Here is a 69,226-nt window from a genome sequence, read left to right as displayed (position 1 = left end):
AAATGTATTATTTTTTGAGACAGGGTCTTGTACTCAACCCAGGCTGGAATGCAGTGGCGCAATCACGGCTTACTGCAGCCTTGACCTCCCGAACTCAAACGACCCTCCCACCTCAGCTTCCTGAATAACTGTGAGCACCACCCTTCCTGGCTAATTTTTAAATATTTTTTGTAGAGACAGGGTCTCATGTTGCTCAGGCTGGTCTGAAACTCCTGAGCTCAAGGGATCTTCTTGCCTTGGCTTCCCAAAGTGTTGGGATTAGAGAGGTAGGAGCTACCACGCCTGGCACTTCCCTGCTTAAAAACTTTTTCAGGCTGGGCGTGGGGCTCGTGCCTATAATCCCAGTGCTTTGGGAGGCTGAGGGCAGATCACAAGGTCAGGAGTTCGAGACCAACCTGGCCAATATGGCAAACCCCATTTCTACTAAAAATACAAAAAAATTAGCTGGGCATGGTGGTAGGCGCCTGTAATCCCAGCTACTTGGGAGGCTAAGGCAGGAGAATCGCTTGAACCCAGGAGGCGGAGGTTGCAGTGAGCTGAGACTGCACCACTGCACGCGGTGGCTCACGCCTGTAATCCCAACACTTTTGGAGACTGAAGCAGGCAGATCACCTGAGGTCAGGAGTTTGAGACCAGCCTGGCCCAATATGGTGAAGCCCTGTCTCTACTAAAATTAGAAAAATCCACCTGGTGTGGCAGGTGGTGCATGTCTATAATCCCAGCTACTCGGGCGGCGGAGGCCAGAGAATTGCTTGAACCTGGGAGGCAGAGGTTGCAGTGAGCCGAGATGGTGCCACAGCACTCCAACCTGGACAAGAAGAGCAAGACTCCATCTCAAAAAACAAAAAAGAAAATTTTCTTCCCGTTTTAAATCTGGAATACTGCTTTGTGTCTTAGGGTTCAGCCCAAGTGGTACTTCCAAACTTTCCTCCCTCCACCCTGGATGAATATCTCCCTTTCTGCTTTCTTGTTTCCGTTATCACACTGATTTGTAACTGTTTGCCTCTGTGTCTCCCCTAGCTGCAGGAAGGGCAGAGTCTTGTACCTCTGGACCCAGTATAGGCCTGCAGGAGTCTCGGGTGCAGGATGTGGATGGGAGAGAGTTTGGTTGTGAAAGGGTTAAGGGGTGATTCCTGGTGCACAGAGCAGGCCACCTCCCACCCCCTGGTGGTTCTCTTCACAGATCAATAAGATGGAGTGGTGGAGCCGCTTGGTGTCCAGTGACCCTGAGATCAATACCAAGAAGATTAACCCTGAGAATTCCAAGGTGAGCCCTGGCTGGTTAGGAGAGCTTCAGCAGGAGGGTGAGGGGCCTAGGTGTTTCCAGAGCTTCACCAATTCCGTCACTGCCTGCCCTCAGCTGTCAGACCTGGACAGTGAGACTCGCAGCATGGTGGAAAAGATGATGTATGACCAGAGACAGAAGTCCATGGGGCTGCCAACCTCAGACGAACAGAAGAAACAGGAGATTCTGAAGAAGTGAGCAAGAGGGGTTGGGGGGAGGGTGGGTGCCTGGGGACTTAGATTTCAGTGACAGCAGTGAGTGGATCACTGAGCTGCCTCAGGAGCTGCCCTGCCCCCTTTCCAGCCATGTTTATGGCTTTATGCCTTTGGCTTGTCTACTCTTGTCACTTGCTGAGGTCATCTTGAGGGCAAGGCCGGCTCATGGCTCATGATAGGAGGGAAGGGGTAACAGGCGGGTCATTGCCACCTACAGGAAAACAGTGCCCGTGTTGGCGCCTCAGCTTCCAACCTCAGGGCTCAAATGGGTCTCAGATACCCTGGGCACTGCTCTTGCCCAACCTGGCTCGGTGTTGCTGAGGTCTAAAGAGATTAGACTTGCCACGGGGGTGCTGGGAGAAGGGACAGCTTTAGAAGAGAAGGATGAAGTTGTTTCATGTTCTTGCTTTCGTTTCTCCAGGTTCATGGATCAGCATCCGGAGATGGATTTTTCCAAGGCTAAATTCAACTAGCCCCTGTTTTTTCCTCCCTGAACTCTTGGGGCTGAGCTGCAACTACACAACTTACTTTCCCTCTCTTCTCTGGGACTTGTGGGCCTCGGGGCTGGGGGCAGGCATGGAAATGTCCCAGGCACACAGGTCCCAGGGCATCAGGAGAAAGGCTGGGGCTGGGGGCCTTGTCCTCCCCAGTTGGCCTGCTGTTACACATTAAAACAATTTGCCCAGCTCCTTCTGTGTCCTCTCTTGCCTCTGGCCTTTCTCTGGGGCACAGGCCTCTTACGGCTGCTGCTGGGAACTGGGAGTTTGGCTTCTAGCCCAGATTCTGCCGTGTGACCTAGGGCAAATCCTTGCCCTCTCTGGGCCTCAGTTTCTCATTACTTAAAGTGAAGATTAAAACAGGGCTTGGCCAGGTGTGGTGGTTCACACCTGTAATCCCAGCACTTTGGGAGGCTGAGGGGGGCGGATCACCTGACGTCAGGAGTTTGAGACCAGCTTGACCAACATGGAGAAACCCAGTCTCTACTAAAAATACAAAAATTAGCCGGGTGTGGTGGTGCACACCTGTAATCCCAGCTACTTGGGAGGCTGAGGCAGGAGAATCGCTTGAACCCGGGAGGCAGAGGTTGCAGTGAGCCCAGATTGCACCACTGTACTCTAGCCTGGGTGACAGAGTGAGACTCCATCTCAAAAAAATAAATAAATAAAACAATGCATTTAGTCTATGTATGTTTCTGAGCAAGGTTGAGTTTTTCTGGCTATGGAGACCAGAACACATGTCAGATTCTCTTTTTTTTTTTTTTTTTTGTATTTTTTAGTAGAGACGGGGTTTCACTGTGTTCGCCAGGATGGTCTCGATCTCCTGACCTTGTGATCCGCCCGTCTCGGCCTCCCAAAGTGCTGGGATTACAGGCTTGAGCCACCGCGCCTGGCCACATGTCAGATTCTCAGAGGGGCGCATGACCCAGCAGAGTTTTGTTTTTGTTTTTTGTTTTTGAGACGGAGTCTCGCTCTGTCGCCCAGGCTGGAGTGCAGTGGCCGGATCTCAGCTCACTGCAAGCTCCGCCTCCCGGGTTTACGCCATTCTCCTGCCTCAGCCTCCCGAGTAGCTGGGACTACAGGCACCCACCACCTTGCCTGGCTAGTTTTTTGTATTTTTTAGTAGAGACGGGGTTTCACCATGTTAGCCAGGATGGTCTCGATCTCCTGACCTCGTGATCCACCTGTCTCAGCCTCCCAAAGTGCTGGGATTACAGGCTTGAGCCACCGCGCCCGGCCGACCCAACAGAGTTTTAAGACCGCTGGACTTGTTGATCTGATTTTCACTGTCCACTGCAGCAGGTCTGCCCTTTAGCCGTGAATCAAGTATTCTTCAAACTAGAGACTGTTGTGTACCAGGACAGAAGAGCAGCATGGGCCAAGGTGACACTGCCTGGCTTGGGAGGGGTACCAGGAGGACAGAGTAAAGTCCAGTGAGGCCTCGTTTTTATCTCTTGACGTGGACCTCTGCAGATTCTAGGCCTTCTCAAAGCCAGCTCCCAGGGCTGAAGAGGTGCTCCCTTTTGCTCAGATCCAGCCCACAGAGCTGACCCTTGCCCCACTTTGGCTAGAGGGTGGAGGTCAGAATGCTTGGGCCACAGAGGTTATAGCAAGAATGTCTAGGTTGACTTGCTGTGAGTGCTTAGTTCTCTGGCCCCTAAATTTCTGGAACACAGATGTCTTTTTTTAGAATTTCAGAGTAGCTGGACACAGTAGCTCACGCCTGTAATCCCAGCACTTTGTAAGGCCAAGGCGGGCGCATCACGAGGTCAGGAGATTGAGACCATCCTGGCTAACACGGTGAAACTCCATCTCTACTAAAAATACAAAAAAATAGCTGGGTGTGGTGGCGGGCGCCTGTAGTCCCAGCTACCGGGAGGCTGAGGCAGAACAGCACGAACCAAGGAGGCAGAGCTTGCAGCGAGGCGAGATCGCGCCACTGCACTCCAGCCTGAGCAACAGAGCAAGACTGTCTCAAAAAAAAAAAAGTTAGCCGAGTGTGGTGGCACCTGCCTGTAATCACAGTTATTTGGGAGACTGAGGCAGACGAATCACTTGAACCTGGGAGGTGGAGGTTGCGATGTGCCACTGCACTCCAGCCTGGGCCATAGAGCGAGATTGTCTCGGGAAAAAAAAGAAATTCAGAATAGCTTGTTAAAGATTTCAGAGAGGCTATGCAGTACATAGCTTTGTCACTTTTCCAAACTTGCTAAACCTTTTTTTTCTGGGAATGCAAATAGTGGTTTACAAGGCTAGGTTTGGAAAATGGTGCTCTAGGGCTGAGGCTAGAGTGGAGGGTTTGTGGTGTGACTCCCACTCTACTCCTATTCTGCCCTGTGATCATTTTAGTCTTGTGGAGGCCACCCGGATGTGACAGCAGAGCCTGGAGTTAGAACTGGACCCTACGTTCATAGTCCCGAGAGATCATCCTGTTTCCCTTAGGAAAATGGACAAACAAGCACAGTTTGTCTAGTAGTTACTTTCCAAAGGGTGCCTTTTGGAACAATAAAAAGGGCGGTGGGGGCAGCCGGTCATGTGGGAGCTGGATCAACACCTTCCAGCTGGTTTGTTAATTAAGAATGGGCTGGTGGGCCTGCCCTGGCCTCTCTGCTGAAAGAGGACCAGTAGATAAGCCTGTGTGTGAGGAGCAGCCAAGTAGGATCCTTCTCAACTCATGGGCTCTGATACCTAAAGAAGGGATTCTGCGTCTGCCCCAGCAAGGCCAGAGCCACAGTTACGAACTGCGTGTCCCACTAAGTTCCTTGACCTCACTGTGAGCCCCAGGTTTCCTCTCTGTGAAATATAATGTCCCTTCTCCAAGGTTATTGGAAAAGCCAAGATACTGGTGAAAACCACAGTGCTGGCCGGGCATAGTGGCTCACACCTGTAATCCCAGCAACTTTGGGAGGCTGAGGTGGGCAGATCGCCTGAGGTCAGGAGTTCAAGACCAGCCTGACCAACATGGAGAAACCCTGTCTCTACTAAAAAATACAAAATTAGCCAGGCATGGTGGCTCATGCCTATAATCCCAGCTGCTCGGGAGACTAAGGTAGGAGAATCGCTTGAACCCGAGAGGCAGAGGTTGCGGTGAGCCGAGATTGCGCCATTGCACTCCAGCAGCCTGGGCAACAAGAGCAAAAACTCCATCTCAAAAAAAAAAAAAAAAAAAAAAAACCCACAGTGCTCTGTTACCACCACAGAGAGGGGGAGAAGAGCAGCAGGTCCAAGGCTGGGTAGGGCCAACAAATGATCAGGGCTTTGGGGAAACTGGGGGCTGGCCAGAAGCAGGCCAGCCTGCAGGAGGTGGACTGGGAGAGCAGAGGCAGTTCAGACAGGTCTCCCTCGAAGAACCTCTCAAACAGTGTCAGAAACCATTTATCCAACCTTTCTCAGGCACAGACTCTGTGCTTGGTTCTTTATCTCCTGGAACTCACAGTGAACCTGAAATGGGGGCACTACTCCCATTTTATTCTTCCTACTTCAATTGCAGAGCACTAAGCCAGGCTGGACACCTATATCCTGTCTCCTGCTCTGCACAGCAGTTAAGTGAGGCAGATGGTAGAGAAAGGACAGCCAAGATAAGCAGGCAGATACCAATTACCTTTGTCCTTAAAACTATGGTCATGTTAACATACAGAACGTCAGCCAAGAACCAGAACCAACTGCTTAACATAACATAGAGTGGGCCCTGCCCACCCCCCAATACAATATATTTAAGATAAGCTTCTTTTAGTCGTTGAATTCCCCCAGGGAGGGAGAAGTTTGTATGATTGGTAAGAGTGGTGATACAGGGATGGAGTCAGGGTTCACTCACAGAAGGTAATGCCTAAGTCCTTACTTTCCATGATCAGGCCACCTGAAGACCATGAGCAGGAAGGAAGAGGCCCAGGCAGGGATCAGACCAGCTGGGGATGCAAGGAGATGTAGACCCCATGGCCCAGTGAAATGCCCATGTTCCAGGAACCCAGTCAGCCAAAGCAGGAGGAGCCAGAGTGGGCACTGCTTCAGGTCTAAGGCCCAGCCCCTCCCGCAGGGGTTCCTGGTCCCCCTCTTCATTCTGTAGGCTGTGCTTCTCCCAGAAACGGTGTGGCAGCTGGGCCTGGCAGGGGTTAGCAGTACACCTGGAGCAAGGGTGCCCCCGATGAGTCTGTGTCGGTGCCCTGGAAGGATGAGTCATGGCTGGCTGGGTACCCTGGTGGGAAGGAGAGGAGAGGAGGAAACAGGCTCAGGGGAAGGAGCTCATCCAGATCCCATGACCAGGGAGAAGCCTGCTGAGAAGGAGCAGAGTGGGACTTGAGCCTGGGTCAGTCTGATCCTGGCTGGATGACCCACTCAGTTTATTGACCTCTCTGAGCCCTAGCCTCCCTTTCTGTAAAAGGATAATGATCCCACTCCCAGGGGGTTGTTGTCAAGGGCAGTAAGACCACAACAGAACCACACGGGGTGCCTTTCCAGCACCATGCTGGATGGTTCTCCACCCACTACTTTCCTAGTCATCTGGGCGTGGGGTCTGATCACTTTCAGCTTGCCTGTTCTGGGCACCTGTACCCACTTTAAGTCAGCTTGCTGGATGGAGATGGGTCTGTGGCTGCTTAGGCCCCCATCCCTTTTTTATGTCATCCTCACCACCCCAAGAGAAAGCTGGGAGAGGAGCATGTAAGGGGCCCCTAGGGTAGTCCCCCACCCTCCACACCCCTCGTTAGGTCAGGACCACACCTGGAGCTCCATAAGGCCTCAGCTTCCGGGCGATGGCATCTGCAGTCGTCTCCTGGGAGATCTGCACTGTCAGCTCTAGGGAGGGAACGTGAGGCAGGCAGTGGTCATTAGCACGTTCTTTCAACCCCATTTCCTACTTCTGTTCCCAGCTTGATGAGGGAGGAGCTACTCACTCCTGGGCAGGGCTAGAAAAATAATGCTTAAAAAAAGACACATAGACAATGTGTGCATGCGCAGAGTGATGGATGAGTAGGAGTTTTGGTTAGCCCAGAACAGGTCAGAGGTCCAAGTTCATGTGGGTTCCTAGGTCCTGTTAACCAGACCAGGCCTAGAAGCTACTCTAGCATGAGACAGCAGGGGAGAGGAGCCTTTTGGGAAAACTTGTTGAATGCAGAGGGAACCTTGTCCTTTCTGGGGACAGCAGCGATGGCCAGAGAGCTCTCCCAGGGTCTGCATGCTTCTCTCAGCCTTGCTCAGACCTCACCGGGAAGGGCCAGAGTGGGAGCTGGGGAGGGGGAATCTATGAGTTGACAGAAAGGAGGAGGAAGGGCAGGGACTGGCTGAGGGGTACACCCACAGTGGCCAAAGACCCCATTCCAACCCTCCCCTGGCCAGAGCCTCCCCTACTCTGCCCCTCAGCCCCATGGGGGCCCCCACCTACCATCCTGGCTGAGACCTGAGCCCACCATGGTCTCATGGCCACTGTCAGGGGCAGCAGTGGTGGGGGCAGCAGCCCGAGTTGAACGACCCTCCAAGGTCTGTGGGCGAGCACGGCTCTTTCGGGTACTAATGCGAATGATCCCGCGTACCAGGCGGCCCTCAGCATCCTGCTCATCCAGGTGGTAGTCCTGCGTGATGCTGCTGATAAGGTCCGAGATCTTACTGGTCTTCTCCAGGAACACAGTGTCTGATGTGCACTTGGCCAGCTCATCGATCTGGTGTACGCTGAACAGCTCTGTCAGCTTCTTGAAGATGAGCACATCAATCTCTCGGCTCGACATGGAGCCACTGCCCATCTCGGGCAGGTCCAGGTCCGACTCATGGAAAGAGTAGTACTCCTCGGAGCCACGGGGACTACTGACAAGGGTGCTGGGCAGGCTGTGTCGCATGGGTGGGGGATCGGCCAGTGGCTCCTTGCAGCAGGAGTCCACATCAGGGGCTAGGGAGGTGGCCCTGGGATAGGGATACACAGGGATGCCTTTGAGCTTAACGTCGGGGTAGCTGAAGCTGCTGCCCATGGTTGACTTGAGTCGCTGGCCATCCCGCCGGCTGGGGGGTGCACGGTCAGGGCTAGGGGGCACTCCATTGTGCTCCTTGGTCCAGTTGGCTTCGGCAGCCCCCTCAGTGGAGTCCTCAGTAGAAAGGCAGGGGCTGCAGCCCCGCACACAGGCTCCACAGCGCTGGAGGCAATCCCGGCAGCGGCGGAAGCAGAAGGCAGCCCGGCACCACTCCCACACCCAGGGTCGCCAGAGCAGGCAGCAGGCAGGGGACTCAGTGGCCGGCTCAGCAGAGCCAGAGATGAAGGTAATGCTCTCTGGCCCATGGTGACCAGGGTCCTTGGGGTCTGGTCTACGGGTGCGGCGGCTTGGTGGGGGCTGAGGTGGTTTATCATATGTCTCCAGACATAGCTCTGTTGGCTGCTCCCAGGGTCCCAAGCGTGGAGGCCCAGATGCTGGGCGGGGGTGTCCAGGGCGGGGCATGGCTCATTGCATGGTTTGCAGCAGCCAGGCACCTGTGGGGGAGAGGCCAGGAAGGGGTCAGGATCAGAAGTCAGGGACTAACTCCTGGGCTGACTTGAGCAGCTTCACACTTCTAGTTTCTCAGAGGCCTGGGATGTGGATGGACCCAAGTATGCCCATAAACTCTCATATCTTGTGGCCCTCCCTTCACAAAGTCTCTGTGGTCTAACCCAGATTTCAAAATTACCTGTGACTTAGGCCTATTGGGATGGCTATGAAAGGTTGAACATCTTACCTGAAATGCCTGGGTCTAGAAATGTTTTGGATTCTGGATTGTGGATTGTATACATTATACTCACCTGTTAAGCATTCCTCATCCAAAAATCTGAAATGCTCCAATGAGCATTTCCTTTAAGTATCATCCTGGTGCTCAACTTTCAGATTTTGGAGTGTTTTGGATTTTTGGATTAGGGATACTCAATCTCTCAATCTGTATTTAAAAATAATCTCCCTTCGCCGGGCGCGGTGGCTCAAGCCTGTAATCCCAGCACTTTGGGAGGCCGAGACGGGCGGATCACGAGGTCAGGAGATCAAGACCACCCTGGCTAACACGGTGAAACCCCGTCTCTACTAAAAAAAATACAGAAAACTAGCCGGGCGAGGTGGCGGGCGCCTGTAGTCCCAGCTACTCGGGAGGCTGAGGCAGGAGAATGGCGTAAACCCGGGAGGCGGAGCTTGCAGTGAGCTGAGATCCGGCCACTGCACTCCAGCCTGGGCGACAGAGCGAAACTCCGTCTCAACAAAAAAAAAAAAAAAAAAAAAAAAAAAAAAAAATAATCTCCCTTCCCCCAGAAAATAACGAGTGTTGGCAATAATGTGGAAAAACTGGAACCCTTGTGCATTTCTGGTGGGAATGTAAAACGGTGCAGCTGCTATGGAAAACAGTATGGTGGTTCCTCAAAAAATTAAACATCAAATTACCACATGACCCAACAATTCCACTCTGGATACATACCCAACCTAATTGAGAGCAGAGACTCCGATGTTTAGACCAATGTTCACAGCAGCATTATTCACAATAGCCAAAAGGTGGAAACAATCCCAGTGTCTACCAATGGATGAATGACTAAACAAAATGTGGTATATACATACAATGGAATATTATTCAGCCTTAAAAAGGAAAGGAAATTATTATTTTCTTTTTTTTTTTGAGACAGAGTCTCGCTCTGTCATCCAGGCTGGAGTGCAGTGGCCCAATCTCCGCTCACTGCAAGCTCCGTCACCTCCCAGGTTCATGCCATTCTCCTGCCTCAGCCTCCCGAGAAGCTGGGACTACAGGCGCCCGCCACCATGCCCGGGTAATTTTTTTTGTATTTTTTTTTAGTAGAGACGGGGGTTTCACCGTGTTTGCTAGGATGGTCTCGATCTCCTGACCTCGTGATCCATCCGCCTTGGCCTCCCAAAGTGCTGGGATTACAGGAGTGAGCCACTGCACCTGGCCCAGGAAAGGAAATTCTTATACATGCTGCAACATGGATGAACCTTGAAGAACTTATGCTAAGTGAAATAAGCCAGACACAAAAGGACAAACAGCCCAGGTGCGGTGGCTCATGCCTGTAATCCCAGCAATTTGGGAGGCCAAGATGGGTGGATCACTTGAGCACAGGAGTTCGAGACCAGCCTGGCCAACATGGTGAAAGCCATCCCTACTAAAAATACAAAAATTAGCCAGGTGTGGTGGTGCACACCTGTAGTCCTAGTTACCTGGGGGACTGAGGTGGGAGGACCACTTGAGCCTCGGAGGTGGAGACTGCAGTGAGATGAGATCGTGCCATTGCACTCCAGCCTGGGCAACAAAGCCAGACCCTGTCTCAAAAAAAAAAAAAAAAAAAAAGAGACAAATATTGTAATATTCCACTTGTATGACATCTCTAGAATAGTCAAATTCATAGAGACACAAAGTAGAATGGTAGTTGCCCGGTGCTGGGGACAGAGGGAACTGGGGAGTTAGTGTTGAATGGGTAGGGAGTTTCAGCTGGGGAAGATGAAAAAGGTCTGGAGATGGATGGGCAATAGTTGTACAACAATGTGAATGTATTTAATACAGGAATGATGCTTAAATATGGGAATGATGCTTAAATGTGTTTTGTTTTTTCTTTTTTTTTTTTTTTTTTACATGGAGTCTCACTCTGTCACTGAGGCTGGAGTGCAGTGGTACCATCTCGGCTCACTGCAACCTCTGCCTCCCCGGTTCAAGTGATTCTCTTGCCTCAGCCTCCCAAGTAGCTAGGATTACAGGCACGTGCCACCACGCCCAGCTAATTTTTGTATTTTTAGTAGAGACAGCATTTGGCCATGTTGGCCAGGCTGGTCTCGAACTCCTGACCTCAGGTGATCCCCTCCACCTCGGCCTCCCAAAGTGCTGGGATTACAGGTGTGAGCCATGGCACCCGGCCCTTAAATGTGGTCTCTGTTTTGTTTGTTTGTTTGTTTCTTTGTTTTTGTTTGATTGTTTGTTTCTTTGTTTTTGTTTGTTTAGACGCCAAGTTTTGCTCTTGTTGCCCAGGCTGCAGTGCAATGTCGTGATCTCGGCTCACCGCAACCTCCGCCTCCCGGGTTCAAGCAATTCTCCTGCCTCAGCCTTCCGAGTAGCTGGGATTACAGGTATGCACCACCACGCCTGGCTAATTTTGTATTTTTTTTAGTAGAGATGGTGTTTCTCCATGTTGGTCAGGCTGGTCTTAAACTCCCGCCCTCAGGTGATCTGCCCGCCTTAGCCTCCCAAAGTACTGGGATTACAGGTGTGAGCCACTGTGCCCGGCCAAATGTGGTTTCTTTAAAAAAAGGTTAGGCCAGGTGCAGTGGCTCATGCCTGTAATCCCAGCACTTTGGGAGGCTGAGGTGGGTAGATGATTTGAGGTCAGGAGTTCTAGACCAGCATGGCCAACATGGTGAAACCCTGTCTCTACTAAAAATACAAAAATTAGCTGGGTAAGGTGGTGGGCACATGTAATCCCAGTTACTGAGGAAGTTGAGGCAGGAAAATCACTTGAACCCAGGAGGCAGAAGTTGCAGTGAGCCAAGATGGCGCCACTGCACTCCAGCCCGGACGACAGAGCGGCAAGACTCTGTCTCAAAAAAAAAAAAAAAAAAAAAAGGTTAATAAGGTACCTTTTTTTTTTTTTGAGATGGAGTCTTGCTCTGTCACCCAGGCTGGGGTGAAATGGCACGAACTCAGCTCACTGCAACCTCCACCTCCCAGGTTCAAGAGATTCTCCTGCCTCAGCCTCCAGAATAGCTGGGATCACAGGCGTACGACATCACGCCTGGCTAATTTTTGCATTTTTAGTAGAGATGGGGTTTCGCCATGTTGGCTAGGCTGGTCTCAAACTCCTGACCTCAGGTGATCTGCCCACCTCAACCTCCCAAAGTGCTGGAATTACAGGCATGAGTCACCGCACCCGGCCTAATATGTTAACTTTTATAGCTATTTTACAGAAAGATCTCCTGGATCTCACTTTCTGTGAAGTGGTCTCACCCAGTTTCTTCCTGCTGTTGGTAAGTTTTTCTTGTTGAGAGTCTCTGTGGCTGCTGAACAAATGCCTTTTCATAAGAGTTGCTATGGAACCTGATCATTAACACTTATTTCCCTCCCCTGGTCCTTCAAATCAGATATGGGAATGTAAGAGGTCCCCTGTCAATATTTCAGTCTTACTCACATTTGCCCTGCTAGCAACATTTAACACCAAGCCCTGTTGGTGTCCTTTGATTAGATAAAAAAGCTGAACCACAAAATATGTCTTCTTTCCCATTCTGACCTGGTTGCTAGGAAGCTCAGAGCTAAGACTTCATTCACTTCATAAACACTGAGGCTGGCCCTGTACTGGATACCATAGAACCAAAAATGAATGAACTACAGATCCTGTTCTTGATGATTCACACATGGTTTTGTAGGGAAAACAGATGCTTAAAAGTTTGTAAGATGAGGGCTGGGCACAGTGGCTCATGCCTGTAATCCCAGCACTTGGGGAGGCTGAGGCGGGCGAATCATGAAGCCAGGATTTCGAGACCAGCCTGACCAACATGGTGAAACCTTGTCTCTACTAAAAATACAAAAATTAGCTGAACGTGGTAGAGAGTGCCTATAATCCCAGCTACTCAGGAGGCTGAGGCAGGAGAATCGCTTGAACTTGGGAGGTGGAGATTGCAGTGAGCCCAGATGGCACCACTGCACTCCAGCCTGTGCAACAGAGGCTCCGTCTCAAACAAACAAACAAGTTTGTAAGATGGAGCATGTAGGATATATGAAGCATCATGGGAGTAAATAACTCTGCCTGAGAGAGGGAAGATTATGCAGTAGTGTATTTGGAAAGGTCCTTGATTTCATGTAGGGGTTTGCCAGGCAGTAACTATCCTTAGCTTGGATTTTCTGAGACACTGATCCCTTATCCTTTTATTCCTGATTTAATGGCACTGGGGTCTGAAACTGGGAGTGTGTGATGAACATGGAACTGGGCATCGGGATATCTGTGTTTTAGTTCTGTTCTGGCCCTAATCTAACCCCAGATTTGGCACTTGGGAAAATTAATGCCACCTCCCTAAAGAGGGCCATCATTATCTCTCACCCAAATACTGTCACAGCCCCCATTCTGGCCACCTCCATTCCCTCTTGCTGTAACAAGTAAAAACTTTAAAATGTTTAGAGGAACATGGCAGATACGACTTTAATCAAATGATCAAAGGTAATATCACCATAATGGGATGAACTGACATCATGTTCCTCCTGATATATGTACTAAGGAGGATACAACTCACGAAGTATTCCTGTCAAAAATGCATAACCTAAATGTAATCATGAGGAAATAACAGACAAGCCCAAGTTGAGAAACATGACAACTAAATGCAATGTGATCCTAGATAGGATCCTGGATTGGGAAGAAAAATTGGAAACTGAATAATGTGGATAACTGGTGATATATGTTATTTGATAGTATTATATCAATGTTACATTTTCTGAATTTGATTACTATGGTTATATAAGATAATATTCTATTATTTGGAAACATACACTGAAGCACTTGGGGATAAAGGGGCAGGATATCTGTAACCTAATCTCAAATGGTTCAAACACAAATGAACAGAAGGCATGTGTGTGTAGAGAAAGGGAAAGAGGGAATGTTACCCACTGGTAAATGGGCATGTGAAAGATACAGTTCTTTTATTTTTTATTTTATTTTATTTTTAGAGATAAGGTCTCCCTCTGTCACCCAGATTGGAGTGCAGTGGTGCAATCATAGCTCAATGAAACCTCAAACAACTGGGCTCAAGTGATCCTCCTGCCTCAGCCACTTGAGTAGCTAGGACTACAGGTGCATACCACCCTGCCCCACTAGTTTTTTGTTTTGTTTTGGTTTTTGGTAGAGATGGGATCTTGCGGCTGGGCGCGGTGGCTCACGCCTGTAATCCCAGCACTTTGGGAGGCCGAGGCAGGTGGATCACGAGGTCAGAAGATCGAGACCATCCTGGCTAACCCAGTGAAACCCCGTCTCTATTGAAAATACAAAAAATTAGCCGGGCGTGGTGGCGGGCGCCTCTAGTCCCAGCTACTCGGGAGGCTGAGACAGGAGAATAGCGTGAACCCGGGAGACGGAGCTTGCAGTGAGCCGAGATCGCGCCACTGCACTCCAGCCTGGGAGATAGAGTGAGACTCCGTCTCAAAAAAAAAAAAAAAGAGAGATGGGATCTTTCTGGGTTGCTCAGGCTGGTCTTGAACTCCTGGCCTCAAGTGATCCTCCTGCCCTGGCCTCCCAAAATGCTGGGATTACAGGCATGAGCCTCTGTGCCTGACCTAGGATACAGTTCTTTAACCATTCCTACAACTCTTCAACCTACTCTCCTGGCCCTACTCAGCACTCCTTCTCCAGGGACCCTCTGGAATCACTAGTCAGATGGGAGGCCCTTTCCCCATGACCTTCAGCTGGGCTATCAGCTGGGTCAGCCATGTACTGATTGTTTGAGGCTAAGTCTATGTCCCCAAGGACCATGACCCTGAAGTGCAGGGACTGTGTGTAATTCTTTTCTCCCTCAGTGTCTAGAACAGGGTTTGGTACACTAGGTGCCTCAGGGGACTGACACATTCCAAGTTGCCTCGGGGTAGAACCAGGACCATTGGGTAGAAAGAAAAAAGACTTAGGCTCTAGGTTGACCAGAGTATGGATGGGGGATAGGAGGTGACGGGGAGTGAAATCCCATCTGCAAGGTATCCCAATTAAAATGGTAACAGGTGATTTTAAATTCCCTTGCAATCCGAGGCAAGTGGTTAAAAATCGTTGCTTTAGTTTGAGAAATGTGGGATTGGGTATGGATTCATACATCCACGGAATTAACAGATATTTACTGAGGGCCCATTGTGTGCCACATGCTGGATTTATTATTATTATTAAGACAGTCCCACTCTGTCACCAATGATGGAGTGCATGGCACGATCTTCGCTCGCTGCAACCTCTGCCTCCCAGGTGGAGGCAATTCTCATGCCTCAGCCTCCCGAGTAGCTGGAACTACAGGTGCATGCCACCACACCCAGCTAAATTTTTTGTATTTTTAATAGAGATGGGGTTTCACCATGTTGGCCAGGCTGGTCTCAAGCTCCTGACCTCAAGTGATCCACCTGCCTCAGCCTCCCAAAGTGCTGAGATTACAGGCATAAGCCATGGTGCCTGGCCAGCTGTTCTAAATTCTTTTTTTTTTTTTTGAGATGGAGTCTCGCTCTGTTTCCCAGGCTGGAGTGCAGTGGCATGATCTTGGCTCACTGCAAGCTCTGCCTCCCCGGTGCAAGTGATTCTCCTGCCTCAGCCTCCCGAGTAGCTAGGACTACAGGCGCGTGCCACCACGCATGGCTAATTTTTTGTATTTTTAGTATAGACGGGGTTTCACCGTGTTAGTCAGGATGGTTTTGATCTCCTGACCTCGTGATCCACCTGCTTCGGCCTCCCAAAGTACTGGGATTACAGGAGTGAGCCACCACGCCCGGCCCAGCTGTTCTAAATTCTATGGATAAAGTGATAAAACAGACAAAATCCCTCAACCTCAGGAGTTTACACTCCAGTGAGAGTTGATTACTGATGGCTTACACTGTTCTAAGTACTTCAGACATAATAACCAATTAATTTTCACAACCCTCTTTGTAATATTATTACCTGTATTATACTGAAGCACAGACAGGTTAAATAAGTTGTCCAAAGGCATACACCTATCTGTACACAATTGGCCTGGCCCCAGACTCTTCTCCACTATCCCATCCCATGTATTACTTAGGAGGAAAGAGGCAGTCAAAGCTGCCAGCTGCCAGCTCCATGGACCAGCGTGTGCCCAGAGAGAGCCCATGTTGGGAGCCCTGTCTTCCAGGCTCAAGCCTTCAGGAGAGCGGATAAATCTACAGTTAACCATGCTGAGCTGGGAGGTACCTGGGGCTCCTGAGGATGGGCTGGCTATTGTCTTCTCCCCCAACCTCCAAAGCTTTAGACTCGCTAATATTGATTAAATTAATCCAACAGGTATTTATTGAGCACCAACGAGGTGCCCAGCGTTGTGCTAAATGCTGAGAAAACAGCAGTGAATGGGCCAGAGGACTTTTCACCTTATTTGACTCTCACAATTGCTCTGTAAATAAGTAGTATATCTCTGTTTCACAGATCAGGAATCTGAAGCTCAGAAAGGTGAAGTGACTGGCCCAGAGACACCTAGCAAGAGAGGGCTGGAGTAGGATTTGCACTGTGGTCCGCCAAGCTCTGGAGCCTGCGTACTTTGTGTGTGCCACACATCTCCAGCGGGACTGGGATGAGAAGAGAGGCAAGACCTGGGATAAGAACAATGCCTGCCTCAGTTCCCCACTTCCCTCCAGCCATTGAACCCTCCTGAAGTCAAACTCAGGCAGTTTCTTCCAGGCTATATCTCCCCGACCCTGCTGCTGCCACCACCCCGCCCAATCCTAGGAACCCTGGTCACTTGGTTTAGTGAGGGGAGGCTCCCTGTCCCTATTGTGGCTTGAGGCAAGACTCTTAACCTCGCTTTCTTCATCTTTAAATAAGGAGAGACTACTATCTTCACGCCCTGCCAATCTCGTGAGATTTAAATGAAATATTGAGTGCAGGGGGCTTCCCGCAGTGGCATTGCACATGGAGGGGCTAGGTCACTGGGCGCTCTAAGGCACCGCAAGGATCTTCCCGGGGTTCAGATGGTCCCGGCCAGCCCTCCCTGGATTTCTCTCTGATGCTTCCTTCTTCCCCATTAGTCCCGCGAACACACACACACTCAAGGGTCTATGTACCATCTCCTCCTCCCAGGGTCCCCAGGACAGGCCTGGCCGCACCAGCCTCTGCCCCCAGCCCAGTGCCAAGCCTCGGACACCGGGCCTGGGAGGACCACCCCAGTCCTGCTCGAGAAACAGCCGTCGGCTCAGTGCACCCCCGGACTCCTGCCCGAAAGGTGCAGCCCGCGACTCCCATATCCGCCGGCACCTAGTCCTGGGGACAAGGAAGAACCAGACCCTGGCACTACCCCTCGGGCTACCACAGCCCCTACACCAGCTCTGCCCTTGGGGCAAGCACTACACTCTCCAGCTGCAAAGGCCCTACCCCGCGGGCGGACCCAGCCTCCCTCCCCTCCCGACGCTGTTCCTCGGGGTGAGCACCAGCGTTTGCCCCATCCCGACGCTGCCCCCCGGTGAGCGCGGCCCCCGGACCCAGCCAGTGCAGCCCTGAGAGCGAACGCGGCCCCACACCCCATTCTGCGCGCCCAGCCCGGGCGCCCGCTCAGGCCGCTCCCCAGCCCGGCCCGCGCACCCCGGAAGTAGGAGGGTGGCACCAAGTAACCGGGCCCGGGACCCTCCCCTGTCCGGGCTCAGCCTCGGGGGCTCCCCACACCGGCGCCGCCCTGGTTTGCGCCCCCTCGGGCCCGCGCGGGGCTTACCTGTCCCGCCAGGTGAGCTGCCTCCGGCTCAGCCCCTCCCCCGCCCCCTCGCCGCTCACCTGGGGCGCAGGTGAGTGTCTCGCGGGAGCGCTGCACGGGCCGCCGCTAGGGACACACTTCCTGCCTCCGCGAAGCGCCGCCGCGCACCTGGACCGAGGCCCCGCCCCTAGGCTCTAGGGAGCTGCGCGGCCCGGCTCGGGTGCTTTGCCTTTCGGCCTAGTCCGGGTAGGTGAGGTGTGGCGGGGAAGGGTCGAGAGGCGCTGGGGCTCAGTCTCCTCTTCTATTCAACAGGCTAGTGGTCCTGTCAGTCTCTGAGCACCTGTGGAGCTCCTGCCCGACCATAAAGCTCCAACTCAAAGGAAGCTCTCTTCTGGGACGCTTTCCCTGACCCTAAGTCTATCTGTTTTTCTGTTGCATAGAACAGTCCCTGTACTCAGCACACTGTCGTTTTCTTGTCTTCTGTCTCCTCCTTTAGCCTCCTACCTTACAGGGTTTGGTCTTGTTCCCCTGTGTTCCTGGTGCTCAGCACAGGTCCTGGGACATACTAGGTGCTCAACAAATATTTTCCACTGAATAAATCTCTCCCTTTGCCCTGAGGCAGAACTGGGAGCCTGGGCCACTGATCAGCTGACCTTTTCTTTTTTTCAGAGAAATCTGCAGGTAAAGACGGGAACCTCAGCTCTGGGGCCCTGAGTAGGGTAGAGGAGGGGTCCAGGATATGCAGCTCTGAAAGATACATCCAGGATCAAAAGTGGTGGCCAAAATGAGCCATGGTCACTACATCCAAAAAAGGTCTCTGCAAGAGGCATCACCATTGAATGTCAAGAAGGCAAGGCTCAGACTGTCCTGGGTTACTGTTCCTCTTAATATTAATAACAACTCAATAACTTAACAATAGCATTAATAAACAAGTGACTTGGCCGGGCGCGGTGGCTCACGCCTGTAATCACAGCACTTTGGGAGGCCGAGGCGGGCGGATCACGAGGTCAGGAGTTCGAGACCAGCCTGACCGACATAGTGAAACCCTGTCTCTACTAAAAATACAAAAAATTAGCCGGGTGTGGTGGCAGGCACCTATAATCCCAGCTATTCTGGAGGCTGAGGCAGGAGAATGGCTTGAACCCGGGAGGTGAAGGTTGCAGTGAGCCGAGATTGCGCCATCACACTCCAGCCTGGGCGACAGAGCAAGACTCCGTCTCAAATAAATAAATAAACAAACAAGTGACTTTTAGGGAGCATCTCCAGGAGCCATGCATGCCAAAACCGTTAATCTGTGAAGTGGGTCAGGTATTATCATATCAATTTTACAGTAAGAGGAAACTGAAGCTTAGAGAGGGGACATTGTTTGCTGAGGCAGTTGGCACAAACTGACTTTGGGCAAGACACTTTCCTCCTCTAAACCTAATCTCTGGAGATAGTAGTACCTTTCTTCAACTTGGGAGGATTAAAAGAGATAATGGATGCAACAAGAAGATATCACTGGGATGCATCAGGCAAAGGTGTTCAATTTCCACCAGAGACCCTCCACCCCAGAGCCTCCCACCACATCTTGTCCACATTCCCTCCTGAGGAAGGTGGCACATTGTATTCTTATTTGGAGCTCAGAGAATGAGTCACATCCTCACTTCACAGTCACATCTTGTGCAGTTGAACATCTGTGTACTCTGAAACCTAGCAAGTCCATTCCTATGTACAGCCACAGTAAGCTCTTGTACAATGCACCAGTAGACAATGTGTACAAGAATGTTAGTAGAAATATTGTTTGTGGTAGCCTCAAACCGAAAACACGAAAACACGGAAATGCTACTGACAGGAGATAGAGAAATGTGGGATATTCATGCGAAGGAATTAATTATAGAGCAGTAGAAAATGAATGAAAAATAGCAACATGGCTGGATCGTGGTAATATAATATTGAATTGAAAAAAGGCAAATCTCAGAAGACTACATATGGAATGACATCCTTTATATATGATTCAAAAATAACTAGAACTACTACATTTAAGCATAATATTTGGTTGAACCATATGAGTTTGCCTATTGCAAAACTCTTCACAAAACACTCACCAGAAAGCATAGCCAGAGGTTCAGAGATCATATTTATTTCCTTCCTTCCTTCCTTCCTTTTTTTCTTTCTAGGCAAGGAAAGTAGCACTGAGCTGCTTCAGTCATCATATTTTATTCTTATTAATCCACAGCATTTTAGGTACCACAGAATTAGAATTTGGTAGAGCAATTCTGCACTTCTACAACTAAAGTTCTGGAAAAAGCAAAACTATGGAAACAGAAGAAAGATCAATGGTTGTTAAGTGTGGAGTCAAGGGGAGGAACTGACTACAGAGGGGTAGGCATAAGGTAGCTGTTATAATTCTAATTATAGCCACACTGAAACTTCCCCTTTCTCTGCTCCTCTCCCTCCCTCACTCAAAGATACTGGGCCCTGTTCCCAAGGGTCCTTCCCATTGCCACGGTGCATATTCAATAACTCTGTCAAAAATCAATGACACGGCCGGGCGCGGTGGCTCAAGCCTGTAATCCCAGCACTTTGGGAGGCCGAGACGGGCGGATCACGAGGTCAGGAGATCGAGACCATCCTGGCTAACATGGTGAAACCCCGTCTCTACTAAAAAATACAAAAAACTAGCCGGGCGACATGGCGGGCGCCTGTAGTCCCAGCTGCTGGGGAGGCTGAGGCAGGAGAATGGCGTAAACCCAGGAGGCGGAGCTTGCAGTGAGCTGAGACCCGGCCACTGCACTCCAGCCTGGGCGGCAGAGCGAGACTCCGTCTCAAAAAAAAAAAAAAAAAAAAAAATCAATGACACTCTTGGGCCAGGCATGGTGGCTCACGCCTGTAATCCCAGCACCTTGGGAGGCCGAGGCAGGTGGATCACTTGAGATCAGAAGTTCGAGACCAGCCTGGTCAACATGGTGAAACCCTGTCTCTACTGAAAATACAAAATTAGCCAGGCGTGGTAGCAGGTGCCTGTAATCCCAGCACTTTGGGAGGCCGAGGCCGGCAGATCACCTGAGATCAGGAGTTCGAGACCAGCCTGGCCAACATGGTGAAACCCTGTCTCTACTAAAAATACAAAAATTAGCCAGGCATGGTGGCAGGCGCCTGTAATCCCAGCTACTCAGGAGGCTGAGGCAGGAGAATCGCTTGAACCTGGGAGGTGGAGGTTGCAGTGAGCCGAGAACACGCCATTGCACTCCAACCTGGGTAACAAGATCACAACTCTGTCTCAAAAAGAAAAAAGAAAAAAAAAATCAATGACACTCTAGATACATACACAAAATAATCAAAATAGGGCCTCAAACAGATACTTGTATGCCAGTATTCTTTGCAGCATTATTCACAATAGCCAAAAGGTAGAAACAACCCAACAGATGAATGGATAAACAAAATGTGATATATATACATGCAAGGGAATATTATTCAATCATAAAAACAATGAAGTTCTGACACATGCAACAACAGGGATGAACCTTGAAGATATTATGCTAAGTGAAGTAAGCCAGATGCAAAGGACAAATATTGTATGATTCTCACTTACATGAAATATCTAGAATAGTCAAATTCATAGAGACAAAGGTTAGTGGTTATCAGGGGCTAGAGGGAGAGGGGAATGGGGAGTTACTGCTTAGTGGGTACATAGTCTCTGGAGTGATAAAAAAGAGTTTTGGAAGTAGATAGTTGTGATGGTTGCACAACACTGTGAATGTAATTAATGCCACTGAATTTATACTTTAAAATGGTTTAAATGGCAGATTTTATGTAGAAGTATTTTCCCACAATTAAAAACCAAACAATACCATATAATTTTTACTAGTCAATTTAAGTAAATAAATAACAAAACAAGCCAGGCGCGGTGACTCATGCCTGTAATTCCAACACTTTGGAAGGCTGAGATGGGCGGATCACCTGAGGCCAGGAGTTTGAGACCAGCCTGAATAACATGGTGAAACCCTGTCTCCGGTAAAAATACAAAAAATTTTGCCAGGCGTGGTGGCTCATCCCAGCTACTCGGGAGGCTGAGGCAGGAGAATTGCTTGAACCCAGGCAGCAGAGGTTGCAGTGAGCTGAGATTGCGCCATTGCACTCCAGCCTGAACGACAAGAGCAAAAATGTCTCAAAGTAAATAAGTAAATAAAAATAAATAAACAAATAAACCCCCTCCCCACCAAAACAAAACAAAACAAAACAAAAAAACAGTGACACTCTTTGAAGCAAAACAGAGTACCTTATAGGTCCATCATTGAGCTGGCAAAGGAGACAGGTCTGATGGGGTGAATTTTCCAGGTCACAACCTGCCTCTCCTGTGCACTTTCCTTTACAGTTTACAAAACAACACATTTTTTATTTGATCCTTATTACAGCCCTATGAGGTCGGCATCGTCATATTCATTTTTACAAGTGGGGAAACTGAGGCCATCAAGGTTAGACCATTTGCTCAAGGCCACACTTCGAATGAGTAGTGAAGCTGGGTGGGAACCCCATCTTTCTGATTCCCTATTCAATATTCCTTACTGTGCCTTCCTCCAAGCTCTTACAGTTGTGTCTGGGTTTCTTTCTTTCTTTCCTTCTTTCCTTCTTTCCTTCTTTCCTTCTTTCCTTCTTTCCTTCTTTCCTTCTTTCCTTCCTTCCTTCCTTCCTTCCTTCCTTCCTTCCTTTCTTTCTTTCTTTTATTTTTTGAGACAGAATGTTGCTCTGTCTCCCAGGCTAGAGTGCAGTGGCATGATCTTGGCTCACAGAAACCTCTGCCTCCCAGGTTCAAGCGATTCTCCTGCCTCAGCCTCCCTAGAAGCTGGGACTACAGGCATGTGCCACCACGCCTGGCTAATTTTTTATATTTTTACTAGAAATGGGGTTTCATTGTGTTAGGCAGGATGGTCTCAGTCTCCTGACCTCATGATCCACCCGCCTCAGCCTCCCAAAGTGCTGGGATTACAGGTGTGAGCCACCGCGCCCAGCGTGTCTGGGTTTCCTTCTAAGCAGAGTGGACAACTGCCTCTGTCATCAGCCTCTTGAGCTCAGTTTTTCCTTTTGGACTTGACGTGGGGCCATTGTCCCAGTCCTCTGCTTTCCCCGTGGTTGCTCCACTCTCTTCAATTTTTACTTTTCTGATCACCCTCCTCAACCACCATTTAGGTTCCTGGGCTGGTGGTGACAGCTTGCAGGGAGAAGAGAGGTATCAAGGATGACGCTGGGCTTCCGACTGTGTTACTGGATGAATGGAGATGACTGGGGAGGACAAGTTTTGGGTGTAAGAATGCAACGTAGTGTTAGAACTGTTGAATTTGAGGATCTGTAAGATAGCCCAGACATATCACCATTGTATCCATAGATGCCATTTCCGAGTGCTGTTTAGGAGCTGCAACACATACAGCATTGGGGCTGCGGAGGAGCTGTGGGTCAGGGGAATGTGGGCAGTGGTGTCTGCAGCCGGCTTCAGTCTGCCTGCCTCCCTTCCTTCCCTGGGTATCTGCTGCTTGCCTCTGGTGTGCTTCTCCCATAAGGGCACTAGGGGACAGCACACAGCAATGGAAATTGCCAGAACTTCAGGGTCACACGTTCTGACTTGGAATACTAGATGCTTAACTCTGCAGTGTGAACTTAGCCTCTTGGGACCTTAGCATTTCTTTTTTTTTTTTTTGGAAACGGAGTCTCCTTCTGTTGCCCAGGCTGGAGTGCAATGGTACGATCTTGGCTCACTGCAACATCTGCCTCCTGGGTTCAAGCGATTCTCCTGCCTCAGCCTCTGGAGTAGCTGGGATTACAGGCGCGGGCCACCACATGCAGCTAATTTTTGTATTTTTAGTAGAGACAGGGTTTCACCATGTGGCCAGGCTGGTCTCGAATTCCTGATCTCAGGTGATCCGTCCACCTCGGCCTGCTAAAGTGCTGGGATTATAGGCGTGAGCCAGTATGCCTGGCCCGGACCTCAGCATTTCTCATCCAAAAATGGGTTTAACATGAGGCAGGACAACACAGTGGTTTAGAGTGTGAGCTCTGGAGCCATGGGATCTGAACTTGCGCCTCAGCTCATACACGTACCTGCTGTGTGTTCCTTTGGCCAAGTTATTGAACTCCTCCGTGCCTCAGATGCCCCATCTGTAAAGTGTGGGTAATAGCTTCATGTGGTTGTTACAACGGAGACCAGCACATAGTAAGTGCTAAACAGATGTTAACTATTTTATATTAACCCCTTTCCTCACCTCCACGCACCACCCTCTGGCTCTCTGTCCTGCCATTCTGGGGCTGGGACTCTCAAAGGCAAGACCACTGCCTCTGAGAATAAGCTGAGCAAATTACTGGTATTGACCATGACTGCCTACAACTTGTTAGGTTTATTATGTGCCCTATTCCATTTAATCCCCATAATAAGGCCAGCAGGGTGGCTCACACCTGCAATCCCAGCACTTTGGGTGGCCAAGACAGGAGGATTGCTTGAGCTCAGGAGTTCAGACCAGGCTGGGAAACGGCAAGACCTTGTCTCTACCAAAAAAAGGGAAAAAAATTAGCCAGTATGGTAATGCATGCCCGTGATCCCAGCTACTCAGGAGGCTAAGGCAGGAGGATCACCCAATGAGTCTGGGAGGTAAAGTTTGGTCAAGGTTGCAGTGAGCAGTGATCATGCCATTGCACTCCAGCTTGGGTGACAGAACAAGACCCTGTCTGTCCCCCCAGCAAAAAAAAAAAAAAAAAAGTGTTACACTGGTAGGATGGGGACAGAGGTGAGCGGGATGAGGGGCAAGCAAATGGGGCTCTGTACTGTGTGGAAGCTGTGGACAGAGGTACAGGAGGAGCCCCCTGGAACTCCAGGCTGCACTGTTAGACGGGAGGCCCCAGGGATTCTTGGGGTTCTCTGGCTTGAGCCAGTGCTGCATCCCGTTGGCTGGGCCTAGAGGGAGCTGCAGGCTGAGGAACCATCTTGTGCCAGGTTGAGGCAGGTTCTGCTGGTTGGTTCCAAGTCCCTAGTAAAAGTATTTTCCAGAGTCCTTGTGCCAAAGAAGCTTCATCCAACCCCCTCAATTTGCCAATGAGAAAATGAGGTGCGAGAGGGGAACGAGCTTAGTTGAGGTCACATAGTGAGTAAGGGATGGACCTTGGTGAATATGGACCTCTACTCCCCAACCTGGCTCTGTGTGGTGTCAGGTTAAACCTGGGTTCAGATCCTGCCTTTACTGCTTGGTGCTTTGTGAGCCTGGACAAGTGACTCAGACTCTCTGGGATTTAGTTCCTACATCAGTGAAATACATTTATTCATTCAGCCCTTCTCTTGGCTGCACCCTCATCCCCCACCATACTACTCCCTCACTGTTTTTTTTTTTTTTTTTTTTTTTGAGACGGAGTCTTGCTCTTTTGCCCAGGCTGGAGTGCGGTGGCCGGATCTCAGCTCACTGCAAGCTCCGCCTCCCGGGTTCACACCATTCTCCTGCCTCAGCCTCCCGAGTAGCTGGGACTACAGGCGCCGCCACCTCGCCCGGCTAATTGTTTGTATTTTTAGTAGAGACGGGGTTTCACCGTGTTAGCCAGGATGGTCTGGATCTCCTGACCTCGTGATTCACCCATCTCGGCCTCCCAAAGTGCTGGGATTACAGGCTTGAGCCACCGCGCCCGGCCTACTCCCTCACTGTTACACACACACACACACCCACACGCACACCCCTCCCCCCACACACACAGAGGCATGGCTACACATGGCCGAGCTGAGGCTCCTGGTCACTAAGAGAGAGCACTGCAGCTCTGGCCACCGAACACCACCCCCACTTTCTGCCCACCCCAGCCAATGTCACTGCCTCTTGGAAGCCTTCCTAAAGAGCCCCCAGCTAGAAGGCTGTCCCCTATGCCAACTCAAGGCCATCTGGGCCCCTGAGTGACCTTGACCTCCCCTGTTGCTTTTCCTGCCTCCAGACTGAAGCTCCCAAAGGGCAAGTTCTGTTCTGATTCATCCCTCAGTCCCCAGCACCCAGCCCAGGGCAGAGCCCAAAGGCTCCGGCTGGGAGTGTTTATGGAGGGGGTAAGTGAAGGAAGCTACTCCAATTCTTCCCCTTTCTCAGGAGCCCATGGTCACCAGCTTTGCCTCCCAAACCATCGATGTGGCAGAAAGTGCCCTGGAGAGGGGGGTCAAACAGACCTGGGATGGAATCCTGGTCCAGCCTTTTCCTAACTATGTGAACTTGAGAAATGACCTCACTTCTCCAAGCCTCAGTTTCCTGTTCTATAGATAGCATTCCTGAGGAAGAGACACTTAAACTGAGATTGGAAAGACCTAGATGGAAAGACCGAGAGGAAGAGTGTTCCAGGCAGGGTGAACAGCGGGTGCAAAGGCCCTGAGGTTGGGATAAGTTCAGCATGTTAGAGGAGCAGGAAGGAAGCCAGTGTTGTCCGAGTGCAGTGAACAAGGGGGAGAGGGACTTCTTTTAATCTTTTTTTGGTTTTTTTTTTTGAGACGGAGTCTTGCTCTGTCACCCAGGCTGGAGTGCAGTGGTGCAATCTCGGCTCACTGCAACCTCCACCTCCTGGGTTCCAGCGATTCTCTTGCCTCAGCCTCCCGAGTAGCTGTGATTACAGGTGCACACCACCATGCCCGGCTAATTTTTGTATTTTTAGTAGAGTAGGGGCTTTCACCGTGTTGGTCAGGCTGGTCTTGAACTCCTGACCTCGTGATCTGTCTGCCTTGGACTCCCAAAGTGCTGGGATTACAGGCATGAGCCACCACACCTGGCCGGGACTTCTTTTAATCTAAGGGATATGGGAACTGACTGGAGGGTGCTGAGCCAGGGAGTGGCCCTGTTTGCTGTCTGGTGATTGTAGGAAGGCAATGCTCGTGCAGGGAGTCCAGGTGAGAGATGATGGCACCTGGGGATGTGGTGAGAAGTGGTCAGATCCATGAAATATTCCACAGGCGGATCCCACAGGACTGGATGTAGAGGGTAAGGGAAGAGGCGACTTAGGGTATCCCTTGTTTCAGTTATTTATTGCTGAGAAACAAACTATCCCTGAAACTTAGTGGCATAAAACAACAATGATATATCATTGTTGATGATATATCTAAAAATTCTGTAGTTTGGCTGGGGCTCAGCAGGGCAGTTCTGGTTCCGCGTGGCTGATGCATGTGGCTGGGAGCTTAGCTGGGACTGGATAGCCCAAAATGGCTTGTCTTCCTCCATGGCCTCTCATCACTTAGGAGTCTAGCTGACCGTGTTTTAGGAGGGCAGCTGGCTTCCAAGAGGACATGCCCCAGTGTGCAAATGCTTATCAAGCCTCTGCTTGCTTCATCCTTCTTGGTGTCCCATTGCCAAAGCAAGTCCTACAGCCAAGCCCGGAGTCAACATGGGAGGGGACCATACAAGAGCATGGATCCGTGGAGGCCTGGTTCATTGGAGGCCACCAGTGTAACAGTTTAGCACCACCCCCTACATTTGTGGCGGAAGGAAATGAATGAAATCCAAGGGTACAGGGGAGTGGGTGGGGTTTGCCAGAGGTCATGGGGTGATGGTGCAGGGTCCTGCCCAGGACCTCCCAAATTAGACACAGGAGGACCCTGGGCTTGGGAGAGTCAGCAGCGTGGAGACACAAAGTCCCCAGCAGTTATGGTGAGGCAGGTTGGGGTGGGAGTTGGGATGGAGAGGGGGCAGTAATCGAGGTAGGGAGCCCAAGAAGTCTCCCTGAGCCCCTACTCTGTGCCTAGCTCTAGGCCAAGCACTGAGAGAACAGGACTCAGTGAGTGACCCCGAGGAGCCCACAGCATGTCAGGACACAGACTATGCCTAGAGATGCCAACACAACGTGAGAGATGACAGTGTAATGCTGCAGTGGAAGGTTATCCAGGGCCCGCTGGGCCCCAGAGGAGGGATTCCAGGGATGCTTCTCAATTTGAGGAGGTGCTAGAAAATAGATGTTGGTCAGACAAGGTGGTGCAGGGTGAGATACCAGCCGCCTTCCATCCCTGGCAGCAATAGGTAAAAGCAGACACACAAGAGAAGACCATGAAGATAGTATTCTTCCCATTTTATGGATAAGCAAACTGAGGCTCTTAGTGAAGAAGTAACTCAACCCAAACCTGTCTCCCCACATCCTGGGCTTCTTTCCATCCTGTCCAATTCTTGCCTAAATCACAGGGAAGGTGAGGGAAGGAGGGCTCTCTGCAGAGCTGGTGTGGGATGGGGAGGAGCTGCTGTGGGAGTACCCCTCCCTCTGTCCTAGGCTTGTGCTACCTCCCCTAAGGAAGTCCTTTCTCACTGTGGGCAGAACCCTGTGAGGAGACATCAAGGGATCTGGTGCCATGGACTGGGGATGGGCAGACCCAGACTTGTCCCCAAGGAGCCCCCAATCTGAGGAGGGAACCCCAGCCTTGCCTTCAGGCCCCCCTCTGTGGAATCCAGGTCTCAGAGTCTCCCTGTCTGAGGGGGTAGGGAAATGTAGGTCTGATCTCAGGAACCCCAAGTCTACAGGGATGAAGGAGAACTGTGTGAAGGTCAGAAGCCATAGGTCAGGGCCAGGGAGAGCATGGAGTATCTCAGGCTGGGTCTGAGCAGGGTTCCCTACCAAGTGGGGAAGGAGAATCATTGCCAGGTTTAGCCCTTGGGGCTCAGGTTGGGGAATAGGAGGGAGGCTGGGAGCTCAGAGCCTGGTCTAGTTCAGCCTTGGTCTGAGTGACCTTGAGTTTGACCTACTCTTCTAGGCTGGTCCTGCTGCTGCCAAGCAGAGCTGCAGCACGGGAGCTCAATGATACATAAGCCATCCCAGAGGAATCTGAATGGTAGAAAAAAGGAAAAAATACACGAGCCAGCTGAACTCTGGCTTCTGCAAAAGGGAAAGGCAGCCCCACATTCGACCACAGCCTGAGTCCTGCTGTCCCTTCCTCCCAGCATGTCTGGGGCAGGGGTGGGGGTGGCTGCTGTGTCCTCAGAAACGGGAGGAGGAGAATGGAAGAGATGGAGGGAGAAAAAGGGGAAGTCCTGAGATATTCAAGAAACTGGCTATTTTTAAAAACGCATTTAGAGTCCTCATTCTACCTGGCTGGTGCGAAATCCAGTCTCCATCATTGTTGGGCTCTCTTAACCTATGATAGCCCCTAGAGTCTGGCCAAGGCCCAGAGATGTTACAGAACCAGATATGAACAAGACCCTTCAGCCGGGTCTGATGGTTCACGCCTGTAATCCCAGCGCTTTGGGAGGCAGAGCGGGCAGATCTCTCGAGGTTAGGAGTTCAAGACCAGTCTGGCCAATATGGTGAAACCCCATCTCTACTAAAAATACAAAAAGTAGCCAGGTATAGTGGCAGGTACCTGTAATCCCTTGGCTCAGAAGGCTGAGGCAGGAGAATCGCTTGAACCCAGGTGGTGGAGGGTGCAGTGAGCTGAGATTGTGCCATCGCACTCCAGCCTGAATGTTGCAGTGAGACCCCATCTCAGAAAAATAAAAAAGAAAAAATACAAAGATTCTGGATCAGGTCCCTCCTGCTCATGCACATTGAAGCTCCAGCTCTGGCTGGTTGCCGCCCCCCCACCACCTAGGGGTGGGGGTCCTGGGATCCTCCCACCCCCACCTCAGCAGGCTCTCGGGGATGAGCCTGAAGCTTCCAGGCCCAAGAGGGATTGCTAGGTTGGTCCCAGCTGCTTGGCTGTAGGAGGCTGAGGAACCGGTCTCCAGACCCAGAGACCAGATGCTGAGGGAAGAAGCTCCTTCCCCAGCCTCTTAGGCAGGGGTGGCAGTTAGGTTCCCCAGTTCCAGGGAAGGGATCCAGGGCCTGAGTTCAAAGGGATGAGTGCCATTCAGAAGGTGGGATCCCACACGGCTCCTAGAGAAGCAAAGATTCCATGTTCCATGCACAGCTGGCATCAAATGGCACAGCCCCTGTCCTGATGGGGTCAGGTGGGTCAGGTGACCAGAGCAGCCTGGTAACCAGACTGAAGGGCCTTGTTTTTGTTATTGTTGTTGTTGTTTTCTGAGATGGAGTCTCACTCTGTCATCCAGGCTGGAGTGCAATGGCACGATCTCAGCTCACTGCAACCTCTGCCTCCCGGGTTCAAGTGATTCTCCTGCCTCAGCCTCCCAAGAAGCTGGGACTACAGGCATGTACCACCATGCCCAGCTAATTTTTTGTATTTGTAGTAGAGATAGGGTTTCACACTGTTAGCCAGGATGGTCTTGACCTCCTGACCTCGTGATCTGCCTGCCTTGGCCTCCCAAAGTGCTGGGATTACAGGCATGAGCCACCACGCCCGTCCCTTTTTTTTTTTTTTTTTTTTGGAGACAGGATCTCATTCTGTCGCCCAGGCGGGAGTGCAGTGGCACCATCTTGGCTCACCGCAACCTCCACCTCCAGGGCTCAAGTGATTCTCATGCCTCAGCCAGGCTGGTCTAGAACTCCTGACCTCAGGTGATCTGCGCACCTCAGCCTCCCAAAGTGCTGGGATTACAGGCGTGAACCACCATGCCTGGCCCTATTATCTTTTAAATCTCAGCAACAACTATAGTTAAGTCCCTTTCTTCAAGCCTAACATTGTTTATTTGTGCCACCTCCCTTTCTTTGTCTTGATCAATTTTGACAGAGGTTGCTCAATATCGTTACTCTATCAGTTAGGAATTGGATTCAGCTGGAGTCTAATCCGAGGCCAGCAGCTAACTGTTCCATCATTCCTAGGGACAGGCCCCTGCTTGTTCCTAAGGTTCTTGATGGCATTCACCAAATCTGAGTTTCTAACAGCAAGATGGAGAAAAGTAGAGAAAAAAGGGCAAAGGTTGTGGCCACTTCTTCTCACTGGCAGCTTCCTATCAGCCCAAGGCTCAGCCCTTGGTCCTCTCCTCTCATCTCATGGTCTTCTTGTCCAGTTCAGTGCTAGCTATGTGATCATTCCAGATTCATATCTTCAGCCCCATCCCCTCCCCTGAGCTCGAGACAATTTCAACTGCCCACTTGAACTCTCTGCTTGAATATCTAAAAGGCATTTCAAACTCAACATGTCTAAAATTGCACTCCCTAGAAAAGAAATCCAACACAATGCTGGAGCCCCACGTGGCCTCTTTCTTCTGAATGCTTTCTGATTGCAATGGTGATTGCAACTTAGCTTCCACTCCCCAAATAGAATACAACTCTTGGTACTGCATCATTCAATGGAACTCAACCTGCACCCTTTTTTTTTTTTTTTTTTTAAGACGGAGTTTCGCTCTTGTTGCCCAGCTGGAGTGCAATGGCACGATCTTGGCTCATCGCAAACTTCACCTCCCAGGTTCAAGCGATTCTCCTGCCTCAGCCTCCCAAGTAGCTGGGATTACAGGCATGCGCCACCACACCTGACTAATTTTGTATTTTTAGTAGAGACGGGGTTTCTCCATGTTGGTCAGGCTGGTCTTGAACTCCCAACTTCAGGTGATCCGCCCGCCTCGGCCTCCCAAAGTGCTGGGATTATAGGCGTGAGCCACTGCGCCCGGCCTGGTGCATTTAAAACAAAAAAGAGAAAGAAAATATAAACTGGGCACGGTGGCTCACACCTGTAATGCCAGCACTTTGGGAGGTCGAGGTGGGCTGATTACCTGAAGTTAGGAGTTCAAGATCAGCCTGACCAATGTGGTGAAACCCCGTCTCTATGAAAAATACAAAAATTAGCCGGGTGTGGTGGCGTGTGCCTATAGTCCCAGCTACTTAGGAGGCTGAGGCAGGAGAATCCCTGGAATCTGGGAGGCAGAGGTTGCAGTGTGCCGAAATGGCACCACTGCACTCCAGCCTGGACAACAGAGTGAGAGTCCATTTCAAAAAGAAAACAGAATGGCATAGAATAGATTGGCAAGGAAATATCAGTGTACCCCACACATAATTGGGGTGAGTATGGCTTGTGAAACTTTAGTCTGTATATTGAGTCCTGTTGTAAAATGCCAAATCATGAGCTGAAGGAAAACAAATTTTGACCGATCTAGGCCTCGGGGTTCAACAGGTGCCCTTGGGACAAATGCCAGCTGTACGGCTCATTTACTGAAGAGGAGTGCCCCTTTCTTATTGTTTCCGTTAATTTTTTCCCTTACTTCATGGTCAGTGCATTGTGGAGGGCAAAGCAACTCCATCTTGGATGCTAATCTGTCATGTTGACTTCTGATTAACCCTAGTTCCGGGAAGGCCTCCAACATTTCTAGTTCTTTGTGTAAGCGTAGATACTTACTGTAAATCCTGCCCTTAAGTCAAAACAACCTTGGTGTTTTCATACTTCGGTTGTCCTATACATCTCTTCAGAATCATGTATACTCTTTCCCTATGGTAGATAAGCCCTGGGTCAGGGGTAATGTTCCCCAAGAAACGAGCATAACTTCTGTTTGTAAGTCCCTATTATATGTTTCTTTGAAAAACTGGATCTGTCAGCCTTTTTCTTTCTTCCTTTTTTTTTTTTTTTTTCTTTTTGAGATGGATTTTTGCTCTTGTTGCCTAGGCTGGAGTACAATGGTGCAATCTTGGCTCACTGTAACCTCCGCTTCCCAGGTTCAAGTGATTCTCCTGCCACAGCCTCTCTAGTAGCTGGGATTACAGGTGCCCACCACCACACCGGGCTAATTTTTTGTATTTTTAGTAGAGATGAGGTTTCACTATGTTGGCCAGGTTGGTCTCAAACTCCTGACCTCAGGTGCTCCACCCACTTCAGCCTCCCAACGTGCTGTGCCACCATGCCCGGCTCAGTCTTTTTCTTCAGCCTTTTAGCTTCTTCAGATTTTGAGGGTAGGTTTGCATCGGCCTGCCCAGGACAGGACTTCAGGACATCATCAATGCCTTACAAAAGATAATTTTGCAACATATCCATAATTTTTTTTTTTTTTTGAGACGGAGTCTGGCTCTGTCGCCCAGGCTGGAGTGGGGTGGCCGGATCTCAGCTCACTGCAAGCTCAGCCTCCCGGGTTTACGCCATTTTCCTGCCTCCGCCTCCCAAGTAGCTGGGACTACAGGCGCCCGCCTCGTCGCCCGGCTAGTTTTTTTTTGTATTCTTTAGTAGAGACGGGATTTCACCGTATTAGCCAGGGTGGTCTCGATCTCCTGACCTTGTGATCCGCCCGTCTCGGCCTCCCAAAGTGCTGGGATTACAGGCTTGAGCCACCGCGCCCGGCCCCATAATTTTTTTAAGTGCTATATATGAGGAGGGGTTTCTCTGCACCCCTCTTCTTCCATTTTGCTGGAGATGGAACTCTCTTCCTATAGCTCTGTCCCTTCTCATTCCATCAGCACAGAGCGTTGTGTTCCTGCTTTATGTGCTGACTTTGCATTCCACAAATGAGCCAAACTCTCTTCTGCAAAGTCTTTGCACTTTCTGTTCCTTTTCCCTGGGTTGCTCCTTCGTGGCACTCCCTGGCCTGGCTCTCTTGCATCCTTCAGAATTTATTGGCTCATTTAACTAAAAAGTCCAAGAGTAGAACTACCTTCAGGTACTGCTGGCATCAGGTGCTCAAGTGATTTTACCACTCGTCTGGTTTCTGTTTGTTTCTGTGCTCTCCTGCCAGGCAGGCGCATCCTCAGGTAGGCACTTTTCTTGTGATGGCAAGATGGCTGACTGCATCTCCATGTTTATAATCTATTTGGTCAAAAATTCTCAAGTGACCGGGCGTGGTGGCTCATGCCTGTAATCCCAGCACTTTGGGAGGACAAGGTGGGTGGATCATGAGGTCAGGAGTTCAAGACCAGCCTGGCCAAGATGGTGAAACCCTGTCTTTACCAAAAATACAAAAATTAGCCGGGCATGGTGGCGGGTGCCTGTAATCCTAGCTACTCAGGAGGATGAGGCAGGGAGTTGCTTGAACTCCATCTCAAAAAAAAAAAAAAATTCTCAAATAAAGAGTTTCTCTTTCCCAACAGTTTCCGCAAACATCCCAGTATTGAGTTTCATTGGCCAGGCCCAGAGTCACAAGCCCATTCCTAAAGATGGGCCCATTCCTAAAGACAAAAAACAAGCACTGAGCATGTAGGAGAGATGATTCCCCACAAAATATAAAGTCACTGTTACCAAAAGTAGTACAAATGATGCTGGGAAGACAAAAGCCACAGCTGCCTACTCCATCATCCTTGACTTCCCTTTCTACTGTAGATTTCCTTGGTTATTCCCTACACTTCACTTTTAACTTCCTTCATAGCACAAATGACCTTATTTATGTTGACTCTGTGGCCTTCCTCTCTTGCCCTGGCTTGAGAGTGCTCAGAGGGCAGGGGTCTTGCTTGTCTTGATCACTGCTACATCCCCAGCACTTGGAGCAGTGTCTGCACACAGTAAGTGCTTAATAAAGGCTTGTGGCAGGAATGAACTTGCTGGAGAGCCAGGCTCTTGTGCTTTCTTTTTCATTTCAACTTCTTTTATTTATTTTTTTTGGAGAAAGGGGTCTTACTCTGTCACCCTGCTAAAGTGCAGTTGCACCAACATACATCACTGTAGTACCAACCTCCCAGGCTCAAGCAATCCTCCTCCCTCGGCCTCCCTAGTAGCTGGGACTACAGGAGTGTGCCACCACACCCGGCTAATTAAAAAAAAAAAATTTTGTTTTGGACAGGCACGATGGTTCATGCCTGTAACCCCAGCACTTTGGGAGGCCGAAGCAGTGGATCACCTGAGGTCAAGAGTTCAAGACCAGCCTGGCTAACATGGTAAAATCCCATTTCTACTAAAAATAAAAAAAATTAGCCCGGCATGGTGGCACACGTCTGTAATCCCAGCTACTCGGGATGCTGAGGCAGGATAATCACTTGAACCCAGGAGGCAAAGGTTGCAGTGAGCTTTGAGATCATGCCATTGCACTCCAGCCTGGGCAACAAGAGCGAAACTCCATCTCTTTTTTTTTTTTTTTTTTTTTTTTTTTTTTTTTTTTTTGAGACGGAGTCTCGCTCTGCCGCCCAGGCTGGAGTGCAGTGGCCGGGTCTCAGCTCACTGCAAGCTCCGCCTCCTGGGTTTACGCCATTCTCCTGCCTCAGCCTCCCAAGCAGCTGGGACTACAGGCGCCCGCCATGTCGCCCGGCTAGTTTTTTGTATTTTTTAGTAGAGACGGGGTTTCACCATGTTAGCCAGGATGGTCTCGATCTCCTGACCTCGTGATCCGCCCGTCTCGGCCTCCCAAAGTGCTGGGATTACAGGCTTGAGCCACCGCGCCCGGCCGAAACTCCATCTCAAAAAAAAAAAAAAAAAAGATTTTGTAGAGGCCGGACACAGTGGCTCACGCCTGTAATCCCAGCACTTTGGGACACCAAGGCAAGCAGATTACTTGAGATCAGGATTTCTAGACCAGCCTGGCCAACATGGTGAAATCCCATCTCCACAAAAATACAAAAAATAGCCAGGCATGGCAGCGTCCACCTGTAATCCCAGGTGCTCAGGAGGCTGAGGCAGAATCACTTGAATCCAAGAGGCAGAGGTTGCAGGGAGCCAAGATTTCGCCACTGCATCCCAGCCTGGGCAGCAAAGTGAGATTTCGTCTCAAAAAAAAAAAAAAAAATTCTACTTTTAGCTTGGAGGAGGCCAAGGTGCAACTTTCTTCGGTCGTCCAGAATCTAGGTTCATCTGACATCAGCTGCCTCCCCAGTGCTGCTGAAGTTTGACCCCAAGGAGATCAAAGTCATATACCTGAGGTGCACCAGGGGTGAAGTTGGTGCCACTTCTGTGCTGGCCCCCAAGATTGGCCCCTTGGGTCTGTCTCCAAAAAAGGTTGGTGATGACATTGCCAAGGCAAAGGGTGACTGGAAGGGCCTGAGGATTACAGTGAAACTGACCAGTCAGAACACACAGGCCCAAATTGAGGTGGTGCCTTCTGCCTCTGCCCTGATCATCAAAGCCCTCAAGGAACCACCAAGAGACAGAAAGAAACAGAAAAACATTAAACACCGTGGGAATATCACGTTTGATGAGATCTTCAACATTACCCAACAGATGCAGCACCAATCTTTAGCCAGAGACCTCTCTGGAACCATTAAAGAGATCTCGGGGACTGCCCAGTCTGTGGGCTGTAATGTTGATGGCCGCCACCCTCCTGACATCATAGATGACATCAACAGTGGTGCTGTGGAATGCCTAGCTACCTGTTTTGTTTTTTTTTTTGAGACAGAGTCTCGCTCTGTCGCCCAGGCTGGAGGGCAGTGGCGTGATCTCGGCTCACTACAAGCTCCGCCTCCCAGGATCACGCCATTCTCCTGCTTCAGCCTCCTGAGTAGCTGGGGCTACAGGGGCCTGCCACTGCGCCCGACTAATTTTTTTGCATTTTTTTAGTAGAGACGGGGTTTCACCGTGGTCTCTATCTCCTGACCTCGTGATGTGCCCGCCTCAGTCTCCCAAAGTGCTGAGATTACAGGCGTGAGCCACCGCTCCCGGCTACCCAGTTATTCAAGAAGCACAAAGGAAAATCTTTTAATAAAGGATCATTTGACAACTGGTGAAAAAAAAAATTATCTTTGTAGAGATAGGGTCTCACTCTGTTGCCCAGGCTAGTCTGGAACTCCTGGGCTCAAGCAATCCTCCTGCCTTGGCCTCCCAAAGTATAGGGATTACAGGTGTGAGCCACTGTGCCCAGGCCCAAAAATTCTTGACCTTGATTTCTCAGCCAGATCTGCTGTTTCTCGGTTTTTCCCATTTCAGACAAGGGTACCCTAATCCACCCTGCTGCTTCATCCACAAAGCCAGAGGGCATTCTCTCATCCCCACACTAATCCATGTATAAGTCATTTCGTTCACCTCCAAATAAAACTCAAACCCACCCCCCATCCCAGCCCTTGCCAGCATTCCTGGCACCATCCCCTCTCAGCTGGGATTATGGCAGTAATCTCCTAACTGGTCTCCTTCATTCCCTTCTTGCTCTCTTTTAGTCCATTTATTTTACACAGCAAACAGCATGATCTTTTAAAAACAAATCAGATCATGTTGATCCCCAACTTAAACCATTTAAAGGCTTCCCCTGCAATTAGAGTAAAATCTGAAATCCTCACCCTAGCCTTCGGGCCCAAACTGTTTCTCTACCTTAGTCCTGCTCACTTTCCTGCTGGCCCACCAGGCGCTGCACTTACTGATTTTTCTGCCTCAGGGCCTTTGCACTTCCTATTTCTTCTGCTGGGAAATCTTACTCCCCAATTCCACGTGCCTACTTCCTGCTCATCTTTCAGGTCTCAGCTTAAATGTCACTAAAGGAGAATATTTAATACCTCTCTGACTCCCTTTTCTATCATGTCACTAGCTTATTCCTTGGTCATGATTTCTAGGGAAGAACTCTGGAGGCACACTACTGGGGTGTTGAATCCTATTTCCACTGCTCCTTGACCATGTGACCTTAGCTAATCACTGCTCTGTCCTTCAGTTTCCTCATCTGCAAAATATAGTACCCTATAGGATCTGTACCTGGCAAAGAGGAAGCACTAAGTAAATATTTTAATTTAAAAAATTGTTTTTGCAGGCATGAGCCACCAGGCCTGGCCTAAAAATTTTTTTTAGAGACAGGGTCTCTGTCATCCAGGCTGGAGTAGAGTGGCACAATCATAGCTCACTGCAGCCTCAAAATCCTAGGCTCCAGCGATCGTCCCATCTCAGCCATTTGAGTAGCTGGGACTACAGTAACACACCACCATGCCTGGCTAATATTTTTATTTTTATTTTTGTAGACATAAGTTCTTGCTTTGTTGCTCAGGCTGGTCTTGAACTCCTGGCGTCAAGCGATTCTCCTGCCTCAGCTTCCCAAAGTGCTAAGATTATAGGTGTGAGCCACCATGCCTGGCCTTAAATATTTTTTAAATATTTATTTATTTATTTAGAGATAGGGTCTCACTCTGTCACCCAGGCTAGAGTACAGTGGTACAATCATAGCTCACTGCAGCCTCAAACTCCTGGGCTCAAGCAATCCTGCCTCAGACTCCCTAGTAGCTAGGACTATAGGTGTGAGCCACTGTGCCCAGCCATAAATATTAGAAGGTATTTTGTTATTCCCTCATGGTACATTTCTTGGGATTTAACTATTTTGATTTCTGAGATGTAAGCTTTGTGAAAACAGGGATTGCACTGCATCTCTTGTATTTACTGCTGTGCCTCTAGCACCTTGCATAGTGGCTGGTGCGTAGTAGGCGCTTAATAACATTGAATTAATGCATGAAAACAGACGGGACCTCAGCCCTTATGGAACTGACATTGCCCTACTTGCCCTTCAAGATATGGCTGTTTTAGAGGTGTGAAAACTGAGACCCTAAAGGTAGGGTGATTTGGCTGGGCGCGGTGGCTCACGCCTGTAATCCCAGCACTTTGGGAGGCTGAAGCGGGTGGATCACTTGAGGTCCGGAGTTTGGGACCAGGCTGGCCAACAGGGTGAAACCTTGTCTCTACTTAAAAAAAAAAAAAAAATACAAAAATACAAAAATACAAAAATTAGCCAGGTGTGGTGGCAGGCACCTGTAATCCTAGCTACTCGGGAGGCTGAGGCAGAGAATCGCTTGAACCTGGGAGGTGGAGGTTGCAGTGAGCCGAGATTGCACCACTGCACTCCAGCATGGGGGACAGAGTGAGACTTTGTCTCAAAAAAGAAGAAGGAGAAGAAAAAAAAAAACCACAAAAAAAACAAGGAGGGGTGATTTGAACAATGCTTCAAGGTGGAAGGTATAATTTCTACTTATCAGAAATGTGATAAATTTCTCTTCCTCGGGGCTGTCTACAGAAGTGGCACCCATCTTCTCAGCAGCATGACCACCCTCACACCCCTTGGGAAGCCCAAGAACGTCAAAAAGAGGACCAAGAAATCCATGTGGCGTCATGAACAGTCTGATGGATGAATCAGACTGTTAAGTGAAAATTAAGTGTAACTGACAGAAACCTAGCAGTATTGGCAGTAGGGTACAGAGAAGATTCAAGGGCCAAATCTTGATGCCCAGCATTGGGTATAGGCAGAACAAGAAAACAAGGCACATGCTGCCCTGTGGGTTCTGGAAGTTCCTGGTCCACAATGTCAAGGAACTGGAAGTGCTGCTGATGTGCAGTAAATCTTACTGTGCTGAGACTGCTCGCAATGTTTCCTCCAAGAACCATAAAACCTGAGTGGAAAGAGCAACCCAACTGGCCCCCAGAGTCTCCAACCCCAATTCCAAGCTGCGCAGCAAAGAAAATGAATAGACGGTTCACATGCATGCTTTATTTGTGTTTAAATAAAACCACGAAAACTGCAAAAAAAAAAAAGTAACACCAAAAATGTGATGAAGCATCAAAATCACATGGAACCTGCTACCGCCACTGTGAACACAAGTCATAGCCTTTTATTCTAGGAATAATAACTAGGGCAAAGCTTTCTTCTCAAGAGAAATCAAACACAGAGAAACCTGGGCTCCCTGTGTAGAGCAGCAGGATGGATGGATTGTAGTGCCATTGACTGAGATGACATTGATACTGCAGTTGTGCCTTCCTGGGGAAGACATCCAGTCCCCTATCCAAGTAATTGGCACCCACACCAACATCTTGTTCATGTCATATTTAGGAATCCAGAGGCCTCATTTCAAAAAAAATTTTTTTTGGAAACAGGGTGTTGCCCAGGCTGGAGAGCAGTGGCACAATCTCGGCTCACTGCAGCCTCGACCTCCTGGGCTCAAGCAATCCTCCCACCTCAGCCTCCTGAGTAGCTGGGGCTATAGACATGTGCAACCATGTCCAGCTAATATTTAAATTTTTTTGTAGAGACGGGGTCTCCCTATGTTACCCAGGCTGGCCTCAAATTCCTGGGCTTAAGTGATTTTCCTGCCTCAGCCTCCCAAAGTGCGGAGATTACAAGCATAAGCCACTGTGCCTGGCTTCCAGAGGCCTCATTTTACAAATGCAGGAACAGAGACTCAGAGAGAAGAAGGACTTGCTCAGGTCTACACAGTAAATTAAGCCCAAGTCTTCTGGCTTCTAGGAAAGGTCTCCTGCCTCAGCCTCCTAAGTAGCTGGGATTACAGGCGTGTGCCACCACGCTCAGCTAAGTTTTGTACTTTTAGTAGAGATAGGGTTTCACCATATTGGTCAGGTTGGTCTCGAACTCCTGACCTCGTGATCTGCCCACCTCGGCCTCCCAAAGTGCTGGTATTACAGGTGTGAGCCACTGCGCCCGGTGGAAATATTTCTTTAAGCCCTAATTGATATGAAAGCTTTTTGTTTGTTTGTTTGAGACAGTGTCTCACTCTGTCACCCAGGCTGGAGTGCAGTGGTGCGATCTCAGCTCACTGCAACCTCCACCTCCCGGGTTCAAGTGATTCTCCTGCCTCAGCCTCCCAAGTAGCTGGGATTACAGGTGTGCACCCTTGCACCCAGCTTTTTTTGTTTTCAATTAGAAAAAGTATTTATTGGCCGGGCGCGGTGGCTCAAGCCTGTAATCCCAGCACTTTGGGAGGCCAAGACGGGTGGATCACGAGGTCAGGAGATCGAGACCATCCTGGTCTACACGGTGAAACCCCGTCTCTACTAAAAAATACAAAAAACTAGCCGGGCGAGATGGCGGGCGCCTGTAGTCCCAGCTACTCGGGAGGCTGAGGCAGGAGAATGGCGTAAACCCGGAGGCGGAGCTTGCAGTGAGCCGAGATCGCGCCACTGCACTCCAGCCTGGGCGACAGAGCGAGACTCCGTCTCAAAAAAAAAAAGTATTTATTTCTGCTCCTTTCATACATCTTATTGTTCAGGAAACAGTCTTACATACATATCTGAAATAATCTACCATTATACACTCTAGTTAAAGCGAAACAACATAGATAAAGCTGATCAGCTGTCCAGAGTTCTCAGCTTATGTAATCTTACTTCTTGATTTTATGTTAATTTCTGAAAATCAGAAATGTCATCTCTAAAAAATGTGAAGGGGCTTGTAAAAAATAATCACTTGGCCGGGCGCGGTGGCTCAAACCTGTAATCCCAGCACTTTGGGAGGCCGAGACGGGTGGATCACGAGGTCAGGAGATCGAGACCATCCTGGCTAACACAGTGAAACCCCATCTCTACTAAAAAATAGAAAAATCTAGCCGGGCGAGGTGGTGGGCGCCTGTAGTCCCAGCTACTCGGGAGGCTGAGGCAGGAGAATGGCGTAAACCTGGGAGGCAGAGCTTGCAGTGAGCTGAGATCTGGCCACTGCACTCCCGCCCGGGCGACAGAGCGAGACTCCGTCTCAAAAAAAAAAAAAAAAAAAAAAAAATTAATCACTTTACTTGATATTATAATTGAGATATGGAGTACATTTTCTTTAAGAAATGAAAAACTAATTAGAACATGCCACTCACCATCGTTGGTACAGCAGTAGGTCAGCAGGAAAAAAAAATACTGTGATAAATTTGTCTCTTCAATACCAAGAAGAAATTCTAGTTCAAGCTTCAATACGCTTCCTGTTTTTTCACTAGATATTTCTTTTTCTGCTGCTTTGCATTCTTTTCCACATTTCATATTAGAGGATTGGTATAGCCTTTAAAACTTCATTGACAGAAGACATCCAGGCCGGGCGCGGTGGCTCAAGCCTGTAATCCCAGCACTTTGGGAGGCCGAGACGGGCGGATCACGAGGTCAGGAGATCGAGACCATCCTGGCTAACACAGTGAAACCCCGTCTCTACTAAAAAATACGAAAAACTAGCCGGGAGAGGTGGCGGGTGCCTGTAGTCCCAGCTACTCGGGAGGCTGAGGCAGGAGAATGGCATAAACCCGGGAGGCGGAGCTTGCAGTGAGCTGAGATCCGGCCACTGCACTCCAGCCTGGGCGACAGAGCGAGACTCCGTCTCAAAAAAAAAATAATAAATAAATAAATCCAGTATCCACTGATTTCTTCTCAAACGCACTCTAACCCATCAGATAGCTTGCAAGTTTCATTCTCATGAATACTCTAGCCATGAAAAAACTCAATAGAACACAGATGAAACCAATGAATAGAAGAAGCACTCTATTGAGTTTTAGGATATTTGGGGCATTCGATTGGTCCAGGATTATGAAACCTAAACCTCCCATTGTAAACAGGAAGCTGGATGCAAGTCCTTCCATAATATATTGTCCATTTACTCTGTAGGCAAAGAAAGCTACTGGCCTCTGATGCCCATGTTCATCAGTCATAGAGCCAACACTTGGAGGTTCAACAATAATATCATAAATGATTCCTCCAGTGATGAGGAAGTAAGACAGCACCACCAGAGCTTACACAGTCATGGCCGACAGCATGTGCAGCCAGGGTGGCTTCTTCAGCTTCAGGTTAGGACATTCAAGCACTAAGAACAGGACATGATACAAAATCTCCATGTTGGTTGCATCAAGGCAAAAGCTCTTAATTTTATTTATTTATTAATTTTATTATTATTATTATTATTGAGACGGAGTTTTGCTCTGTCATCCAGGCTGGAGTGCTGTGGTGCAATCTCAGCTCACTGCAACCTCCGTCTCCCAGGTTCAAGAGGTTCTTCTGCCTCAGCCCCCCAGGTAGCTGGGACTACAGGCGTGCGCCACCATGCCCAGCAAAATTTTTCTTTTCTTTTCTTTTCTTTTTTTTTTTGAGACGGAGTCTCAAAAGAACCCCTTTTGACCAGGCTGGAGTGCAGTGGCCAGATCTCAGCTCACTGCATGCCCCGCCTCCCGGATTCACGCCATTTTCCTGGACTACAGGCGCCCGCCACCATGCCCAGCTAGTTTTTTGTAGTTTTTAGTAGAGACGGGGTTTCACCGTGTTAGCCAGGACAGTCTCTATCTCCTGACCTTGTGATCCGCCCGTCTCGGCCTCCCAAAGTGCTGGGATTACAGGCTTGAGCCACCGTGCCCGGCCAAAATTTTTCTATTTTTAGTAGAGATAGGGTTTCGGGCCGGGCGCGGTGGCTCAAGCCTGTAATCCCAGCACTTTGGGAGGCCGAGACGGGCGGATCACGAGGTCAGGAGATCGAGACCATCCTGGCTAACACAGTGAAACCCCGTCTCTACTAAAAAATACAAAAAACTAGCCGGGAGAGGTGGCGGGCGCCTGTAGTCTCAGCTACTCAGGAGGCTGAGGCAGGAGAATGACATAAACCCGGGAGGCGGAGCTTGCAGTGAGCTGAGAACCGGCCACTGCACTCCAGCCCGGGCAACAGAGCAAGACTCCGTCTCAAAAAAAAAAAAAAAAAAAAATAGAGATAGGGTTTCACCACGTTGACCAGGCTGATCTTGAACTCCTGATCTCAGGTGATCCACCTGCCTTGGCCTCCCAAAGTGCTGGGATTACAGGCGTGAACCACCGTGCCCAACTCATATAAAAGCTCTTGATATAACAATGGAGAGAAAGGAGTGAGGAGGAGGAGAAGAATGAGGAAGCATTGAATCTGGTGTTCACTGGCAGGCGGGAACACTGACAGGTGTGTAGGGCAATCAGAGACCTTGCGGGGAGGGCAGGGGAGTCTGTTAAAGAAAGGGGAGGTGGAGGCTGGGGCCTGACTGGGTTATTTTTAGAGCTGCTATCTTTGTCTGCATCTGCTAAATTATTAAACTGAGATCACTTCCTAGAGGATGCCAGGCCAGGTTGCCAGGGAGAGGCTGAAAGGGAAAGGTTGGATCTCTTAGCAGAGGCCTCAAATATTCTAGGCTGGGAAATAGACTCCTCAGGCCTTGACCCCTTCCCCGCCCCACTCTCAGCTGATGGAGGGGATTGGGGATCCTCCTTGGGGCCACAGCCATAGTCACGGTCCCCTCCGCAAGGCTGTCTCTTCTGGCTGTTGTCCTGGAGGCAATAGATACATATTGAACCAGACTCTGGAACCTGGTCCCATCGCAGCTGCCTCTTCTCTTTCAGGGTCTTGAACTCAAGCCACAGGTTTTGAGTCAGATAGATACAACCAGATATGACCATAGATATGTGAGATCTTGGGCATATCCTTGCATGTATCAATGTCCTTGTCTATGCCATAGATATTAGCCGTTCCACTTCTCAGATGAAAACCCTGAAGTTCAGAGAACAAAGGTGCCTTTCTCAGGATGGCATAGCTAGAAAAGGACTGAACTATGATTCAAACATAAGTGTTTCTGATTTCAGGCTCCTTTCCTTTATTATTTCTTTCTTCTTTTTTTTTTTTTTAATTTTTTTGAGATGGAGTTTCGCTCTTGTTGCCCCGGCTGGAGTGCAATGATGTAATCTTGGCTCACTGCAGCCTCCGCCTCCTGGGTTCAAGCAATTCTCCTGCCTCAGCCTCCCAAGTATTTGAGATTACAGGCATGCGGCACCACACCTGGCTAATTTTGTATTTTTAGTAGAGATGGGGTTTCACCATGTTGGTCAGGCTGGTCTTGACCTCCTGACCTCAAGTGATCCTGTAATCCCAGCACTTTGGGAGGTCGAGGCGAGTGGATCACCTGAGGTCAGCTGTTCGAGACCAGCCTGACCAACATGGTGAAACCCTGTCTCTACTAAGAATACAAAAATTAGCCAGGGGTGGTGGCGGGCACCTGTAATCCCAGCTACTTGGGAGGCTGAGGCAGGAGAATCGGTTGTGAAGAGGTGGCCTGCCCCTCCACACCCATGGGCGTTTATCGTTAGGTGGAACGAGAGACTTGAGAAAAGAAATGAGACACAGAGACAAAGTATAGAGAAAGAAAAAGTGGGCCCGGGGGACTAGCGCTTAGCATACAGAGGACCCACGCCGGCACTGAGTTCCCTCAGTATTTATTGATAATTATCTTTACCATCTTAGAAAAAGGGAAGTGACAGGATAATAGGATCATCGTAGGGAGAAGGTCAGCAGTAAGACATATGAATAAAGATCTCTGTGACATGAATAAGTTTAAGGAAAAGTGCTGTGCCTTGATATGCATATGCAAACATCTTCATAAACCTTTTTAGTGCATAAAGAGCAGCATTGCGCTAGCAAGTCCCGCCTTTCACCCTAAGGCGGTTTTCTCCTTTCTCAGTAAACAGAACGTACAATCGGGTTTTATACCGAGATGTTCCATTGCCCAGGGACGGGCAGGAGACGGATGCTTTTCTCTATCTCAACCGCCAACAACCGCCAAGAGGCCTTCTTTCCTCTTATACTGGTCCTCCTCAGCACAGACCCTTCACGGGTGTCAGGCTGGGGGACGATCAGGTCTTTCCCATCCCACGAGGCCATATTTCAGACTATCACATGGGGAGAAACCTTGGACAATATGTAGCTTTCCTAGGCAGAGGTCCCTGTGACCTTTGGCAGTGTACGAGTCCCTGGGTACTTGAGATTAAGAGAATGGTGATGACTTTTAACCAGCAAGCTGCTTTCAGGCACTTGTTTAACAAAGCACAGTCTGCACAGCCCAAAATCCTTTAAACCTTGAGTCACCACAGCACATGTCTCTTGCAAGGACAAGGTTGGGGGTAGGGTCACAGATTAACAGCCTCTCAAATACAGAACAAAATGGAGTCTCTTATGTCTACTTCTTTCTATGTAGACACAGTAATAGGCTGATCTGTCTTTCTTTTCCCCACAGGTTGAACCTGGGAGGTGGAGGTTGCAGTGAGTTGAGATCGTACCGTTGCACTCCAGCCTGGGTGACAGAGTGAGACTCCATCTCAGAAAAAAAAAAAAGAAAAAAGAAATAAAGAGAGAGAGACAGGGTCTTACTCTGTCTCCCAGGCTGGAGTGAGTGCTGTGGTACAGAGGCTGCTCACTGCAGCCTCAAACTCCTGGGTTCAAGGGGTGCTCCCACCTCAGCCTCCCATGTAGCTACAGGGGTGCACCACCAAATCTGGCTAATTTTTAAAAATTTTCATACAGACAGAGAGTCTTGCTGTGTTGCCCAGGCTGGTCTCAAACTCCTGGCCTGAAGCAATCCTCCCATCTTGGCCTCCCAAAGTACTAGGATTATAGGCATGAGCCACTGTGCTTGGCCTATTCTTTTATTTATTTATTTTTTTGAGATCGGGTCTTGCTTTGTTACCCAGGCTGGAGTGCAGTAGCAAGAGACAGGTCACCGCAGCCTCGACTTCCTGGGCTCAAGCGATCCTCCCACCTCAGCCTCCTGAATAGCTGGGACTACAGGCATGCACCACCATGCCCAGGTAATTTATTTTTATTTCTCGTAGAGATGAGGTCTCACCATATTGCCCAGGCTGGTCTTGAACTCCCAAGTGCTCAAGTGATTCTCATGCCTCAGTCTCCCAAAGTGCTGGGATTACAGGCATAAGCTACCTTGCCTGACATCCTATTCTTTTTTAGTATTTTAGAATTTTATTTGTTTTCCAGATTTTCTACAAAAGGAATGTACTTTATAACTTTTATAAAGATCAGAAAAACACAATAATCATTGTAGTTTAAAGATGGATTTCCTCATTCCAGATGTTGTGTTTGCTGGGCTGGATGTGCACTAATAGGTGGTGGACTGTGGCTCCTGTCCACTCTGAGAGTGTGGTGCTCAAGCCAGTTAAGAAAGCTGACAAGAAGCTGGGTGCGGTGGCTCACGCCTGTAATCCCAACACTTTCGGAGGCCAAGGTGGGTGGATCGCTGGAGGCTGGGAGTTCTAGACCAGCCTGACCAACCTGGAGAAACCCTGTCTCTACTAAAAATACAAAATTAGCCAGGCATGGTGGCTCATGCCTGTAATCCCAGCTACTCGGGAGGCTGAGGCAGGAGAATCGTTTCAATCTGGGAGGCGGAGGTTGTAATGAGCCGAGATGGCGCCATTACACTCCAGTCTGGGCAACAAGAGTGAGACTCCATCTCAGAAAATAATAAATAAATAAAAAAGAATAAATGAATGAATGGAGAAGGGGACTTCTCCATTCTCAGCAAGCTCTACCCTTGTGTGTTATTTCTCTTTTCTTTCTTTCTTTTTTTTTGAGACGGAGTCTCACTCTGTTGCCCAAACTGGAGTGCAGTGGTGCGATCTTAGCTTATTGCAACCTCTCCCTCCCAGGCGCAAGCAATTCTCTGTCTCAGCCTCCCAAGTAGCTGGGATTACAGGCACCCACCACCATGCCCGGCTAACTTTTTTGTATTTTTAGTACAAACGGGGTTTCACCATCTTGGCCAGGCTGGTCTTGAACTCTTGACCCCGTGATCCACCTGTCTCTGCCTCCCAAAGTGCTGGAAATACAGAGGTGAGCCACCGCACCTGTCCTACCCTTGCTCTGTGCCCAAACTGTAGTGCAGTGGTGTGATCTTGCTCACTGCAACCTCCGCCTCCTAGGTTCAAGTGATTCTGCTTCAGCTTCCCGAGTAGCTGGAATTATAGGCATGCACCACCACGCCTGGTTAATTTTTCTATTTTTAGTGGAGATGGGGTTTCGCCGTGTTGTTCAGGCTGGTCTTGAATTCCTGACCTCAGGTGATCAGCCTGCCTCGGCCTCCCAAATTGCTAGGATTAGAGGTGTGAGCCACTGTGCCCGGCTGTGTTATTTTTCTTTTCTTTTCTTTCTTCTTTTTTTTTTTTTGAGACGGTGTCTCGCTCCTGTTGCCCAGGCTGGAGTGCAATAGAACAATTTCGGCTCACTGCAAACTCCGCCTCCCGGGTTCAAGTGATTCTCCTGCCTCAGCCTCCTGAGTAGCTGGGATTACAGCTGTGCACTATCAAGCGATTCTCCTGCCTCAGCCTCCTGAGTAGCTGGGATTACAGCTGGGCACTATCAAGCGATTCTCCTGCCTCAGCCTCCTGAGTAGCTGGGATTACAGCTGTGCACTATCAAGCGATTCTCCTGCCTCAGCCTCCTGAGTAGCTGGGATTACAGCTGGGCACTATCAAGCGATTCTCCTGCCTCAGCCTCCTGAGTAGCTGGGATTACAGCTGGGCACTATCAAGCGCTTCTCCTGCCTCAGCCTCCTGAGTAGCTGGGATTACTAGCTGTGCACTATCAAGCGATTCTCCTGCCTCAGCCTCCTGAGTAGCTGGGATTACAGCTGTGCACTACCACACCCAGCTAATTTTTGCATTGGAGTGCAGTGGCATGATCTCAGCTCGCTGCAACCTCCGCCTCCCGGGTTCAAGTGATTCTCCTGCCTCAGCCTCCCGAGAAGCCAGGACTACAGGTACGCACCACCACGCCCAGGTAATTTTTTGTATTTTTAGTAGAGACGGGATTTCACCATGTTGGCCAGGATGGTCTCCATCTCTTGACCTCACGATCCCCCCGCCTCAGTCTCTCAAAGTGCTGGGATTACAGGCGTGAGCCACCACGCCCAGCTAGATTTTTGTATTTTTAGCAGAGACGGGGTTTCACCACGTTGGCCAGGCTGGTCTTGAACTCCTGACCTCAGGTGATCCATCTGCCTTGGCCTCTCAAAGTGCTGGGATTACAGGCGTGAGCCACTGTGCACGGCCTACATTTTTCTTTTTTTTCTTTTTTTGAGACGGAGTCTTGCTCTGTTACCCAGGCTGGAGTGCAGGGGCGCGATCTCCACTCACTGCAAGCTCTGCCTCCTGGTTTACGCCATTCTCCTGCCTCAGCCTCCTGAGTAGCTGGGACTACAGGCGCCCGCCACCTCGCCTGGCTAGTTTTTTGTATTTTTTTTTTTTTTTTTTTTTTTTTTTTTGAGACGGAGTCTCGCTCTGTCACCCAGGCTGGAGTGCAGGGGCGCGATCTCCACTCACTGCAAGCTCTGCCTCCTGGTTTACGCCATTCTCCTGCCTCAGCCTCCCGAGTAGCTGGGACTACAGGCGCCCGCCACCTCGCCCGGCTAGATTTTTGTAGATTTTTTTAGTAGAGATGGGGTTTCACCATGTTAGCCAGGATGGTCTCGATCTCCTGACCTCGTGATCCGCCCGTCTCGGCCTCCCAAAGTGCTGGGATTACAGGCGTGAGCCACCACGCCCAGCTAGATTTTTGTATTTTTAGCAGAGACGGGGTTTCACCACGTTGGCCAGGCTGGTCTTGAACTCCTGACCTCAGGTGATCCATCTGCCTTGGCCTCTCAAAGTGCTGGGATTACAGGCGTGAGCCACTGTGCACGGCCTACATTTTTCTTTTTTTTCTTTTTTTGAGACGGAGTCTTGCTCTGTTACCCAGGCTGGAGTGCAGGGGCGCGATCTCCACTCACTGCAAGCTCTGCCTCCTGGTTTACGCCATTCTCCTGCCTCAGCCTCCTAAGTAGCTGGGACTACAGGCGCCCGCCACCACGCCTGGCTAGTTTTTTGTATTTTTTTTTTTTTTTTGAGACGGAGTCTCGCTCTGTCACCCAGGCTGGAGTACAGTGGCCGGATCTCAGCTCACTGCAAGCTCCGCCTCCCGGGTTTACGCCATTCTCCTGCCTCAGCCTCCCGAGTAGCTGGGACTACAGGCGCCCGCCACCTCGCCCGGCTAGATTTTTGTAGATTTTTTTAGTAGAGATGGGGTTTCACCATGTTAGCCAGGATGGTCTCGATCTCCTGACCTCGTGATCCGCCCGTCTCGGCCTCCCAAAGTGCTGGGATTACAGGCTTGAGCCACCGCGCCCGGCCGTTTTTTGTATTTTTTTAGGAGAGACAGGGTTTCACCGTGTTAGCCAGGATGGTCTCGATCTCCTGACCTCATGATCCGCCCGTCTTGGCTTCCCAAAGTGCTGGGATTACAGGCTTGAGCCATTGCGCCTGGCCCAGCCTACATTTTTCAATTCAGACGAATGTTTATTGAGTGCCTTATGGGGCCAGGCACTCTACTTGACTTCAGGGGATTCTAGTGATAAGCAAAACCAGTCAAGAGGAGAGACTATTAATAATTAACAATAAACAAATACATATATATGACTCATGGGAAATACCCAGAGGATAGCAGCAGGGAGCATTGTCGGAGAACAGGGAGGTAAGGAGTGACCATGGAGTGGGTCATAGCTGTGTTTGAATCCTTGCTTGGCCATTTACCTGCTGTGTGACCTCGGGCAAGCCTCTTCACTTCTTTGGGCTTTGGTTTCTCATCAGGAAGAGAAGGCTATCGATCTCCCTTTCTTAGGGATGATATCACGAGACAGAGAACATTCATTCCTCCAATAAATATATATTGTGCATCTTCTCCCACTCAGACAAATTACTTGCCCAAGGTCACCCAGATGGGCAGTGTGTGTGGGTTTTGAACCCAGGTCTGACTGGTTCTCTGGATCTGGCCAGTGGTGGGGGGTGGGGATAAGTCCTAGTCTTCTTCCCCTGAATCAGTCCTTCAGGAGTTGGGAGCAGTGATCTGCCTCATGAAGGCAAAACACTTGTCCATCTCCCCACCACCATGGCAATGAGGGGCTTCTGCCCTGAGAAAGACCTATGGTTGCATAACACAAAAGAGACTGTTCAAAGGGACGTCATCATTCAGCAGGGCAAGCCTCCTTGCTGGGGGCAACCTGGTAGCTCCTGAGCCTCCGTCATCTTCACTGAGTCCCTCAACTCTCTGAGTTCCCATGCCCCTCACTGAACCTCCCTTCCCCCATGGCGAGCCTCTGCCAGCACCTTTACACACACTCAGCCCCTTCCCTGCACTGAGCCCCAGCAGTCACTGAACAGTTCTTCTTCCCCGCTGACTGAGTCATCCTCCCAAACCCTCCCCTTCCCCTCACTGAGTCTCCACCACCCCTGGTCACTGGGCACCCTGCCTCTGACCTCCTCCCTCCCCAGTCCCTCCACCCTTCCTTTTCGCTGAGCCTGGCGCCTCTCACCCACCCGCCTTCCTCTCCCAGCTGCTTCTGAGCTGCCTCTTTGGAGCCCAACTGTCTCGCCCACGAGTCCCCATCACTCAGTCGCACTCAGTCTAAGACACCTGAAAGCACTTAGAGAACATGTGTTCGTGGGGGGAGGATGAGGCTCTGTCATCATCCTGCACATCATGCAAGCATGCCATCTGCCTCCTCTTCAGGCTGCAGCAGTCACACTGGCCACATTTTCCGCAGGTCCTCCTGAGCCCAGGGTCTGCTGCAGCCCTACCCAATCGGGTTCAGGGCTGGTTTCTGTACCCCCGGCCCTTGCCCCCACCCAGCACAGAGACCTCCCATCTCTGATGGCACCTTCAAGTAGATGGAAACTGAGGCAGGCCCATGATGTCTGGGCCAGTGTTTGGTATGACAGCTTTATTTCTGTTGGGGGAAAAGTGGGCAGGGCTCCATTCTATCATTTGTCAGGGCCAGATGAGATGCGTCAGATAAAGTCCCACATAAGGAACGTCCCTCCACCAAGAGGAGTAGACCCAGGTATCTGAGCCCCCAGAGGGCATGAATGACTGAGCTGGTGTATTTCTGTCCAGATTCAAGAATCTGGATTCAGCCACCAATTGGCAATATGACATTGGGGAAAGCACTACTGCCCTTCAGGGTCTCAGTTTCCCCTTCTTTATTTATTTTTTGAGATTGAGTCTTACTCTGTCGCTCAGGCTGGAGTGCAGTGGCACAATCTCTGCTCACTGCAACCTCTGCCTCCCGAATTCAAGCGATTCTCCTCCCTCAGCCTGCTGAGTAGCTGGAACTACAGGGGTGCGCCACCACACCTGGCTAATTTTTTTGTATTTTCAGTAGAGACAGGGGTTTCACCACATTGGCCAGGCTGGTGTAGAACTCCTGACCATAGGTGATCCACCCACCTCGGCCTCCCAAAGTGCTGGGATTACAGGCGTGAGCCACCGCACCTGGCCAGTCAGTTCCCCGCCCCCGGCTTCTTCTTCTTTTTTTTTTGAGAGGGAGTCTTGCTCTGTCGCCCAGACTGGAGTGCAATGGCACGATCTTGGCTCACTGCAACCTCCGCCTCCCAGGTTCAAGCGATTCTCCTGCCTCAGCCTACCGAGTAGTTGGGATTACAGGCGCCCACCACAACGACCGGCTAATTTTTTTGTATTTTTAGTAGAGATGGGGTTTAACCATGTCAGGCTGGTCTTGAACTCCTGACCTCCCCGCCTCGACCTCCCAAAGTGCTGGGATTACAGGCGTGAGCCACCGCGCCCGGCCAGTTTCCCCCTCTTTAAAAGGTGTAGGAACACCCGCTGGGAGGAGTAAACACGAGCCGGGGCAGGGAAGGAACTCTGCACACCGTGGGGTCTGGGACTCCTCTGTGATGCCACCAAGGTTTGCAGGCTCAGCGGCAGCGCTGAGGTATTAGTTCTGCGAATAAAGGGCCCTACCTATCGTGGAATCAGCCCAGCCAGATCCCCGTCCCACCCGGACGGCAGTCGCCCCTCAGCGTTAACCCTTCCACTGCCCCAGTGAGATGGGAGAAGGGGGTCCTGGAGAGCCCTATGGCCCTAGAGAGACCGGGCATAACTGATTCGGCCAAGGGCAGCATGAGGTGTGGGAGGAGCACTGCACAGTCAAGCACAACGCAGTCAAGCCTCCTGCGTTCTAGCCCAGGCTCTCTTCGCACAGAGGCCTTAGGTAAGACCCTCCCCCGGATGGAGACCGGATTCCATGATTTTCTAAACACCAGCTACCAGAGCTTATGACTCTGAGGGGCCAAACCAGGGAAGATGAGGCTCCCTTTGCACCCAAAATTTGGGGAGAGGCGAAAGAGGACTGGATGCCCTAGCGGGGCAGAATCCGACGAAGGGCAGGACCTGAAGGGTTTGGGTAACGCCCTGAATGCGCAGAGGTGGGGGCGGATTCAGGGCGTGCCCGTCTCTGATTGGCTGTGCCGCCCGTCGCTCCGCCTCGTGTTCTATAAGATGCGCAGGCGGCGGGCGCGGCGCTGGGGTGAGGGCTGTGGCAGTGTCTCGCTCCTGAGGTTCCCAGTGCTCACCCTCCCTGCGCACCTACAGCCGCAGACCGCCGGGGGGCGGGGGATGCCGGGCTGCCGCATCAGCGCCTGCGGCCCGGGGGCCCAGGAAGGGACGGCAGAGCCGGGGTCGCCGCCGCCGCCCCGGGAGCCCATGCCGTTCTCTCAGCCCCCGCCCCCAACTCCGACCTTGACCCCTACCCCGACCCCAGGTCAGTCCCCGCCGCTGTCGGACGCAGCCGGGGCTTCGGCAGGCGCGGCCGAAGGCCAGGAGCTGCAGCGCTGGCGCCAGGGCGCTAGCGGGGTCGCGGGGCTCGCCGGCCCCGGAGGGGGCTCTGGCGCGGCGGCGGGGACAGGGGGCCGCGCGCTGGAGCTGGCCGAAGCACGGCGGCGGCTGCTGGAGGTAGAGGGCCGCCGGCGCCTGGTGTCGGAGCTGGAGAGCCGCGTGCTGCAGCTGCACCGCGTTTTCTTGGCGGCTGAGCTGCGCCTGGCGCACCGCGCGGAGAGCCTAAGCCGCCTGAGCGGCGGCGTGGCGCAGGCCGAGCTCTACCTGGCGGCTCACGGGTCGCGCCTCAAGAAGGGCCCGCGCCGCGGCCGTCGCGGCCGCCCCCCAGCGCTGCTGGCCTCGGCGCTGGGCCTGGGCGGCTGCGTGCCCTGGGGCGCCGGGCGACTGCGGCGCGGCCACGGCCCCGAGCCCGACTCGCCCTTCCGCCGCAGCCCGCCCCGCGGCCCCGCCTCCCCCCAGCGCTGACCTCCACGCCTGGACCCCTGGCCGCCCCGACAAGCTTCGCCGAGGTGCCGACCGACCGACTGATCGCGGACGCAGGCTGCATGGACTACGGATCCGCAGGAAGAGACAGTGGGGGGCCAGGGGCCCAATAGAGGAGGCTGAGGTGCGGTCTTAGCGGCTGGTGCGTTCGAGGGTCAGGGCGTGTGGGGGGCTGGTCCAGGGCCGCGAAACTCCCTTCCCTGGAGCTTCTGGCGTCTGCTGGGTCCTTAGTAAAGCTGCCACGTTCTGTTCCCGCCTCTCCCCGACCATCTGGGGAGTGAGAGGTGGTAGCACGAAGTCTCCATTATAAGAGTTGGACTCTTGACGGGGCTCGATCCCATGAACGGGTTGGCTGCAAACTTTTACCGTTTGGAACCTGCGGCACGGATGCAGCACCCCCAGTCCTCACCCCTACTTGCGTGGCCTTTCCCGGGCCCCTCGGAGCTGTGAGCAGTCTTGCCCTTGAGGATGCTGCTTCCTGGCGTCGTCCAGCTCCATGCCTTCGGGAGGACAGAATAATGAGGCCCCAGGGTGGGGTGGGGGCTGGCACAGGGCTGTACCGCTGAATTCCCCTCTAGGCCTGTTTCACCTCTGGGAAGACGGAATCCCAGAGAGGTTTAGGATTTATTCTCTTCATACTTAGGCCCTTCTTCTAGGAGACAGCTTGTCTTATGCCGTCATGCAGGTTCGCTAAAATTACGGCCTGACTCAGATAACCAGGACAGGATGTCTAGCACCTCCTCACCCAGGGACCCTTACATAGTAGAACCTAGAGGCTTAACTCCCAAACTGTCACTAAGATGACTTGGCCCGGGTGGAACCAGGTGGTACCCTTTAACAGGCCTCAAGGGGGCAGGTATGGCATCATCTTCCAGAAAGGGGGGCCTTAAAGAGCCAGATCTGAGGTGAGATCTGCTTCTCTTCCTGTCCAAATGCCCTTCGGCCTCCCATTCCTCTGTCTCCACTGTGAATGACCTGGTGACCGTATTGCTGCTCACCAGCTGAGTTCATTTCACTCTCACTTGTCAGTCTGTGAAGTGGATCTCTTCACCTTCCCAGAGTGGCTATGGTGATGTCAACACAGGGCAGAGGTCCTTCTTCTTCCCCCCTAAATCATGGAAAGATAATTTATTTTTTTGTTGTTGTTTGTTTGTTTTGAGACAGAGTTTCACCCTTGTTGCCCAGGCTGGAGTGCAACGGTGCGATCTTGGCTCACCGTAACCTCCGCCTCCCGGATTCAAGCGATTCTCCTGCCTCAGCCTCCTGAGTAGCTGGGATTACAGGCATGCATCACCATGCCCAGCTCATTTTGTATTTTTAGTAGAGACCGGGTTTCTCTATGTTGGTCAGCCTGGTCTCAAACTTCCGACCTCCAGTGATCTGCCCGCCTCGTCCTCCCAAAGTGTTGGGATTACAGACGTGAGCCACCGCACCTGGCCGATAATGTATTATTTTAACTCACAGCTGGAAACAGGCACTGCTTTTGCTGATAGAGCCATGAACTAATTAAAGTCCTACTTTTGCAGAGTGAAGAGGGGATTTCTCAAGGTCACATGCCAGTGAGGGAAGAACCAAGGTTCCTGGCCTGTGTGTGCACCTCCCACAGTACCCTGGACAGGGGCTAGGGAGAGTTGTCCTCTGGATCCTGTCTGCTCTGTGACTTAGAACAACTCTGCCCCCTCTCTGGGCCTCTTTCCTGAGTTGCTTCTTGAGTCAGGGAATGAGGTGAAGTGGGGAGGATGCTTCCTCCCACAGGAATCTGGGAGGGTCAGGTGCACTGCTCTGACAGGCTGAGGCTTGGGGCCCTTACCGGATCCTCCCTCATCAACCCTTCTCCCTGGATACCAAACTTTTTGGCTGGTTTCTCGGCTAACAGCCAGGCTTTCCTGAACGCTTTCTTAGCTGGGGAAGGGAGGTTCAGGAGGGGGTCTCAGAGCCTCTGACAAAGCTAGGGAACCCCAGGGAAGTAGTGAAGGGGGCAGTGCCATCCTCTGGTCTTTCCAGACAGAGACACCTTCCAAAGCCACTTGGGTCATTTGGGGTCTAGAGGCTTAGAGAGGACAGCACTTCTTGGAAGGAGCTCAGCTCAGGTGCTGGGCTGCAGCCAGGATGGTTTGTTTTCTGGGTTGCATGGGAGGGGACACTTGGTCCAGAGAAGCTTTTAGCTAATGGTGTAAAGTGCTTGGTGCCATCACCATTTTGACTTTCTCCAGGATTTATTTGTAATCAGCTTGTCCCGATTTGGGGGTGGGGTGGGTGAGTAGAGAATTAGAGATGACACTGGCTAGTGTGTATGTGTGAGGTGGGGGGTAGTAAATGGAGATTGGTCCTGGTGTCACAGGCAGCTCTGCACCCTCCCTCCACTTCCAGATGTCCTGCTGCTCCTCATCAAGCTTCCTGGCCGGGGCACACACAGGCAGACTTTTACGCCAGCTCCTAGTTAGTGCTATGTCCATTACTCCATAGCCAACTAACAAAAGGCACCTTCCCACACCTGCCTGACCCTCCAGGGGCCCCTCTAGAAGCTTACCCATCTGGCTTTATTCAGGCTGGGTGCAGTGGCTCATGCCTGTAAGCCCAGCACTTTGGGAGGCCAACGAGGGCCAATCACTTGAGGTCAGGAGTTCAAGACCAGTCTGGCCAACATAGTGAAACCCCATCTCTACTAAAAATAACAAAAATTAGCCAGGCGTGGTGGCGGGCGCCTGTAATCCCAGCTACTTGGGAGGCTGAGACAGGGAATTGCTTGAAACCAGGAGGTGGAGGTTGCAGTGAGCCGAGATTGCACCACCACACTCCAGCCTGGGCAACAGAGCAAGACTCTGTCCCCCCCCCCAAAAAAAGAAAGAAAGCTCACCCATCTGGCTCCATTTTCTTCTTAATTAGCAAATATTGATAGGGGCTCAGAAAGCAGAGCCAAATCAGAGGGTCTCTACTTTTAAGGGCTTATGTCTGCTAGCCCTTTTTCTAGGCAGCAGCCTTTCCTGGCTGTCACCATCCCAGGGGACCCCTTGAGCAGTTTGTTGGAGGGCAGCTGTAGCCCTGGACAGAAGGCTGACTTTCAGAACACTTTCTTGGTGGCCCTCAGCTCTGGGGACAGGACTGAGTACAGGGATCTTGGGGGACCTGTGCATGGAGGACACTGACGGCCACCAGTGAATGTATATCAGCAAAGGGAAATGAGGGGAACAGGAGCCTTTCTTCAGGCTGGTGCTTGGGGCTGGGTTCAAGGTTCTAATCTAGGTACCTGCTCCTCAACTGGATAACCATGTGGGCGGTGCCACCAGAGGGCAGTGTGGGGCTGCTCTCTCGAGACAAAGGAGGCATGGCCTGGAGCAGGTTCAGTCCTTTATTTTTGTTTACTTATTTATTGTTGTTGTTTTTTTTTTTTTTTTTTGAGACGGAGTCTTGCTCTGTCGCCCGGTCTGGAGTGCAGTGGCCGGATCTCAGCTCACTGCAAGCTCCGCCTCCCGGGTTCATGCCATTCTCCTGCCTCAGCCTCCCGAGTAGCTGGGACCACAGGCGCCCGCCACCTCGCCCAGCTAGTTTTTTGTATTTTTAGTAGAGACGGGGTTTCACCGTGTTAGCCAGGATGGTCTCGATCTCCTGACCTCGTGATCCGCCCGTCTCGGCCTCCCAAAGTGCTGGGATTACAGGCTTGAGCCACCGCGCCCGGCCCTATTTATTGTTTTTAAGACAGGGTCTGGCTCTGTCGCCCAGGCTGGAGGGGTTCAGTCCTTTATTGTTCCGGCTCCCCAGTCATCCCTTTCCCCAGTAGTCCCGGGGCTTCATAGACATTGGGCTGTAGGGGTCTGGGAGAACGAGCAGGGTAGTCATGGTCGGCACAGCCCTAGAGCGGGAGTGTAGTTCTGGGGATAGCTTCCTGGATGGAGTGGGACTGGAGGCCAGAGCTGTGCCTAGGGGCAGGAACCCTCTTTGAAAGGGGAGCAGAGGAAGTTCCTTTGGCTGGGCTGAACCTGGAACCCCAGGGAGAAGACCCATTAGGAAAGACTTCCAGGAAAGACAGCCCTTGTTGGGGGTCACTATCAGGATAAAAGACCAGAGTCATTTTGTATTCACAGATTTGTTACACTAATTGATCAGAACTTAGGGTCCCACTGCCAGTGGCAGCCAGAGTTGCCTCTTAGAGATTAGGCTGGAGCCACAGAACATGGCAGAGGTGCTCCAAGCCTGTAGCCACTCCCCTTCCCTAAGCCTGTCGGCGGGTTCTTTGAGAACAACTTGGGTGCTCAGGCTTCTCAGAGCTGAAGGAGAGGCCTGCTGTGCAGGAGGAGGTATTTGGGAAAGCTTGGAGATCCCCAACCTACTACTTCCCCATTGGTCCTTGACTGCACCCTGGCCAGGGGCGATGGGGGAAGGGAACCCTTGGTTCTGGAATAATAACCACCTCTTCTATGCCAGGCCCCTGAGCACTTTACACCCATTAATCTGTTTCGGTCTTCCCAACCACTCTGCAAAGTAAGGGTTATTATTCCCATTTCCACAGGTGAAGAAAGAGGGAGGGCAGGTGACTTGCCCAAAGACATAGGAGCTGTAAGTGGGGGATCCCTTAAACATTAGGCTATATGGTGATTCATTTATCAGGCTAAAGAGGGGTCCATTTAGGGGGATATCTGGGCTCCCACATTCAAGGCTGTGTATAGTGACCCCTGGTCCTTGGGTCTTGGAAGGGACATGAGATGCTGGAGGGGTGGCAGAAGGTGCCCCTCCCAGAGTCTAGGCACACCCCAACCTGGTTGGGCCTTCAGGGGTGAGTCAGGCTGAGTCAACACACCTGGCTTCTGACGGTGGGCCAAGGATGCTAAGGGCTCAAGCCTCCCAAGGGCTTGCTTTGGAGGGCTGCCTCCTCTCCCTGCAGATCTGGGCTGGAATATTTGGTGTCAAGGCGACCAAAGAGCCTGGAATGGCAGAGGAGGAGGATGACAAGCTTCATGGTGGGGGCAAAAAGGGCTGCCGGGGGAACAAGACAGACCTGAGATTTAGTCCTGGCCTGGAACTCCTCAGCTGAGGGACCCTGAGCAATGCCTTCCCTTTTCTGAGCCAGTTTCTTCTGATTTTTTGTTTTTGTATTTTTTCTTTTTTTTTTTTTCAGATCCAGACCTACAAATGTTTTTGTATTTTTGAGGGGAGCTAGGGAGTAGAAAACTTGAGTATTACCTGGGTGCGGTGGCTCATGCCTGTAATCCCAGCACTTTGGGAGGCCGAGGCGGGCAGATCACCTGAGGTCAGGAGATCGAAACCAGCCTGGCCAATATGATGAAACCTCATCTCTACTAAAAATACAAAAATTAGCCGGGAGTGGTGGCATGTGCCTATAATCCCAGCTACTCGGGAGGCTGAGACAGGAGAATCGCTTGAACCTGTGAGGCGGAGGTGGGCAACAGGAGCAAAACTTGGTCTCAAAAAAGAAAAAAGAAAACTTGAGTATTAAATGAGAAGTCATACTAAGTACCTGGCACATAGTAGAGATCCATAAATGATGGAACCAATTTGCCCAGCCCTGGAGAGGCCTCCAGGACAGATCCCCAGGCAGCGTGGGCCTCTGCTTCTCTAGAGCATCACCATATCAGGAATCCCTGGAATGGGCCCTGGGGAACTCCATAAGGGGAGAAGTGGAGGAGGGGCAGGCTTTTCATCCCAGGAACATTCCATTCTAACTGCTCAGGCTAGGGGATCCCAGCCAAGGACAAAGGCCCAAGGAAGCCTCTGCTTCCCCAGGAGCCCCATTCCATACTATTGCCTCCTGCATCTTCTCTCCACAGTGCCTGCCGTCCCCCCGCCCCACAACCTCAGGCAGATTTCAAGTTGAAGGGTTTGGGTGGGGCTGGGTGGCTGTGGGAAAGAGGCCATTAAAGCTCTTGGAATTATTCTTTCCAGCTCCTTCCAACTCCTCAGAGCCTCCACTCTATGGATCTGGACTCCTGGATTCGGCTTTCTCCCTGGGCACTTCTTTCAGGAAGACGTTGAGAATTGACCTTACACAATCCCAGCGCCGTCCTCACAGGAGCCTTTCACTTCACAGTGGCAAGGGGCTGGTTCTGGGGAACTGGCCGATGCTCTTAATTTCTTCATATACCCCACGTTTGACTTTGGCTTACACTGTACAACTGGAGATGTTGCTACAGGTCCCTGAGATGCAATCAGATCAAGCGTAGCAAGCATTGCCAATGGGAAACTCAAAAGAATTTATTTTTTTTCCCTTTCCCCCACCCCATCCCTGGCCAAGAATTTCTTTTAAAGATACCCTCATCTGGCCGGGCGCGGTGGCTCAGGCCTGTAATCCCAGCACTTTGGGAGGCCGAAGCGGGCGGATCACAAGGTCAGGAGATCGAGACCATCCTGGCTAACACGGTGAAACCCCGTTTCTACTAAAAAATACAAAAAACTAGCCGGGCGAGGTGGTGGGCGCCTGTAGTCCCAGCTACTCGGGAGGCTGAGGCAGGAGAATGGCGTGAACCCGGGAGGCGGAGCTTGCAGTGAGCTGAGATCTGGCCAGTGCACTCCAGCTTGGGTGACAGAGTGAGACTCCGTCTCAAAAAAAAAAAAAAAAAAGATACCGTCATCATTCTTAAACAACACTCTTAACCCCCAGCTGGGGTCCCCATTTTAGTAGATGTCATTGCTTCAAGTCTAATGGCACCGGGAGGCCTGTTTGAGGGAAAACTTTAGTTTGAAAAATCCCTGTTTCCTTCATCCACTGCCCTTGTTCTCTCCACATGGGAGTATGCCTGTAGCCCCTCAGAAAGATAGTCTGCTAGCTTCTAGGGGTTGGGATGGGGGACACACCTTTTTCTCAGGAAGAAGTGGTGGCAGTGTAAAACATCTAAGCAAAGTTTTAAATGAAAAAAAGGAAGCACATTTAAACATCCTGATAATGGAGGGAAGGGGGCACATTTACACACAGCCCAGAACTTGTAGAATTCTGCGAAGTGAATGTATATTGAATTAGTCTCCTGCCTTATACATTCAGGAAGAATAAATTTCCATAATGTAAGGCAAATGCATGGGGTTCTGAGGTTTACTTTGCAAGTGTCCTTGCTGCCTTTCCTCTGTGTCTATTATGGCTCTTTTAAGTTGACAGTTCGTGGAGCAGCTTCTATTTAATTTCGTTTGGCAGTCTGGACCTGTTGACTGACTTTGATTTGCAGACCAATTCTCCCTTGACCTGATTCACAGCCACCTGCTCTTACCCCCCTCCTCAGGAAGTCTTCCTCATTAAAGGATGTGATGAGGGAGCTCAGGGATGAGAATGCACATGGGAGACTGTGACACCGAGGGAGGTTTGGGAATTGGTGACAACATGGCAGCACGATGGCCTGTGGGGGTTGTGCGACTGTGCTGGCGACCATATGGACCTGTTTATCAGTCAATGGGTAAGCAGGAGATGGCACATTCAAACTGGGAAGCGTTTTAAAAATAGGCTATTCTGGCCTGGTGTGGTGGCTCACACCTGTAATCCCAGCACTTTGGGAGGCTAAGGCAGGAGGGTTGTTCGAGCTCAAGAGTTCGAGATCATCCTGGGAGATTCCCTTCTCTATAAAAATGAAAAAATTAGCCAGGTGGGGTGGCGCATGCCTGTGGTACCAGCTGCTTAGGAGGCTGAGGTGGGAGAATTGCTTGAGCCCAGGAGGTCAAGGGTGCATTAAGCTGTGATCATACCACTGTGCTCCAGCTTGGGCAACAGAGCAAGACCCTATCTCAAGAAATAAAACGAGACTATTTCCAAAGGCGTGGGCTGGGCTTAAGAAACTAACAAGGGGCTGGGTTTGGTGGCTCACACTTGCAATTCCAGCACTTTATGAGGCTGAGGCGGGCAGATCACCTGAAGTCAGGAGTTTGAGACCAGCATGGCCAACATGGCGAAACTCCATCCTATTAAAAATACAAAAATTAGCCAGGCGTTGTTGTGTGCACTTGTAGTCCAAGCTCCTTGGGGGGCTGAGGCATGAGAATCACTTGAACCTGGGAGGCGGAGGTTGCAGTGAGCCAAGATCATGTCACACTGTACGCCAGCCTGGGTGAGTGCTGTTCCCCCCGCCGAAAAAAAAAAGTAAGAAGGGATGGTGCAGCTCTCTGGGGCCAGCAACAGTGAGAAGCCTTTGCAACTCTTCAGTCTGAGGGTGAGGAGAGGTCACTGTGTGGAGTGGGGCTCCTGACAGGAACAGTGACCTTTGGTTGAGGGCTGTGGCCAACCATGGCAGCCTGGTAGAGAGGGAACAAAGAAAATAAACATCTACTCCTCCCTTAAGTCTCCTTAAGACGCTGGGATGTGTCATTGGCAACCCAACAGGAAGCTGGGGAACAAGGGAGCCATTGATGCAGTCCACAGATGCCAGCCCCCAGGGCACAGAGCAGAAGTTTGGCAAGTGAAAGCCGAAGGGCAGCATATCATGTAACTGTCTGAGGCTATGCCTTGTTCGTCAAAGTTCACAGCAATGCTCCTTCCCCATCCGGAGCTCCCATCACCCTCGGGTCTGAGTGGGTGGGTGGACTGTTGCTTAGAGAGCACAGTGAGGTTGGAAGGCAGAGGACAGGGCTTTCCCCTCTCAGCCTTTGCCTTGCTGGCTCTGAGTCCCAGTTCCTGATTCCTGCCTGTCCTGGTGTCTTAGGTAGCCGCAGGAATTGTCCACAGGAGGAACCATGTCAGCCACTGAGTTGGTGTTTTTCTCACACCCAGAAACACTGCACCACTCCCAAACATAACCACAGGCATGCTGCTGCCATCATGAGCCCTGGATAGTCATCACAAGCCATAATTAGTGTCACATGTATACCAAGAAAACGTACATGTTGGCCATGTGTGATGGCTCACGCCTGTAATTCCAGCACTTTGGGAGGCTGAAGTGGGCAGATCACGAGGTCAGGAGTTCGAGACCAGCCTGACTAACATGGTGAAATCCCGTCTCTAGTAGAAATACAAAAATTAGCTGGGCGTGGTGGCGGGCACCTGTAATCCCAGCTACTCACGAGGCTAAGGCAGGAGAATGGCTTGAACCCGGGAGGCGGAAGTTGCAGTGAGCCGAGATCGCACCACTGTACTCCAGCCTCCTGGGTGACAGAGCAAGACTCTGTCTCAAAAAAAAAAAAAAAAAAAAAGAAACGTACATCTTGCCATACTGCTACACTGTGCCATAGTCACATATAAAATGACAAATGTCACAGTGATGTCAAATTATGCCCTGCTGTCACATGTACAGGAGACAACTGTCACAATCCTGTGAAATCACAGTGCAGGAGCAGGATGGAACAGAAGTTAACAGCAATGGCTCTGGATCCAGACAAACCTTTTTGACCTCTCTGGCCTCAGTTTCTGTGTCTGCCAAATGGAAAGAATGCTTTCTTTCCCCTTAAACCACCTTTATGTCTTTGTTCAATCAAATGTCACCTTTCAATGAGTTGCACCCTGACTTCTTTTTTTTTTTGAGATGGTATCTCGCTCTGGGTTGTCCAGGCTGGAGTGCAGTGGTATGATCTCAGCTCACTGCAACCTCCGCCTCCCAGGTTCAAGCGATTCTCCTGCCTCAGCCTCCTGAGCAGCTGGAATTACAGGTACATGCCACCATACCCAGCTAATTTTTGTATTTTTAGTAGAGATGGGGTTTCACCATGTTGGCCAGGCTGATCTCAAACTCCTGACCTCGGGTGATCTGCCCACCTCAGCATCCCAACTGCTGAGATTACAGGCATGAGTCACTGCGCCTGGCCCTGACTTATTTTTCAATTTGCAAACCCGGGCATTTCCAGTCCCTTATCCTGCTATATTTTTACACATTACTGATCATGTAAGACCATACGGTTCAGTTTATTTTCTGTCTACTCCGTTAGAATGTAATCTTCACAAGGACAGGGATTTTTTTCTTTTATTTGCTGATGTATTCCCAGCACCCAGAATGGTGTCTGGCACATGGTGGCTGAATGTAATGTATACACACATGTACCACACAGGTTTCTGGCTTTTTCAGCCCTTAACACAAGCACATCCAGGTGAACTCCACCCCCCAGCCCAAAAAGGTAAGTCTGTAAGCCTTTCATGCCAAGGCTGAAATGGCCAACTCAGGAGGCAGGACAAACTTAGTCCTTCCCATGACCATAGTTGGGTGGTCACAGCTGGGATGGGGATGGGAGCTGGTTTTAGTCACCAAGCAAAGAAAGCCTTTCTGCTCACTTTCCAGCCATTTTTAGCTCAATGGCAGAAGGGACTCGGAGCAGGTGAGGTGGCTGGACTCACCCTGGTGACCTGGGGCCTTCCTCTGCAGCATTGTTTTTCCACCCTGGCTGGAACCATCAAAGTCACCACTTCAGAGGCCCCTAATGTGGCTGAATATGTTAAGGGCTTTGCAATCCCTGGATCAAAGAGGCTGGGCAAACAGCGGGCAGCGTCCAGGCCCATGATTGACTGGCTGATGCCCTGAGGGCGCAGCATGCTAGGAGCTTGTGGTTGACACTCCTAGACAGCCTGGCATGGCACCATGTGGGTTTGGGAAGGGGAGACTCTCCCCATCCAGGGGATCTGATTAGAGCGCGCCAGAGCACACCCATCAGTGCTCGGGGCAAGGGAAGGAGCTGGAGGACTGAAGGAGCCTCTCCCAAGTGGAGGACCTACCTGGACTCAGGCTTGGGGGGACCCTAGCAGTTCCCCAGTCTCAGCCACCTTTACTGCAGGGGCCTCCAGTCCAGATTCACCCAGCCTGTTCTCTAGCTGCTCCCTTGGAAGAGATGGGGTAGACAGAGCTAGGTTCAAGTACCCCTGAGCACCAGAGTCTGAATCTAGGCCCAGAGCTATTTGGATTCCAGGTAGAAAACATAAAAATATTTACTCCTTAACAAGAGTCCTAGACCTGCGAAGGCAACATGCAGGTGCAGGTCACACATGTAGACAGCAGCTCTCAATATACAGCTGGTCAGGCTGGGGCTGGGGTTGGGAGGAGGGGCAGTCCTCCAGCCATAGCCCAGGCTTCAAACCCCGCTCCCCACAAACGCTCCCTTCCACAGTACAAGCCCGACTCCAACTAGGGGAGGCAGCTGCAGCCCCTACAGCTACAGAAGGTCCTTATTTCCCCAGAAAAAGCATGGCACTAAGGTTCAGTGTAGACAGTTTTTATTATAAGGCAGGTGTTAAGAGTGCAAAATAGCAACAAATCCAGGGGAATGCCAAGGGGGTGGGAGTATGGCTCTCCTCCCCCATGTGAGAGCCCTGTAACCAAGCCAGTGGGGTGGGAACATTGACTTGACTGTGGCAAATTCAGGCTTAGCACCCTCCAAAGAACAAGCTCCCAGGCAGGAGGGCTCCTTGCAACAAGGGGGAAAGGAGTGGCACCCTGGAAGGGGCCTGGGCTGTGACCCACCCTGGGCTGCTTGGCTCCTGTATACTGCCCACCTCAACCCCTCAAGAGGAAGGCTTCACAGCTTGGGGTATGTATTTCAGAGAACCAGGCTAAACCCAGCCCTCCCCAAACCCATGTATCTGCCTCAGGCCTCAGTTTCCCTCCTCCCAGTGATTACCCAAGTTGGACCATCAGGCCCTGTAGTGGCCCAGCCTGACCAAAGTGACAAGTCCCCGTAACATACCATATATCAGTCAGTGTGTGGGCTGCAGGCCCTCCAAAGCTGCTGGGATCACCACAGGCTGGCCCTAGTCAAAAAGACCCTCTCAGGCCATGGGAATCAATCCGAAGTGCTGTGCATTAAGGCTACCACCCCAAATGTTTTGTCCCCTGAAGGCAATTGACTTCCAAGACAAATGGCTCTTGCACCCCACCGTTATGTGGGTCCAAAAGTGTGATGCAATAACCAAAGGGTCCTCCTGCTGAGAGCCACAGGGGCCTCGTGCTCGGGGAAGTCCGGTCTGTTCAATCGAAGGCCCAACCCTGCAGTGCTGGGCCACCTGGCACAGGCTGCGTCTCTGGTCATGTCCTCCACACACTCTTGGAGGCCCCACCCCACCCCGTGAGGCCCAGTCCCTTCCCTTCTGGCCAGGGTCTGAGTCAGTTACAAGGCAACCAGGTGGGATAGGCACGAGCCAGGAGAGGCTGCACAGGGGTCACGTAGTAATTGACAGTGGCTGGCACAACCCCGTCGGTGCCTGGAGGGCGCCAGGCCAGGGCGGCAGTGGCAGCCGGGCCCTGCTCAGCCAGTGCCTGCAGCGCCAGTGCGGCAATGAGGTCCAGCGTCTGGCGGCGCTCGTGGTTCATGAGGCACACGGTGCTCTCGTTGACCACCCGGTGCAGTGTCACCAGGCAGGCGTAACGGCGGGCTGCGTCAGCCCCACCAAAGTGGGCCTCCAGGTAGCGCTCTAGGGTGCGCCGCTGCTCCACCAGGTCTGGAAAGTCGATGAAGAAGCGGGAGCACATGTAGCGCTGCAGGGCGCGCACATCGGTGCTGGGCCGGGGCCGGAAACCCCGCACCAGGAGGTGGCAGTACTTGAGGAGGCCACCCCCTCGGATCTCCTCGGGACTGCGAGTGGCGATGACGCGGTGCCGCAGGTGCTCCAGGGCCTCGGCGAAGTCCCCATACAGGCTTTCACCTGTGACTGTTGGGTGGAAGGCCTCAGACATGGGAGTGGACGAGCACTGGCCAAAGAGCAACAGGGAGTCCAGGATGATCTGGAAGGAGTCTATGCTGAATTCAAACTGGCGTCTCACCGAGTCCACAAACTTGAGCTCCACGTTCTTGCCGCTCTTGTTAGACAGTGAGATGAGACTCCAGCGGTCCGAGTCTGTGCACACTTTCACCAGCTTCTGCACGTATGCCTCCTTGAGTGTCAGTGGCGTGATCTTAGCCCGGCTCACACCGGCCGGCAGGAAGTCTAGCAGGCAGGCCAGCACCACTGCCTTGGTCAGCTGGAAGGATGCCTCACTGCACAGGTCCACCCGGAACACGAGGTCCAGATCCTTGTAGCCCAGGCCACTCTCAGGGTGCAGCACGTGGCTGGCAGCGGAACCATGCAGCCGCACACTGTGCACGTGTAGGCCCTGCTCCTCCAGGCTGCTGCGGACCACCTTCCAGGGGAGAGCAGGAAGGAGAGGTGTCAGGAGCGGGCCCCAGGGGTCCACCAAGGACTTCTATGTACTTATCCCAGTAACGTCAACCACTGTTGGCCCCTAAGTCAACCACTGTTGGCCCCTAACCAGCTGTTATGCTTTTGGAAAATCATCTAACTTTTTATTTTTTTGGAACGTGGGAAGTCATTTAACTCTCTAAGCCTAATCTGAGAATGGACCATCTGGAGGAATGACCAGGAAGAACAGCAATGATAATAGTACAGAATGACCCATCCCTGGTCAGGAATGACCAGGAAGAATAGCATAGAATTTACTAAACAGCAGGTCACTTCATTCTTACAATAACCCTGTGAGGTGGATACTATCATCCCCACTTTACAGATGCAAAAATGGAAGTACAGAGGGGTCAAGTAACTAGCTCAAAGGCAAACAGCTGGTGAATGCAGAGCTGGGAATAAAATTCAGAGTCCAAAATCTTTTTATTTTTTTTTTGAGACGGAGTCTCACTTTGCTGCCAAGGCTGGAGTGCAGTGGCGTGATCTCGGCTCACTGCAACCTCCATCCCCCGAGTTCAAGTGATTCTTCTGCCTCAGCCTCCCAAGTAGTTGGGATTACAGGCGCCTGCCACTGTGCCTGGCTAATTTTTGTATTTTTAGTAGAGATGGGGTTTCACCATCTTGGCCAGGCTGGTCTTGAACTCCTGACCTCGTGATCCACCCGCCTCCGCCTCCCAAAGTGCTGGGATTATAGGCGTGAGCCACTGCGCTCGGCAGTCCAAGTCTTAACCATGCTATTCTACCTCTCAAACTGCTAGTAAAACAGTTCTGTGCCTGGCACTGCGCTAACTGCTCAAACATGTTAGGAATATGGTTAGCATTTCACATTCATGTCCACATTAACCCTCCCAATAATCCTACATTTGAGTATTATTTTGATTGATAGATGGAGGACCTCAGGCACAGAAAGGTTAAGAAACAAGTCAAGGTCATAGAGCGGTCAGGCTGAGACCAGAACCCAGGTTAGTTGGATTCTCAAGTTCATGTATGTCCTTTTGACTACAATGCACTCATCCTAATTCATCCTTACAAGGACCCAGTGAGGCAAATATTATATACTTTTTTTGCTCTCAGATGAGGAAACTGAGGCTTACAGTGGTGAAATAGCTAAGGGTCAGTGAAAACTCTCAGCCCTCAGACAGCCCCCAGGCCTGATGGCACAGGACAGATAAACCTATAAGTGGTCCCTCCCCTGAGGTACCAGGTAGGGAGAAGAGTGAAGCTGGGGGTTGGGGACATTCAGTTTTCTCAGTAACCTAAAGTTGCCCTGAAAGTGACCAGGCAGCATTCCTGTTCTGAGTGATTCTGCAACCCTGCCTTGCTGCCAAGTCAGCACCCAGCTCCAGACCAGGCTGTTCTCCTTGCCTCCCAGGGAATTACTACAAAGAAGGCACCTAAGTGCTGAGAAGGCAAGCTGTGGTGGGGCAATCCGAGGCGGGCGGCGCCCTCCAGGAAGACTTCCGGGAGGAGCACCTTTACCAGGGGAAGATATTGTCATGGCAATGGGGGGTAAACAACTGGCCATAAGGAACACGGAGAATGGGGCATAAGCAGCTGGCCATCAGGAACACAGAGGGTGGCGGAAGGAGGCTAGGCACCTAATGAGTGCCGAGCACTGGACCTTGTTGCCAGAACCTATGGGGACAGGTCTTTCGTTCGTTCTTTTTTTTTTTTTTGTGGGGGGACGGAGTCTCTCTGTCTGGAGTGCAGTGGTCACTCACTGCAACCTCTGCCTCCCAGGTTCAAGTGATTCTTCTCCCTCAGCCTCCCGAGTAGCTGGGATTACAGGTGCCCGTCACCACGCTCAGATAATTTTTGTATTTTTAGTAGAGATAGGGTTTCACCATGTTGGCCAGGCTGGTCTTGAACTCCTGACCTCAGGTGATCTACCTGCCTCAGCCTCCCAAAGTACTAGGATTACAGGCATGAGCTACCGTGCCAGGCCAAGTCTTTTTATTTGTTTTTAATATGGAATTTTTTTTTCTGCCTTTCCAAACCCTTCTCTAGCTTCCTTTCTTCCATCCCTTTTTTTTTTTTTTTTTTTTTTTGAGAGAGTCCTGATTTTACAGTCCAGGCTGGAATGCAGTGATGCAGTGGCATGATCTCAGCTCACTGCAACCTCTGCCTCCTGGGCTCAAGCAATCCTCCCACTTCAGCCTCCCAAGTAGGTGGGACTACAGGTGTGTACCACCACACCCAGCAATTTTTTATTGTTTGCAGTGATGGGATTCTGCCAGATTGCCCAGGCTGGTCTTGAACTCCTGGACTCATGCTTCAGCCTCCCAAAGTGCTGGGATTACAGGCATGAGACACTGTGCCCGGCCCGGGACAGGTCTCCTGGGAAACTGAAGCTCACAGGAGTGATGCCACCTGCACAAGATCACGTGGAGATGCCTTCAAACCCAGGTATGGCTGACTCCAAAGCCTATCCTGTTTCTGCCACATTACAGTCCCAGGGTTCAGAAGGAACAGGGACTCGTTCGAATCCACCTTCTCTTTCTAAATTTCAAAGCAAAGGCAACCCTCAAGGTACTGAAGCCCAGAGCCAGAGTAGTTGGGGAATAGGAAGATGGGGGTTGGGAGATGCCTTGGCCAGACAAGGCCAGTCGCTGCAGTCCAGCCTGCGGGACTTCTAACCCACACCCTGTCAGCTGGCAGCTGTGCCTGCATGGGCCAAAGACCTTGGTCGAAGGACCCAACCAAACCTGCAGAGAAGACCAGCCCCTTCCTCAGATCCCATTAGGGCTGACTGAGCCTTACTCAGTGCCAGCTCCTGCTCCCAGGCCGGTGCCCACCCCAGGGCTTGGCATCCGGCCTAGTGAGTAGGTAGCAGTACTCGTTAAATCCCCTGCGTCAGGGCCACGGGGCCAGCTGTGTCAGCCAGCCAGTCGCTGTTGTCTCCTTCCCAGGTGTGACTACAGCCAGCTTGGCAGGCAGTCACCAGATACCACCACACCCAAGTACTGCAGGGCAGCTTGGTGCCTCCTGAATCAGACTTTCCAGCCATGGAGGGGGCAGTGGCTGCACCCTCCTTTCTCCCATGCCAAGGCCCTCCCCACAACCACTCTGCTTCAGGCTGCTGCTGAGACCTGCAGGGAGACTGACAGATGCTGGCAGCCAGCAGGCTTACAAAACTCACATGCTGTGCCGCCTGATGCAGGCCCTCTGGCTGCAGCTGGAGAGATCAGATTGTCTAGTTCAATCCTCTGGGCCCAGAGAAGGCAAAGGACTTGTCCAAGGTTACACAACCAATAAAAGGCCTCCCTGCCTGTAGCTCTGGGAAGCCTCCTTACGGTAGGGTGGGTCCCTTTAGCACAGGTATAAGCAAGAACAGCATCTCTACACTTAGATAGCCACTACAGGCAAAGCTTTGTAGGGGTGGAGAGGGAGAAAGCTTCCAATTTTTGAGCCATAGGACAACTCAGTAGCAGTGAAAAGCCCCAAGGCAACCACCACCACCACCCTCCCCCTCTC

The 69,226-nt window shown here is 51.1% G+C and overlaps 4 protein-coding genes and 2 pseudogenes across 7 annotated transcripts in view; 3 read left to right on the top strand and 3 right to left on the bottom strand.

The window, feature by feature from the left end:
* NUDC (nuclear distribution C, dynein complex regulator) overlaps positions 1-2,189 on the top strand; it is a 27,132-nt gene extending 24,943 nt beyond the window's left edge. For both annotated transcript variants that reach the window (XM_033227615.1, XM_033227614.1), the window contains exons 7-9: positions 1,184-1,267; positions 1,361-1,479; positions 1,922-2,189. In XM_033227615.1, coding sequence (XP_033083506.1) covers positions 1,184-1,267; positions 1,361-1,479; positions 1,922-1,973 — 255 coding nt within the window. In that variant the 3' untranslated portion in view covers positions 1,974-2,189. The remainder of the gene's footprint in view (positions 1-1,183; positions 1,268-1,360; positions 1,480-1,921) is intronic.
* A 3,405-nt stretch (positions 2,190-5,594) lies between these two features.
* Positions 5,595-17,493, bottom strand: KDF1 (keratinocyte differentiation factor 1). 2 transcript variants are annotated; one of them, XM_033227613.1, is made up of 4 exons: positions 17,419-17,493; positions 7,375-8,445; positions 6,714-6,788; positions 5,595-6,189 (listed from the first exon to the last, which is right to left on the bottom strand). In XM_033227613.1, exons 2-4 carry the CDS (start codon positions 8,411-8,413, stop codon positions 6,107-6,109), a joined length of 1,197 nt encoding a protein of 398 aa, XP_033083504.1. In that variant the 5' UTR covers positions 8,414-8,445; positions 17,419-17,493; the 3' UTR covers positions 5,595-6,106. The 2 variants fall into 2 exon arrangements, with proteins under 2 accessions (XP_033083504.1, XP_033083503.1); XM_033227612.1 differs by having other exon boundaries at positions 17,360-17,478.
* A 20,533-nt stretch (positions 17,494-38,026) lies between these two features.
* LOC117093922 lies at positions 38,027-38,453 on the top strand (annotated as a pseudogene).
* A 2,669-nt stretch (positions 38,454-41,122) lies between these two features.
* Positions 41,123-41,575, bottom strand: LOC117093921 (annotated as a pseudogene).
* Positions 41,576-51,870: 10,295 nt separating this feature from the next.
* On the top strand, positions 51,871-58,995 carry TRNP1 (TMF1 regulated nuclear protein 1). Of its 2 annotated transcripts, none has more exons than XM_033227611.1 (2): positions 51,871-52,816; positions 58,573-58,995. In XM_033227611.1, exon 1 carries the CDS (start codon positions 51,973-51,975, stop codon positions 52,654-52,656), a length of 684 nt encoding a protein of 227 aa, XP_033083502.1. In that variant the 5' UTR covers positions 51,871-51,972; the 3' UTR covers positions 52,657-52,816; positions 58,573-58,995. The 2 variants fall into 2 exon arrangements, with proteins under 2 accessions (XP_033083502.1, XP_033083501.1); XM_033227610.1 differs by having other exon boundaries at positions 51,871-52,798; positions 58,573-58,936.
* A 4,781-nt stretch (positions 58,996-63,776) lies between these two features.
* TENT5B (terminal nucleotidyltransferase 5B) overlaps positions 63,777-69,226 on the bottom strand; it is an 8,003-nt gene continuing 2,553 nt past the window's right edge. The window contains exon 2 of the mRNA XM_033227608.1: positions 63,777-65,693. Coding sequence (XP_033083499.1) covers positions 64,680-65,693 — 1,014 coding nt within the window. The 3' untranslated portion in view covers positions 63,777-64,679. The remainder of the gene's footprint in view (positions 65,694-69,226) is intronic.

Source organism: Trachypithecus francoisi, unplaced genomic scaffold (assembly GCF_009764315.1).
Source record: "Trachypithecus francoisi isolate TF-2019V2 unplaced genomic scaffold, Tfra_2.0 Lachesis_group12, whole genome shotgun sequence".
In the NCBI taxonomy this organism is placed as follows: domain Eukaryota; kingdom Metazoa; phylum Chordata; class Mammalia; order Primates; family Cercopithecidae; genus Trachypithecus; species Trachypithecus francoisi.
The sequence above is the reverse complement of the archived record's forward strand: the minus strand, read 5'-3'. Positions and strand labels throughout refer to the sequence as shown.

Excerpts from the sequence above, each read along its gene's own strand:
- KDF1 (XM_033227613.1), bottom strand. The coding sequence starts at position 8,413 with ATGCCCCGCCCTGGACACCCCCGCCCAGCATCTGGGCCTCCACGCTTG. Across the intron at positions 6,789-7,374 it reads CTCAGGTCTCAGCCAGGATG|AGCTGACAGTGCAGATCTCC; the intron begins GTAGGTGGGGGC and ends TTCCCTCCCTAG. Across the intron at positions 6,190-6,713 it reads GAGGCCTTATGGAGCTCCAG|GGTACCCAGCCAGCCATGAC; the intron begins GTGTGGTCCTGA and ends CCTTCCCACCAG.
- TRNP1 (XM_033227611.1), top strand. The coding sequence starts at position 51,973 with ATGCCGGGCTGCCGCATCAGCGCCTGCGGCCCGGGGGCCCAGGAAGGG.